We start from the raw sequence: 63,751 nt of genomic DNA, 5'->3' as shown, positions 1-63,751 counted from the left end.
AAGTTTGGCTGACCACTGAATAATGATACAGTTATGAGTTTCAGGAGGAAGAATGGTCACACTAAGACAAAACTATCACCCTGGTGTGCAAAAATGGATTAATCAGAGAAGCATCACATAGGAGACCTTGGCTGTATGTCTAGTTCTTCCACTGGATAGGATACCTAACAGACGTCCTGCCATATATCTTAGGATTGTTGTAGGGATTTGAATATTAACGGGTAAACACACTTTGATAATTTTTATGAATATGTCTGTTCAATTATTTGTAAAAGTGATGAAGGTGGCTTATTGAAATTGAGATACTCACTACAATCCTTACCTCCCCCCCCCCTCTTTTTTTCCTATTTGGACAGTGTAAAGAACATGACCTGGCCATGATTAACCAGTTGCTGGATGATCCGAAGCTGACAGCCAGAAAATACAGGGAGTGGAAGGTCATGAACACCATGCTGATTCAGGACATCTATCAGCAGCAGCAGGACCCTGCATCCGCATCAGCCCCTGCAGGCTCCCCCTAGGGAGTCCGGAAACCATCTTCCTCTGCCTCTGTTGAAAGTTCTGTTTGACAACAAGCCAGCATTCTCTGCCCTTCTCCCCCCAGGCAACTCTTCAAGATGTTGCAAGAGCTTACATTTTCCTTAAAAGGAAAACTGAGACCAGTTCCTCAAGTACCAGCTTCCAGTAGAGATGCAGTCTTGATGAGGGCCAGCACCAGGAGCAGCAGGACTCCTTCCAGGTGTGGCGTTCCCATGGAGACTGGAGGGATGGAGTCAAGTTGAACAGTCTTTGTGTTCCTGCTGGGAGCTCAGTTATGCCAGACTCTAGGTGGAATGTGAAAACTCTAGCTTCTGTTCCCTGCTCTCAAGAGAATTACAACAGTCTGTGGACGAAGGATCACCTTTTTACCATAGAAATATTCAGTTCTCCAATTCTACTGCGTTGGGCAGCTGAGTTCTCCAAATCATTTTGTTGGATGAAGGAATGTTTTCTATGGCAGCAACTGGAACAGGACAAATGTTTTTGTGGAACTGAAATCCCCTGCCCCTGGTCCAGAAAGGTGGTACCTTTTCCACAAGTGGAGAAACACTTCATAGCGAGTGGGGTGTGGGAGAACCCAAGAAGGAGGTGTGTTCTGTATTCCCCTCACTCAAAGGACAGCTTGATGGGTCATACTTCCCCAGCTGGGGGTGGGGTGGGATCTCATTATCTTTCCTTTCCACAGAACAGCTAACAATAATGTCTCCTTATACTTGGAGGCCTCTCCTCATTCCCAGCGTTTCTGAACCACTATAGGAGGCAGTAACAGGTCCCGCAAGGAATGTTTGCTGCAGTTGTCCTTGCGTGTGTGCCTGTGCGCAGTATAACTTTATGTCTAGGTTCCCCAGGATAAATATTGATGAGATCATTCTGTTATCTGAATTGTTTAAATACCTTTACTCCAAAAAAACAACAACAGCCAGCCAACAAAAACGACAAGAGAGTTAAAACATGATTGTTTTATTTTTGTATGTTGATGTCACATTGTGTCCTATGTGAATAGCCATCTATAATGTTTGTTATTTAAGTATATTTATAGAAGTTCAAATTACTAGTGTTTTAAAAGATGATATACTATTCTATGTTTTGCTCAGTATATATTCTCAAAGGATATACATTTTTGCTTGAGAAAAATAGAAATACTATTGATGATTGATTCATTGGAGTTATTACATATATAATGTATGAGGAATGCTCAGGAAATCTTGTGGGATCAATGAGGGGCATGCAATAATTATCTTTCATTTTCTGATTTATCTCTTTCTCTCTCCCACCCTCCCTCCCTCCCTCCCAGCCTCCCTTTCTCCCTGCAGAGGGCTTAAATTTCTGTTTTAAGTCACCCCCTTAACTGGAAATGGATTTTCATCTTACATTATCCCTTTGGATAAATAAACTTTAAATCTTATGCCATTTATGCCCTAAACCAAATGAAACACAACTAATGTAGTCTTTTGCCTAAAGACCTGTAGAAATTTAGGGGTCTGTTAAAGAGAACTAATTTCATTAGAGAAGCAATATGAAAGTCTTCCCTTACTAATCATCATGAATATTTTTCACCATAAAAGTAACCACAAACCACCAAAACCTCACTTTGGCCCTACCCTTAGCAAATGGTCATCATAACACAGTTTTCTGTATAGCATTTAACCATGGCTTGACATTCAAATGGAAATAACCCCTTAGTTTTATCTGCAAACTAAATGGAAATAGTTGCTGAATATTTTCCCAAGCTTTACTAAGAAGTCTTAATACTTTGCAAAAAAAAAAGAAAGAAAGAAAAGAAAAACAAAACAAAAAACCGCCAACCTAAGCATTAGGAAAGAAAAAAATCAAACTAGAGAAAACACACACACAAACCCAAAAGAGAAAGCAACCTGCAGTGTTAGAAGCTTGTGTGAGATAAGAAACCAGGGCAGTAAACTCTTCAAAGCTCCTACACCAAGTGGAACATGCTGGGTGAGGTCACAGGCCACACAGAAGAGGGCGCCTGGCCTGTGATGAGTTACTGTTGGCACAGAGAGAAGTAACCATTCATGTCCTCAGATTGGGATCTGAAGCTTCTGGTAGGAGAGGCCGATACTTTCATCTCTCCTCTGGAAATGATCATTTAGCAGTTATTAGCACATTGATTTTGTAGGACTCACAATGTCAGCCACCTGTAGAAGGAAGGAGACGTAATGGAGGAAATAATAATGGAGTGTGACATACTGTTTTCCTACCTTTGTTCTCTGGTTCCCAGCACCAACCTATACATTTCAAGAGTTGTTTTTTTGTTTGTTTTTTTTCCCCCTAAATTGAATTCTTCCAAAAGCTTTTGACTAGGGCTTGGGATATATTTCAGTGTTCTACTTTGGCTTTTCATGAATACACATTTAACTGACCTTTTAGTAGACTTTCCCTTAGAACCATCCAGAAGCAAAGTAGGTTCGTGAGATTACTTAATCAAGCCGTTCGGTTATGTTTCAAAGTCAAGTTAGTCTAGACATGCCTGCTTTGTTAGTTAGAACAGCCACTTTGCAGAATCTCCCCAGATGGGAGTTAAACTGAGCTGTACCATTTTGCATTCTGCTCTCCTAGACCAAGGGGAGACTGCCCTACCCACACCTATAGACACAGGGTCTGAGGGCAGTGGATTGACCCAGAACCATGGCTGTTCAGTAAGGAAGTAGAGAATCTCTAAGTGTCACCAGGTCCAAAACCTGTGGGCACCTGCTATTGATTAGGATCTGGATCAGACTCCTCCTTGGGGTTGCCGGGAGGACCACTTCTCACCACTGTTAGTCTGTAGACCCGAACTGGTGCCTGCTAGGATACCCTCACCTGCTCTATTGCAGCACTCGCTAAATCAGATGGCCCCATATGTGGGTTCCATCTTTTTTTGCTTTGAATAATTCTTGGTTCTGCTGCAATCCCAGCATAGTATCAAAGGCTTGGGAAGAATCATAAAGCACATTTTTGCAAAGACTCCAGGAAACCTAAGAAAGAACTTATGTTTGAAGTGAGATTTCAATGTGAACCAATGCCTTATAACCAATGTATGCAGCACTTTATAGTTTGCCCACAGTGTGTTTCAGGCTCCACCTCCCCCTCCCCAGTGGTCTTCATGGGATGATTGTGGTTTATTGCTACTCAGTCTGATGGAGCGAGGAAACACACTCTGAAAGGTGAGGTGCTGGGGAGGGCCCCACGTGGTATAGCCAGGACTTGCACTTGTTCCTCCCTCTCCCCTTTGCTCAGTTGCTGTTGCGTCCAAGTAGTTGGACTTGGAGTGCCCATGCCTGTGTGCCTAAACAGGCAGATGCTGTGGTGGCTTTTGCAAAGTCATCCATTTGAACCCCCCGGGGAATGGGGGAGGGAGCCTTCTTTTCCTTGAACACAGTCTCTTCCCACAGGTTACTGTCCCTCCCGCAGTGACCTGCTGACTGTGAATTGGGGTTTAACCTAAGAACTCTGGGCTTCTTTGCCTTCCTTCTGAGAAGTCTACTGCTTGTGAGGTGCTGTGAGACCTTTGGATGAAAGAGATACACTTCAAGAAATGGAGTGTATTGTTTTGTTTTCCTTTCAAAGAGTGTCAGGAGATGTCAGAGACCGAGCTTAGTGGCTTGGGGCCACTAGTCACGTAATTGTGAGGATAATTTCCCCAGAAAGCCTTTAAATCACAAACGAAATCAGAGATAAAACATAAAAAAACACTTTTAAGTCTTTTCAAGAGAGATGACATTGAAAGGTAATATTTTGATTACAGCCACACTGAAGACTTAGTGAGCAATTTAAGTACATGGGGTGCCTAACTGAAAGTTACTATTGATTGAAGAGCTGCCATGTCCAAACGAAGTTGTAGGGTGTGTTTCTTCTTCAGTCTAGTAGGAAACGGTATTTGATTGGGGTGTTCCCATGTATTGCCCTTCCAATGTTTTGTACACTTATCTCACAAGAGAAACCAAGTCCTAGAAATGTGAGCTGACTGCCCTGCCCGGGCTTGTGGAATATGGAGTTGAAAAGGAAAACCCTGAAACTGGACTGTAACAACCCATGTGAAATGGACTGGGGAGGGGACAGTTCTGGTTTCACACTATGACGCCAATCTCAGGGAACAGGATATTGAGCGGCTACACGTTTCTCTACATGCTGAGACAGGAAGCTATTTTCTTGCATCCTCTGCACATCTTTCTTTACTCTTCCCCATATTACCACAGGCCACAGAGAAAACATTAAAAAAAAAAGGATTTTTTGTTTAAAAAAATAGTTCTTGCATTTCCCTTGCTGTGAGGAGACTTAACTGCTCTGTATTGGTATTTCTTCGAGTCCAAAGGGGAAGCATGCCCCATGGAAACACAGCACCCCATAATAAAACCAAGATTATAAGTCACCGTGTATGCTAATGTCCTTGCATGAGGGGGATGTCACTTGTAGCACTGCATGGTCTTTGGGGGCAGATGTTAATGTGGAAATGACACCTTCAATTTCGTTGTGCTTTCATTCTCTGTCACCTACCTTCTTGGATTATTCTGAAAAGTGTCACGGCTCATTTCTCATTTCTCCTGCTTTATTTTTTTGAGGTTGACTTGTAAGATAAAAATGAAAACAAGGTGAAATATATATACATAGTAAAATTATATGGAAAAAAAATTAAAATATACTACTGGTGTTCATTTTCTGCCCGACAATGTTGCATTCTCAAAAAAAAAAAAAATTCTCCAGGAAGTGTTTGAGGGCTGGGTGTTTATCATCTGTAAAGGTTACAGCGCCCTCTAGTGCCAGCCACTAAAATAGATGACTGATATTTTTTATTTTTAAAGAAAAGATCTAATTCTGTTGGGAATTCTTTTTCAACAATAACTGATGTGGTCTCCTCCAATGGGCCTCAGCTTACAGGTTTGTTAGCACAGAGATATTTATATATTTCAAAATTATTGGTGTACAAACTTAGCCTTGCATATTATATATCCCTTATCATTACTCAGCACCCACCTCTTCCTTAGAGATTTAAACATTTATTCAGATTATAAAAAAGTTACAACTTGCGGCACATCAGTTACTTAAAATACATAAGCTATTTCCATGAAAAATAAACAAAACTAATACTGAAATAGCATAATAAATCGCCTTTATTTTGGATCCACTCATCAGAGGAAGTTAGCCTGCATTTGAACTGGATTCACAATTCCTTGATTGCTGTCTATACAACCCATTGTTTTATCTCTCTCTCCCAATTCTCACTTTACTTGTTGAGCTCTAGCCTTGCTTTTTTTCCAACTCACAACCACCAAGTACAATGTTTAGGTGCATATGGAAGCAGTAAAATTATTCTAGACCAGTGGTCGGCAAACTCATTAGTCAACAGAGCCCAATATCAACAGTCCAACGATTGAAATTTCTTTTGAGAGCCAAATTTTTTAAACTTAAACTATATAGGTAGGTACATTGTTATTAACTTCATCAGGGTACTCCTAAGCTGGCCTTTGCTAAAAACGTCCTCAATCTGATTGAGGTACGTTCGCTGAGGTCGACCCCTTCCAACTCTCCCATCCACACTCGTCTTGCATACTTGTTTCGTCTATCTCCTTTCATTCATCCTCTCTATATGTCCAAACCATCTCAACATACCTTTCTCAATCCTCGACACTACATCTTCTTTCACTCCACAACGTTCCCTAAAATTAACTTAATAAACTTTACTTAAAGTTTTAAGTCAACTTCACACTGTACGTGCGCGCCCGCACGTGGTATTTTGTGGGAGAGCCACACTCAAGGAGCCGAAGAGCCACATGTGGCTCAAGAGCCACGGTTTGCCAACCACTGTTCTAGACCAAAGGCAAGGGTATAGTCACTATACGATAGTGTGTTCCTGATTTCTAGAGCAATCCTGCACCAGTTTCCTATTGCTGCTGTACCAAATTACCACAAATTCAGCAGCTTAAAATGTGTTTTCTTATAGTTCTGGAGGCCAGAAGTCTGATGCGGCGGTCGGTCCCAGGATGGCGTTCCTCCAGGAGGCTCCAGGGAGAGCACATTTCCTTGCGTTCTCCAGCTCACCCCCATTCTTTGCTTCATCTTCAAAGTCAGCGATGTTGTGTCTCTGCATCTTTCTTCTTAGTCCTGCCCTCCTCAGCCTCTTAGAGACCCTTGTGGTTACATTGGGCCCACCTGGAAAATCCAGAAAAACACCTCTATTTTAAGGTTAGCTGACTAGCACCTGGATTCCGTTTCCAACCTTTTCAATCCCTCTTGCCCTTAATTCCCTTTGTAACATATACACAGGTTCCAGGGGGTGGGACATGTCCATGATTTTGCTCACCATACATTTCTACTTCAAATATTCTTCTTCATCCCCCTGCATCATCATCATGCCCCCTCCCCCCTGAAATTCCAAGATTGCCAAGGTTTAACTATAAGCATGAAAGTCCTTTTTGTCATACCATGTGATTTGAATTGGATTTTATTAAAATGTGGATCACCGTAGAAGAGGTAATTCTATCTTTATGAGTAGAAAAGCAAAAATATCCTAGCTTTTATTTATTTATTATGATTTTTTTGCTGTAAAAAGCTTTACTGTTTCACTTGGTCCAATGCATGGGAGCGGGCCCCAGGGTGGTTAAAAGAATGGCCAGTGGGTTCGGGGCAGAGGCTCAGGCAAAAGCCAGACCCCAGGGGAAGGCAGAGGGGCCCCTCAATGGCCTCTGGGCTCCACAGGCTCCTGGTCACGCTTGAGGGGGAGCCTTTAGAAGAGACACTGGCCCAGCCCAGCCTGGGGGCCGCAGCCTGCGGAGGTGAGTCAGGTGTCGCCCATCTCCTTGATGAGTTTCACCGCCTCACCCGGAAGTGGTTCTCCAGGAAGTCACAGGGATAAGGGCCTGCAGCTCCCGAAGGGCCAGGGTCAGGTCCCTCGCCAGACCTCTGGCGGCTTCCATGGCGCCCTGGGTTTTGCCCACTCTTCTTGGGGAGGCGTCAGCGTGTCCTGGAAGAGAGTGCGGCCACCGCGCTGGTTTCGCATCTTTAACAGACGCGGGGCGCCTTGTGCTGAAGTGGCCCCGCCCGGGAGAGCCACATCTTCCGGCGGAAATAGAAGCCCTGAGAGAGGTAGGTGTGGGCGGCCTGCAGGGGCAGGCTGGCCGGGCGGCTGACCAGGAATTGTGTGTAAGGCAGTGTGCTTTATATACAGGGTGAGGCAAAGGAGGTTTACAGTTGTGAGTCTGTGAAACAGCTTATTCTTGTATTAGAAACAGTTTATTCTTGTATTGTTATTTATTATTGTGTTGATTTCCAGGTGAACAACTGTAAACCTACTTTTGTCCCACTTTGTATATTATATTTTTTTTTTAAAAAAAAGTTTTATGTGAGGTAAGTTTTAGACTTTTGGTAAATGAGGAACTAAACTAAAGCTCTGTGTGGTAGATGCTGTGCCCCAAATTGTGCAACCAGTGAGGGCTGGAGGTGGAAAAGATTTGATTTCAGTTTGGTTTTGACTCCATTACTGAAACTCTGACCCAGCTGTAGGGCAAGTACTCAGAGCTGAGACCATACAAGGGCCCTCGGTTCATCCTTGCTTCTACAGTGTCTAGCATTGGCCTATAATTGGAATGTGGCAAATAATGATTGATTTGACCACATCAAAACAGCAGAAGAATGGTTAGGGCAGTGGTTCTCAACCTTCCTGATGCCGCGACCCTTTAATACAGTTCCTCATGTTGTGGGTGACAATTAATCACAAAAACAATATGTAATTATATATGTGTTTTCCGATGGTCTTAGGCGACCCCTGTGAAAGGGTCTTTCGGCCCCCAAAGGGGTCGCGACCCACAGGTTGAGAATCGCTGGGTTAGGGTGTGGCAAAAGGGCAACCCCCTGCAGGGAGTTTGCAGAAAGGGTGCCCTCTCCCAGAAGGCAGTCAATAGGGTGGTGATTGTAGAGGTGGCACCCCCTGTAGGTTGAGCTATTAAATCTAAGTTCAGTAGTTTCAGAGCTTTCTGGGGCTGCACCTGATCCTGGGGAGGATGGTGCTTCTTAAAAATAAATGGTTGAACTTTGTATTATTTTAAAGGTTGATGATGAAATAAATAATAGGTCTGGGAATAGTGTGAGCCTGAAAGTTGGAGTTCTTAAAATTTCACTTCCTCTGGGGAGGATAAAAAACTGTGGTTCTTTTGTTGTGATAATGATGGACTGTCAGCCTGCGTTCTGCTCCCTGAATAAATGCTGGTAATTGCTAATTGTTTTGAGAAGAATACTGACTCATAGCCTCACAGCGGCTTGCATATCAATGTGTCAGAAACCTCTGTGCTTTCTGCTGAGAGCCTGAAGGTGTAGCTGGGGTCTGCACTATTGCTTTTTCATCTTTCTGTGGGGCAGGTCGGTTCAAGTGCAACTTTTGCCAAGAGATATCATCCTCCGGACGCTTAAAATGTGGACAGTGGGACCATACTCTTTGTTTCCGGCCGTTTTGGTCTGCAGACCTTGTCTTTTGTTTCATATACAGTGGAGAAGGTGAAAAGTATTTGATTACCTTCCTACAAACGGGGTGTTAGTTAGGGGTTGGTATACTAGGAAATGGTTACCCACACTTGTGAGGATCCTTAAGTGTGTGGACTAAAAGGGGCCACATGCTAACCTGACTAGCTCAGGCAAAGCCTGCATGGTGGCCTTGCAAACTCAGAGACATAAAGTCACCACAGAGGATGGTCTGGAATTAAAACTTTTTAAATTAAAAAGCAGTCTGTGGTGGGTAGTCTTGTCCTAGGCCGGGATATTCCCTGACAAAGATCAACTTTGATCTTAACTGATTCTATTGTCTTGTTGCATCTACCATAATATACCTTTGAATGTCAGGGTAACTTGTAACTTCCCTTTTTCTGGAACCTTCAGGGCACAACCGTTGCACCAGGACGCCAGGGCTGAGACCACAGATTCCCTCATTGTTATTGTCATCTTGTTAATTGATTACTGTTAACTGTACCCACTTGTGTAAGAGAAGCATGTGTCTATCATTTTACTTATTATCCAATCCCAGAGGTCCTCCCCCCCACCTTTGCGTTCTCCTCCCTCGCTCATCTATCACCAATGGATTTCATGTAACCCACTTATACCTCCTCCTTTGATGGTAATTTATAAAAATAGGTAAAAAAACTTCCATTCTCCAGAGCATTATCTCAATACATTGAAATTCTGCTTCCAGGCAATTGTTGACAGTTTGCCTCAAATAAAGTCACAAAAATTCTTTACAGGTTTGAATGTTTCTGACACTAACAAGTGTCTTTCACTCCGCTTCTTTGAAAATATATTCGCCTACCACATATTTATGACTATGTTAGACCCAGATGCAGCCACTGTGACATCTTCCATTTTGTCAGGATGTCTGGGTAGCCCCTGCATTAAGGGCTCTTTCTGACTCACCAGTGACCAGGCCAGAGTAAGTCAACATGATCAGAGTGAATGTGGACATGGGCCCACTAACAGGGTCACTGCTATCAATTGCTGCCCTTTTCTATTGTAGTCATTCAACTCGGTGTAGTTTCTGGTTTGTAGTTTGCTCCAGGTGCAAAGAAACTTTAAAGGCAAGAAATTATAAGGGGAGAGCTCAAAGAGTTTGAGATGCAACCATAAAGGGGGACCTTTATAAGTCCCCAAAGGGAGAAATAGAACCCTGCTCCCGACCTCTCCAATGTCATTCAAGGCACACAGCTGATCCTCTTCTCATCTTTTATGTAGGATTCTGACATCTGCTGCACGAGTCAGAAACCATCCATTCCAGGACACTGACCCCTCCCTGCAAACACATAGGAGAGAGCTCCTGATCCCTTCCTGTGTTCAGCCAGGAAGGCACACATGTGAGGATCACCTGGGCATCGTTCAAAAGTCCCGATGACCAGGACCCACCTCCAGACACTGAACTTGTAAAATTCGTCGAAAGCAGGACTCAGACATTTTAAATTTTAAAACAATCAGATGATTTAAATGAATCAATGGAGTAAGAATCATTTCTAGACAAAGGCATTCTAAAATATTAACATTATGGAAAACCACATAACTGTCTTTTTTATTATTGAAAGCTTTGTGTAATTTGTTTAATGTAATATTCATGACAGCTATTAGTGATTTTTCTGAGGCTGAAACAGTCTCAGACAAGTTAATCTCTTTACTTAACCATAAAAATAAATAGAAAGTCTTGCATACGGCAGGCTACAGAAAATAAGCATATTTAGAGATAATAGGTATGCTTTTAAGAGTAAATATACTACTATCTTGTTCTTTCTTTTTACTAGTATATGTAGCCGTAATTTTTTTTTAACCATAAATTCAACTCTAGCTTTATTTTTCTAATTATGGGCTTTTATTTATATTTCCTTGCATGCCATCTAATGCTTTGGGAGTAGTTTGTGAAAGAAAGTGTAATGTAGAAGTTAAAGCATAGTTTTTAAATAACTTACTGTGAGAACCCTGATCAGAGTATGCCAGATATTCAAGCCAGTTTGCCATTCCCATGTGCAAAGGCAATGACACAGCAGTTTCACTGTACGCACTGCACAGGCGTACCTTTCTATAACCCAAATATTGATGCTACTATCTGGCAAGAAGCCTCTTTTGTGAGAACTGGTATAAAGATGTGTTACTGACCAGCCAGTGCATGGCTACTTTGAAGAACTCTTTTGTCTGATGGTTCCTTGTTAGCAATGGCTACTTGGTCTGCAATCAAGTCTCTCCTATATGCCTATGACTACTCATGTCTTCTTCCAATACCAGGCGTCCACGGAAGTCCGGCTCCTGGCAGGGGAAATGAGGCCCAACACTGAATATCTGGGTTACTTTGGAGACTGTAGTCTCTCAGTTTTGATTTCCTCATCTGCAAAGTCCAGCTCCATCCACATGACAGATGGGTCATGGAAAGCAGCTACCAGTTTTCACTGCACTTTCATGTATTTGAATTTAAAGGGCTGTGCATTTTCGTTGCACCTGCATTTCAGAATGTGGCTTGGCCGCTGCCTGTGGGGATGTTGGGCCAGCAGGAAAAGGGGGCTCAGGAAGGAGGCTGAGGGGCTGAACGTTTTGGTGCGAGAGGAGGTCCCTTAGCCGTTCTAGAGACGGAGTATAAGGTACTGAGAGGGTTAGATGAGCTCAGCCTGCAGAACCAGTTGGCTCTAGCTAACATCAGTTTCCACACAATTCAGCTGAAATTTGGCACCATTGTTTTACTATAGGAGTCAAGGACAGGTGAATATCAGCAATGGGAGGGGTGAGAGGGTGCTGACAACAGGCCAGGAAGAAGCACTAGCGACAGGTTGAACACAGGTAGGACTGTGCATGTATCCCTTTGATATGGCTTTCTACTCTTTTATGATATCCAGGACCCACAGATTCACCCAGCCATTTCCATATGACCCCCCAGGACTCTCTGGGGTACGATGTCTCAGGCTTTCTGAATGGGCAGAGCTGACTTATGTCTTTGTAGACCTCAGCACTCTAAAGATAATGGTTCGCCTACTCTGCATAGCAAATCAAAATAGTGAAAATAGTCAACACTAAAAAATTCCAGTGAGCATCTAAGTTTTTCTATTATGATTACATGGTGCTCTTTAGGGAATACTAATATCAAAATCCTTTCCATTTCTCTCTCTATCTTGGTGCTCTCAGTGTGCCTGCTTTGACTGTCCTCTAGGAAAGTGCGTGCCCGGTTTTGATGGGAAAGCTTGAGCACTGGGCTGAGCCAGGGGAATTTGGAATGAAGCCCACACGACTTCTTCATCTCCCTGAGCCTCCATGTGCCCCAGCCGAGGCTGAGAGGATGAGGCTTGGCGATGAGGCCCAGGTCCTCAGAGAGGTTGGGCTCCATGGCTGGCCCAAGCCTTTCATATGCTGTCCATGGAGCCCCTCACCAGGGAAAGGATAGACCTAAAGTTCCCCCTGGTCTGGGCAGAGATTAAGTCCATCAGTCTCCCCCACGAAGCGTACACAAACGTAATAAGGAACGACATCTCTTCTCATAGACTTCTAGTTATTCTGGTCTTTTTTGCTTTTTCACAAGACCCCTCTAATTAATTCCATGATACATACAGCAAACGGCGCTTCCTCAGGATGTGGAGGGTAGATTTGACCGACAGGAAAGGTCAAAGGCTCAGTTGGCCATCAGAGTGCCCCCTGGAAGCCCCAAGACCCCAAAGGAGATGGGAGGGAAATAAAACAGGGCTCCGAGATAACATCTCAATATGAAATCTACCTTAAACAGCAGTTCCCGTCACTTACCTTTGATAAGTGGGTTAACTGCTGTTCACATTTCTTCTTTCAAAGAGCGTTTCTTCTTGGACTCTTGTCCTAAAAATGCTTATGAATTTTTAACTAAGCGGCTCAGCCAGCTGGGCTCTGGGAGGGAACGGTCTGTGCCGATCGCTCCTGCTATCTGGGTCAGAAGTTGGAGGGAAGGCGTCTGAGTCATAGTTGAATATCTTTTAACAAGTTGCTGTCTGGTGTGCAGCTTAGTGTACATAGTGTGGCTTCTGAAGTATTATGCCTGCAGCACTTTCAGCACTTTCCGTGCGGAGGAATCCCCTGACTTAGGGGTTGGGAGAAGGGGGAGGGGTGATGTGGGGTATTGGGTGGGTACTTTGGGCACAACTCCAGTGCCATAGTCATTGTGTCTGCTCTCATCACCTCGACATCCCAGAGAACTCTGTCTTCCAGGCAGCCATAAACTGGTTCAGAGAGAGAAAGCACTTCTCTGCCCAAACCAAGTCTTGGACTGAATGTTGGTGCATCAGAAAGAAGTTAATATCCACAATAACATGTAGGGCTCCTGTGTTTACTCTGTCACATGAGGAGTCCTATCCCCCAGCAATCCCTGGCATAAAACAGACTCATCTCTGTTTTGGGGTTCCAGAAAGAATAACTCATTTCCCCACACCTGGCTATCAATACAACCCTACTTCTAAAGTGGGCATCTGGGGATTTAGGTGGATAGAGTTGGGCATGGATGCTGCTTCCTGCTGCTCTTTCAAAAATGCAGATCTAATCATCCGACTTCCGCTTGAAAATCTCTGGCGGCTCCCTACTCTCCTCGAAATAAAGCATACGTTCCTAAATAACGTTCAAAGTCCTTTAAAGTTTGGCTTCAGCCAAACTTGAAGCTTCTCCCATCGTTCAGCCCTCAAACCCTATACTGCCGTCATAGGCCATTTCCAGCAGGCAACACTTTATATTAACATCCATTTGGCCTTTTCTATAGAAATAAGTTGATTCTAAAATTTTATATGAAGCCCTAGCCGGTTTGGCTCAGTAGATGGAGCCTCGGCCTGCGGACTCAAGGGTCCCGGGTTCGGTTCCGTCCAAGGGCATGTACCTTGGTTGCGGGCACATACCCAGTAGGGAGTGTGCAGGAGGCAGCTGATCAATGTTTCTCTCTCATCGATGTTTCTAACTCTCTATCCCTCTCCCTTACTCTCTGTAAAAAAAAAAAATCAATAAAATATATTTTTAAAAAAATAAAATAAAATTTATATGAAAATGTAAAGGCCCAAGAACAACAAAGTCAATCATGAGGACAAAGAATAACGTAGGAAACCTTACACTATGAGGTGACCATGACTCATTGTAAAGTTATGGTATATAAAACTGTCTCAATAGACCAATGGAATAGTTCGAACCATACGTACAGGGTTGCCTGAATTATTGCATAGGTATAGTGTAATGCAGAGGAGAAAGAATCTTTTCAATAAATGGTACTGGGTCAATTGAATGTTCATATGGAAGCAATGAACATTATACCTACTTCATATCATACATATAAATAGTTTTCAGGTGGATTATAGGTTCTGAATGATAAAATCTTGAAGCAAATATAGAATATTTTCTTCAATTTGTAGTGGAAAAAGATGTCTTAAATAGGACATACAAGCCACTGTTATTGATAAATTTGACTATATTAAAATCTAGAACTTTCATTCATCTAATATGCCAGTTAGTAGAAAATTAAGACATACAGTGGGAATGACTTTCCATACATATATCCATAGAACACAAAGAGCTACAACTCAATAGAATGTGACATATTACCCAATAAAAAATAGGTAAAAGCTTATCTAGTCATTTTACAATAGAGAATTCCCAAATGCCAATAAGGTTATGAAATGCTTAGCATAGTTATATCAGATAATGCAAATTAACTTATAATAAGAGATCACTGTATACCAGTAAGATGGCTAAAATTGTTAAAAATGGAAAATATTAAAAGTTAGCAAGGATGCATAACACTGGAAATTGTCCACACACATGCTAGAGGAAGAGTAAACCTTAGAAGACCATTCAGTATTAATTATCAGATCATTCCACCCCCAGGCATGTACCCAAGATAAGTGTATATGTATGTGCACCAGAGATATGCACATACTAACATTGTTTTTGATAGCCTGAGACAGGAAACAACCCAACCGTCCATGAACAGCAGAATAAATGAATAAATTGTGATATATTCACACAATGTATGAAGGCCCTTATATGCCATGCAAAGTAACTGGACTTTAATTCTTAGCTAATGGAACCCCTTTCAGAGGTTTAGAGGAGAACAGAGCTATAAGGCAGGAAGTTGCATGTGGGTAGGCAGAGAAGGTATTTTCATGTATTGGGATTTGGATGTAGGTTTTTCTTTTCAGAGGGTTCATGTCTATAACTATTTTCAGTATGTAACTGGAGTTATCAATGTTATTTTGAAATAGCTGTTTTCTTACAATAAAGTGCTTTTATGTCAAGACTACTTCCACATTCAAAAAAATCATTCCTAACAATTTATACTATGCTCTAAATGTTGCCCTAGTGAACTTCCTGTTCTTTTTGTTTGTTTGAAAAGAATGTAATTTCATCAGATATCAAATTTATTTTTTAAGAGTAGATTAGAAGTGAATGTAGCTACCTGGCATGTTGTTCAGTGGTTGAGCCTCGACCTATGAACCAGGAGGTCATGGTTTCATTCCTGGTCAGGACATATGCCTGGGTTGTGGACTTGATCGCCAGTATGGGGCGTGCAGAAAGCAGCCAATCAATGATTCTCTCTCATCATTGATGTTTCTATCTTTCTCTCCCTTTCCCTTCCTCTCTGAAGGGAATCTATACTAATAAAAGGGTAATATGCTAATTAGACTGGAAGACCTTTTGGACGTCCTTTCAGACAAAGCCATGGTGGTGGGGCTGAGGCAGAGGCAGTTAGGGGCGATCAGGCCAGCAAGGGAATGCAGTTTGGGGTGAGCAGGCCAGCAGGCAGAGTGGTTAGAAGCAATCAGGCAGGCAGATAGGTGAGTGGTTAGGAGCCAGTGGTCCCGGATTGCGAGAGGAGTGCCTGACTAAACCGGCAGTTGGACATCCCCCAAGGGGTCCCAGATTGGTGAGGGTGCAGGCCAGGCTGAGGGACAACCCCTCCCCCCCGCATGAATTTCATGCACTGAGCCACTAGTAAAAATATATTAAAAAAATAAAATGAATGTAGCTACATATATTTGCAACTACAGATGTTACAGCAGAGGATTGATTTTTCAGTTTGTTCAGCAGTTCTAGCTGAAAGAGTCATGGTTTTCAAGTTTTAGGGACAAAAAATGGAAATAATTTACAAAGAGAAAAGCTTTCATTCATTTTGAAGAGCTAATCCAGAGCAAAGTCATCCGTTAACTCTGGTTTTTGTATGCCTGACCTACTTTGCATCACTTAACCTGGAGAATATACTTTTTAAACAGGTCAGCTATCTTGTATGAATGAGAAAGACAAGAGAAAAATCTAAATTTGTATCACGATCAGGTTTTCTTTATTAGATATATATGTGTGTGTCATCATACATTACATGCAAGAAAATTATAATACAGCCTAAAATGTTTATGTATACGGGCACAACAAGAGTAATACAATGCAAAATTTTATTTTACATATAATTACCTAAAACAATCAAGTAGGAACAGCGATATGCTCACTGATATACAAGTCACCATTTTGATCTGCTCATGAGACCACTGTGATTTGGTGGGTCATCCTTTTGAAAGCTACAGTGTATTTTTCTGCCCTACCTGGAAAGGTCCATGACCTGGGAAATGATAGCTTAGTCTTTACTGCAAGAGAAAATAATTTTCAACAGTGAAAAATAATTATGACGAGAATAGCACACTAATTAAACAACAACAACAAAAACCCCCAGACAAACAGAAAACTAAAGCAAAATTAGCAGGCCATCAAAATAAAGAATGTTGTATATCTTTAAACATTTCTTTTTGTGTGCTACCACAACCAACAATATATTCATTTGTCTCTATTTTTTTTTTGGCATGGGCACATAGGTGAAATACTGCACAGTTACCCAGGCCAATATATTTGACTTATTGTTGTGATAAAGGCAGATATGGGAGAAGATCTGAAAATGAACACAGGAAGCACGTTGTGCTCATTGTTAAATACAAATCTTAGATACAAAATCTGTAAAACATGAACTATTCTAGACGCAGTGTATGTTATGGTTGGGCATGCCTATATGCTCTTTAGATATTTGACTGCTGCAGAGAATCCATAGGCTGAGCAGCAGGTCTGTATCTTTCCTTTCACCCTCCAACACTTCTATGAAAAATGATGGATTATGCTCTTCTCACAGACCCTTGCATGGGAGCCACTAGATTCTAGAATGATCACATTGGTAGAGAGTTGATTGCTTCTGTTAGGTTTGTCTTCAAGTTCAGAAAGGAAAGTAGCAATTCTGCTGCCATTTCTATTGCTGGGAGAAAGGCAGTTTGTGGGCTAGAACCTGTTAAAAAAATATTTGAACTAACTCAACCACAAAGAGTCTTATTTAATGAAACATATTCTTTATAATATTTTTATTTTTCCCACGGAAAAATAAAACAAAGTGCTTTCAGTTACCTGAACTTCTAATGTAATTAAAAATGTACAGCACATCTCTTTTCTAATGGAAATTATCATTGGAAAGCACAAAGGTGTCATTAATGTTACCAAAATGTAATGACAAGTGACGGAGCACCGAATGGTTAGATTTATACTTTTAAAAACTTGCCTATTTTCTACATTTGTTAGGGCAGATTTTTCAATCTCTTTTTTTGTAAAACTCCAGTTGCAAAATTTCTGGTTTTTCATTTAACATAATGAAATGAAAATAATAAGATCACTTGTAATTTTAAGTTTTCAGAATAATTAAGTAGATTAAAAGGTCAGAAAATGCCTTGCCAAGGGGAAAGTGAATTAGTGGAAATTGGTAATTCCTCTTTAATTCCCCCCAAATTAGTGAAAATTTTTATACTGATATAAACATATAGTAAGTTTATATTGGTATATGTAGATATATGCTCCCTTTATATATATCCCATTTACATTGGTAATATAATGGGAATACATATACCAATATTTTAAATTTAATTCTCATTAAATTAATGGGGATTTATATTCTGATAGTCATAGAATAGAAATTTTTATGGTGGCACTATTACATTATAACTTGCAGCACTGAATTTTATGGACCCAGGATTTATGATAATTCAAACTTTTCAGTGAAACTGATGTGTTGAGTGGAGATAATAGCATAATTTGAAATTCAAATTAAGATTTAAATAGAGAAGGTACAGTTGACAGCATCTTCTAATTTTTATTTTAAGTTTATTTCCTAAGTATAAATGTAAATAACAAGTCTGCAAGGAATTTATTGACTGTGGACTTTCAAATAAGGAGCTAAGACCTTGATAAATTTAATTTTAATGATTGCTTTCTACTTGGATTACAATCCTATATAATAAAAGGCTAATATGCAAATTGTCCACTTGACCAGGAGTTCAACCAGGAGTTTGACCAGGGGGTGGGGCCAGCTGGCCAACAGCCTACAGCCCCTGCCCCCAGCTGGCCTGGCCCGCATTGGCCCCAATCAGGGCGGGCCAGCCAGACCCCACCTGTGCACAAATTCGTGCACCAGACCTCTAGTTACCATCTAATTTTTAAGGATCCATTTTGCTACTGTGTGTATGTGTGTGTTGGTGACATTTATTTTAAAACTAGAGGCCCGGTGCACAAAATTTTTGCACTCAGGGCAGGGAGGGGGAGGTGAATTCCCTCAGTCCGGCCTGCACCTTCTCGCAGTCTCGGAGCCCTCAGAGGATGTCCAACTGATGGCGTAGGCCTGCTCCCTGTGGGAAGTTGGACATCCTTAGTGCTGCCACAGAGGCAGGAGAGGCTGCTGCCACCGCCATTGCGCTTGCCAGTTGTGAGCCCAGTTTCTGGCTGAGCAGTGCTCCCCCTGTGGGAGCAGCCTGACCAAGGGGGCAGCCGCCATTGCGCTTGCCAGTTGTGAGCCCAGTTTCTGGCTGAGCAGTGCTCCCCCTGTGGGAGCAGACTGACCACCAGGGGGCAGCTCCTGTGCTGAGCATCTGCCCCCTGGTGGTCAATGTACATCAGAGCGACTGGTCGTTCTGCCATTCAGTTGATTTGCATATTAGCCTTTTATTATATAGGATAAACTACATAAAGCAAAACACCTGATTATGGATTTTCTCAAACAGTGGACACTCAAACACAAATTATATTTGTATGTGGGAGTCTCCAATATTATGTACTATTGCCAGGAGCTTCTTAGACTTAAAAACATTATAAAATTCAGATACAGATCAAAATTATTCTTTTTAGCATAATAGAGTCAAATTGACTTCTGTTTATAGATTCAACCTAATCTTAATTTCCCATTTTTACAAAGATATCTGTGTGCCATACAAAAACAGAGAGGAAACACTGTTAGTTTTTAAATTTATGTCGCAAACAGCATGGGTGTCACCAGGCAGTTAGCATTTACTGGATTTCTAACTCCTCTCCCACGGCGCCGCCTGAAACATAAGGTAGCCTTTTTCCTCAAAGTGTCTGTCTTTAATTGCTCAGTCTAAGTGAGAAACAAGCCAGTTAGTGGACAGCCAGCATGATCACTTCAATAGTCTTCAGGATCAATAAGAAACTAGCCAACTTGATTTTCCAAGTTTCTACTGGAAGCTTCAGCCTTGTTATAAGAAAATGATACTTTAAAAGAGATACTCATATTTTTTTATGTGCATATTAATATGTATAGGTCAAGTCAGGTACAAGTAACTTCAATGGACTTTCCCAATCCTTACTTTTCATGGGAATTTTATTGTTGTGAACATTGCTGAAAATGAATGGATCATCAACCAGTATTAAGAATTATATTATGCCATTTGGCTTATAAATTTGGTTTTGATAAGGTTTGGTTCATTCTTAAAGAAGGAAGGATTTCATAATAAAGGTGAAAAAGAAATCATATAATCAGATTATTTCCATCCCTATTCCCCCCATAAATGGATGGAATTTATTAAAACAAACAAAAATCATTGGGCATTTATTTGTTCATGTAAACAACAGTTTTTCTTATTGTTGTCATTTCCCTCCAATCCATGTAGAAATGATGTGATTGATTCACGGATAGCAAGGCCATCCTAACAACACTTGTCAGATTCTACTATTTACACTGTTGATTTTATAAATCCTGAAAATAACCTAATGTTATTTGAAACTCATTTATTTAGATGCAGTAACTTGCATGGAAAGTACCCAGCTGGGTAGGAGGCCTATTGGTTTTCTCCATTCCCTTGAGAAATAAGGGCCATGAGTTTCCATAAAGCAAGCAAATGAGTTTTGAGTTAATACAGCCGTGATCAGTAGCAGCTTCCCACTGAGTCAGAGCACTGGGAGAGCCTGGGGGCAGATGGGAACAAATTGTCTCACAACCAAAGAGAGTAACAGGAAGGCCTTGTTATTTTTCTGTTTTCTCAAAGGACCCCTGCAGAGGCAGGAGAGGGCACTAGGAATCGAGTTTACTACCTGCAGAGAGGCAGGAGAACAAGAATGGGCTGATGGGTTTCCTGTAGTAGTCAGGATATTGGAGGTTTAATTCTGACAGATTCTAAAGTCAAAATTATGCAGAGAAGGGGGCCATTGTTTGATGAAATGGTAATGTAGGCGGCCCACCATTGATACCATTGTAATCAGCTAGTTATTAATAACAGAATAGAAGCAAAAGGAAGACCAAACATAGGCATGTCATTTGGGAAGCTTCACCAGGAAGCTGCAATTTCACACTCCCCAGGGAACCACCAGCCATTCCCTACAGCTCACTGGAGGAAGGGGTCCAACAGAGGGGAGATGAATACATGCGCAGTAAAGTTGGGATGACATATGGATGATGCCTGTCAAGCCTGGGGAACCATGGATTGGCTAGAATAGGCAGGGCCATTGCAAGCCTGTGAAAGTTTGGGAATACATAATCCCCCTCCTCCCCTAAAAGAGCTCACTCGATTGGCTCTCTCTCTTGGCTCTCTGCTTTCTTTGGCTTTGCTCCTGCCTGGGCTTCCCTCAATGGCCATGTGGCCATGTAGATCTCACATGGCAGTGGACTGATGGAGTGCAGCAGAAAACACAACCTAAGCTGGCCTGATGCTGTATCAGACTATGCCTTAACAGGAAATGGAAATTCTGGACACTGGCTTTGATTTTAGTTCTTCTGGAAGCAAAACAGGACTTCTTTCTTGGTGGGACAAAAGGAAATGGGACCTTGGAAACTCAGGGGTTTATTTCCACAGAAATAAAGCTTTCTACATTATCTCATCTTCCGGTGTGAGTCTCAGGAAATTCCTTTTCTTGGGATATCGCCAGAGCCCACTCCCACTAGCAACTGGTGGAGAAGTGGAGACCTCCCCATTGATAACACCATAATGTTAAGCTGTGAGCAAAGATAGGTCTCAATTTTCCACTTTATTCAGGTGATGCTGACTCCCTGCTCTAGTCATTACACAGGGAGATTCATTCAGTACAGAAAATAGAGGAGCATGTATCTGTGATGACAAACATTCCAGAAGTAAAATATTTTGAGCAGCAACAACAAAAACAACCAACCAACTAACTAACCAACCAATAAACGAAAACACATCAAAGAGTCGGCAAATACCAAACAGGCATTCTGAAACTCCTGTTTTATCCAGTTCCCTTTACAAACAGAAACTCTTCTCTTTGGAAGTCTCAGGTAATCAGATTCCTTACTGACTAATATGCTCTGATTTCAAAGAAGGTCTTGCCCCTGGCAAGAGATGGGTCATATGTACCACTCTGCCAGGAAAAGTACAGAACTTAATATTACATCTCATTGCTATGCTGTATGATGGAAAATTCATGCAAATTGCCTTTTATTGTCTTGGGAGTATAAGAACTCTAGTATGTCACTCAAAAAAAAAAATCAGTGGGATTTTCTCAGTTTTAATTCTGATAGAAGGTCCTTTAAAGACTTCATGAAGACAACTATACGCCAATAGATGGGAATACCTCTGGAAGCCAAATCTACCCAGGCGCTTGAAGACTGGAAGAGGTACCTGCTGATCTCTTGGCCTGGTTGTTTGGGTGTCACAGCAGTTCGGGCAGTGACATTCCAGCCATATCCGGATATGGAATGTAAAAAATATCTCTGCAAACCAGAAGCCCACCTCTAGTTTCCAAAGGGAACCCAAGATGGGAGAGCCTGTGAGATACGTGAATTTTGAAAATATTGCATAGTGTGGAGGCACTTCTACTCTCCTCAAAATGGGGGAAAATCATTGCTGTTCTCAGAGATTCATCAACTTCTTCCTCCACTATGGATGGTGAAATCAGTCATCAGGTCACACAAGTGTAAACATCTCTCCCTTTCCTCCAAAATTTGTTAATTCAAACAGTTTTACTTAAATTATGAAGCACACTCACACTGCTCAGTGTGTGTGATCGTGTTTGATTTTTCCCAGACTCTTAGGAGGACAGTTTATTTCTTTGGATTTCAAAGAATATCTTTGTCTCCTTTCTTCCCTTTTTCTTCTTATAGTTCCCTTAGTTTGTATCACTTCTCTCATTTTCATTTGGTATTTTGTAATCTAGTGTTTCCATTGAAAATTTCTAATATTAATGGGTAATACTAATCCTACTTATGTATTTGAATCAAAACAATAGACATTTCTTTTAAGAGACTTGAAAGCAAGTATGATAGCCTGTTCTGAAGATTTATATTTTTTTAAAAAAATTCAAATTGCAAGGCAAGAAGAAAAAAGTTGTAGGCACTGTTTCAAGCCACCTTTTACTGGCAGATTTTTGTAGCTAAACATCATTATTACAGTTCATGTGATAATACTAAGACGCATTTTCTTCACTGCCTCCAAAATGACCTCTGTGGTCCTTCCCTGCACCCATAAAACACACACACACTTTTCTTTGTTAACGATGCACACATTGCTAAGAATGTGATACTATACATGGGATTTAAGCAATAACCCTCTTTCTCAATTGCACTGGTTCAGATGTCATGCCCATGATTGTGGGGTGAGAGACAAACTATATTTGATTTATATGATAGTCCTCACGACAACAAATCACTGAGATGTCCAAGCTTTGGGATGTGCGGACAGAGGCAAATTCAGTCACTGCAGAAATGGGGAGCCTCCCTCCTCATGAGATCCACTTAATATTACCCTCCTTTCAAAACCCAGACTGAAGACACCTGATCTGAAGAAAATAAACATATCTATGCTCCCAATGAAAAATGTGGCACTGTTGTGATTAATATCACACAATGTTTACACCAACATAGGTTTTATGTTGTTTTCACAACTACAGAGTTCTCCTAAAACAGAGCTGTAAGTCTATCCAGTGAAGCTGCTTGCACTCAAGCTTGGTTCTGGTGGTTCCTGTTTCTGATAGATTCTAAAGGACTTTTGCAAATTTGAATAGATTGATACCTGCCCTGCAAATCGTCTGGGTGCTTCTTAGAGAAAATCTCTTTGTATAAAGGGTAGTAATGCCAGCTACTTTCTCTAAGTAGTTGTGAAGTGTGCTGCCAAATAATTCGAATAGTGGAATGATAAAAATGAGTAAGCTCACCCCTTCCTTCCTTATCCAATATTGGTTCTACTTGAACCTTAACTCAATTTTTCTAAACAAATAAACAAATGTATTGTCTCAGAACACCTTAATCTAATGCCAGAGACTTTTATTTTTTTCTTCAAGCATATGAGGATCTCTTTTGGATATGAATGGATCAAAGACACCTAAGTTTCTGGAGGTTGGGAGTGAAGGAAGAGCTCACCTCTGGTACCACACAAGTTTATCAGGCTGTTCCTTTTAGGGCTGGGGTCAGGGGCATAGCCAAGCATTGGTTCCCAAGTGGGTTTGCTGTGAAATGCAAGCCTGCACCTCTCTCTCTCAAAGCCCAGAGGCATGGTAACTCTCCCAATGTCCTCTGTAATTTTGTAAAGCTTAAGTGCAATTTCAATGCAGAATTTAATGGAGTTACTTACTATCCCTTATAGGAAATGCAAATGAGTTGAAAAAATATATCATTAAATTTGTATTAAATGTGTGATGAGAAAACCCCCAGAAAATTGATATTTCTCTGAATATATGCCCAGGCTCTAGGATCATCTCTTCATATATTTGAGTCAAGAGATGCTTTAAGAGATAGATATATTCATTTAATGATTCTGAACTCTTAAAACTCCTTTAAAATGCGTATGCAGCCCAGCCAGCGTGGCTCAGTGGGTGAGTGTCGACCTATGAACCAGGAGGTCACGATTTGATTCCCTGTCAGAGCACATGCCCGGGTTGCAGTCTCGATCCCCAGTGTGGGGCACGCAGGAGGCAGCCGATCAATGATTCTCTCTCATCGTTGATGTTTCTATCTCTCTATCCCTGTTCCTTCTCCTCTTTCTAAAATCAATAAAAATATATTTTTAAAAATGCATATGAAGCTATTAAATGTTTATTTGAAAAGTCCCTTGTTAATAGGAAGCACTTTTTTAAAAAGATGCCACCATTTAATTCCTTCAAGACCTTTACTTTTAATCTACCCTTAATCCACTTTGAGTGTTCTTAAAATCTCAGTGTCAGTGGTCCTTATTGTAACCCAAGGGCCTAGGACACCATAATATTGTTGGAATTAAGTTGAATTTGACCCATTTGCTGCTCCCTTTAAGAAATGTTACAGAACTGCATGACACTAGTTTGAATATTTGCCATACACTGCAGCCCACTAGGTATTTGGTTTTGCTTAATTCTTAAACAGTCAGTAATGTACATAACTGGAAAACAATGACTGTGAGTTGAAATTATTTCTAATTAAATTCAACTGGCTCTTGGATGGATATCCCAAAGTTCAACTCTTTGACTCATCAGGTTAGGTCCTAAAGTCCTAATAACAATGGTCTTAAATATAATCTGGATGCCATATTCTGTGACTATGAATCCTAAAGTATCTTACACAGAGAAAAAACAATGGTAAGGGCAAGGTACCCAGGTAGGTCCACATTTCTTCCTACTTCTCCTAACCCAAGCAGTATGTCCTTCAGAAAAAAAAAATGATGTGGAGAATCTTTGTTAAGGATCTTGATGTGTCTACAATGGCAGTAAGAATTCCTTAGACACCCAAAACTATCGGCTGTTTCCCGGAAGGGGGCCGTGCTTTTGGCTGCATAGAAACAGGAGCCTGTGTGGCCAGTAGAGAAGCTGAGACTACCAAGGTCTATCCGCAGTTCGTTTGGAGAGAAGGCTGAAAAGCTTGGGAAACCCCAAGGGGTAAAAGCAGCTTCTGCAGTATTTACGGCGGAGGCCGGAAGAATTGCTCATGGGCCACCTCATCTTGGTGATTGCTGGCAGACTGGGAATGTCTGTACAAATTGTTCACCTTCGTTATAGGAGGAACAACACGTTTTGAATGAAACATTTAACCCAAGCATATGGGAAGGGTTTTGCTTTTGAACAAATAAACATACTTGACTTAAGGGCTTTAAATGCTTTGGGACTTTGGGACCAATGGGGTCAGAAAGGATCTTTTCTTTGTGTCTCAGTTACTTATCTTGACGAGCCTTTGTGCTGTGCTTCTAAATTTTAACTTTTCCCTGGATCCTGAGATGAAAAGGGCACACTGTGAGAACACTGAAAAGAGAATTCTGTTAGCATCTTTTTAGGTGATATTAAATGAACTAAGTGTGCCTTTTCAATGATGAAATTTGCAAGTGAATGGATGTCAGTTTTAGCAATACATGTCATATTATCTAAGGAAGTGAATACCGTGTTACCAACGCAAACCTAATTTTTGGAAGAGTTTATTTTAAAGCTGCCAACTGTCTATTTCAATGTTGAGAAGTGTTTCCAACGGCCAAATTAAGAGCCCGACTTCTTTTGATGGCACTGTCGGAAGGCCATTCTGTCACAGATGGAGTTTGTATTGGAGGCATTTCCTATCTTCTCCAGAGGCGGGTCACGCTCAGGTAATCGGAGTGGTGGTTCCCATGAGAATTCACCGAGTTTATCTCTATTTTTTGACATTGGTAGTTTTCATTTCTAATTTTCACTGTAAATACAGAGCATTTGCTAGATAGTAGGCCAAGCTTGTTATATTCATTATCTCACTTGGTCCTGACCACAGCCCAATAGTTTTGCTATTATTGGCCCTATTTTTAAGAGGATACTGGATCCAACAGAGCTTACATATGTTGCTCAAAGTCACAAAGCCAAAAAATGCCACAACGTGTGCTTGGACATGGATGCAGATGACTTTGAAGCTTAAACTTTTAGCTTCTTCACAAACTTTTATTTAACATCATCAAATTGTTAATATGGATCAAGACTGTCACAAATAAAGGTTTAAAACAAAATGAGAGTCCAGCCAGCATGGTTCAGTGGTTGAGCATTGATCTATAAGCCAGGAAATCATGGTTTGATTCCCAGTCAGGGCACATGCCAAGGTTGCGGGCTTGATCCCCAGTGTGGGACATGCAGGAGGTGGCCAATGGATGATTCTCTCTCATCATTGATGTTTCTCTCTCTCTTTCCTTCTCCTTTCCTCTCTGAAATCAATTAAAAAAAATATCCACAGCAAGTAAATAGATGAAGAAGCACAACTTCCACTTCACATCTACAATCTGCATTGCTGTGCCACCAAACTAGGAAGGAATCCCATCTAGAAGGACAAAGCAGAGCAATGCGTTTCCTTCGCTTTCACATTTCGTAAGAAACTTGAGCCCATCTGACTGAGTCAAGGCTGCTACTTCCCTGTTTGCCAGGGAATTGCAAGGTAGTTTTAGCAAATTTATGATAAAAGTGGTTTTGATTGAAACATACTTATTTGCTTTTAATTTGAGAGCTGGTCATTAGGCTGAGCTAGTGATCGTTGAGAAACAACCTTGTGAGCAGAAAGCAGTGCGATAGCATCCTTTGAGAGAGCTCGCGCTATTATAGGTCATTAAAAATGAATTTTCCTCCCCAGTGACTCATATACGAATATTACATTTCCCCTTATTGTGTTTCATTTGAATTATTCCTTTTACTCGTGGAAGCCCTAGTAGTACATATACATAAATATATACACACACATACATCTATTTAACATTCTAAATTATTTTAAGGCCCTAGTTTTACTTTGATCAGAAAATGTGAAAAATTAAAAAAAATAATGCATATATACATCCCGGGACATAATATTTGAGAAATGGAGGTTATTAGAGGCAAATATAAGACTTCATTAGAAGGAAACATTAAAACACTTATCTTGGCTTTTGTTTTTTCTTCGTCCAGTTGATACTTGGGTTGGGTCCACATAATTACAGCCTATCCGATCTGAGACAGTGAATACAGTTATTCTGATCCATGACAGCTGTCTTCCTGAGACACCCACTTTGGATGTCTGGTGCATATTTGTGCCTTGTGAGATTGAAGGCAGATGCAATTTTAAAGCTGGTGCTACTGGCAGCTTGTAGACTCAGGAATGCTCTTATCAGGGAAGTGGACACCTAGTTTTCAACTTGTGTCTTCATGGATAACTCCAATCTACTTGATTCCTTTAGTAAACGCAGACAAAGATTCATAGTGGAGAGCTTTCTGGCATGGGCCACCTGACTTGAAGGTCTATATAGATCAAACAAAATGAGTGATTGCCAAATCTCTGCGGTGTTTCATACCAGCCAAAGAGAGTTGTCTTAGAGAAACTACTCAGAAGACTGACATTTTACAAAGAAAATCGTGGCATTTAGCAAAGATCAGAAAGCCCAACATATCGGTGTAGACATTACATAAACACAACCTTCAGGAAAGTATTCTTGGGTCATTGTTAATATTTCATGTCCAAGTAACAATACAGGATTGAAAAATAGATGATCTATTTTTTCTCTATGGTCATATGAGTCTATCTGTTTTGAGATTAAGCTTATTGAATCCATATTTTTAGAAAATTTTAAGCTGTTCTGAAAGTCAACAAAAACATCTGTCAATTTATCACTCTGATTCAAAAAGCACAAGTATTCTGAGCAGCGTTAACAAAAGAAAATTATATGTAAAAGGAGCACGCTGTGTGGAGAAACTACTGAGAAATGAAGAGTACATGGTAATGCTTGACTTCCTGCATAATAAAATGATGAGTTTATTGACCCCTCTTCCCTTTTGAACGCTTAGGAAGCACTTGCAATGCACAAGAACCAACCTTTCTGCAGCTGACACATTCCTGGGTTTCAGATTGCCTTTCATGTTAATCTCTTCCCTGGCAATAATGGAGATGTTTTTCTTTAAAATATAGAACCAAGAAACAAAGGTAGAAATGAAGTCTTATCCAGAAGATACTTTTAAGGTTAACATTAAAGGTCAAAAACAAAGCAAAGTATTATCTTACAGAAGACCAGAAAGTCTTGGATGTCCACACAAGGTGCTTTGATCAGAGGTAGCATTTACGTCACGTGTTACTATGGTGAATTAAGCAATCTGTGGTTTTTCTTGGATGAGGCCATAAATATTTGCTTGAAAAAAATATTACCTACGGAAAGTTCATCTTCCATGACGACCTGAATTTACAGACGGTAGCCTGTTATGGTCCCATTGGGCATCTCCTTGTGATTATGTACACAGGCTGGACGCATTAGTCGTTCTTTCCTTCCCAGTGCTTGCCTTAGTTGGGATGTCTCTCTAATGATGCAGAGTGAAGTGACCAGAGAGGAGTAAGTTTTGATGACTCAGAGCAGACACATTCCTAGAACATGAAAGCTTCCCACACACTCGGGCAGTGACCTGCTTCCACATAAGATGGTGGCATTAAGCTCAGTGAGGGTCTCAATGACAGGAAGACCCAGTTAGGGCAATGGAGCAGTTTCTACTTCCAGATTTTCCAGCTAGAAGAAGAGAAAAGAAACAAAGACGGTGAGCATTTCAGATTGGGTTATGGCACACAGTTACTGGGCATCTTCTGTGTGTCGGAACTGTATTGGGAGTCTTTGTGTATACTTTCTCCTGCAACTCTCAGAGTTTCTCTTAAATGTCACAATATTATATAATCTCTTGGGTCATTATTCATAATCTCTTGGGTCATTATGAATATGCTATTGTATTTGTATACACTAATGAGTAAGAACTATATACTAATCATCAAAGATATATTTTTGATGGCTTCTCTTAAAATATATATTTTAATGCAAACTCTCCCCCCACCCCCGTCCTTGACCCTCTTTTTCTCTCCTTATCCTCACACTATTCATGATTTGATCAAAATTTCAAAAGAAAATTGCAGCATGTTTTGTTTTTATCTCTGGACAAAGGCATTTTTATTTTCTCCTCAATTCTCAAAATTAATGGATCTTTTTTCTGAAGAAATTGGTTTGAAGTTCTGGGATTTCCCCACCCCCACTACTCTTGTGAAGCTAGCCTCCCTGTCCTCTGACGGGGCACAGTTTCTGTAAATTGTCACATAAGTAATGAAGTAGGTCGAGGTGACCACAGCATTGACCCATGTGTGACTGCTGAGTCTCAGGGAGGTTTGTTTGCTGCTTGCTGCAGAAGAGCTGAGCTCTACACAACCCTCTGTGTCTGCAGCCACCATGAGGTTCCACTGCATCATCCTGTGGGAGTGTGGGCAGGGAAGGTACTACCATGAGAAACCTTCTGCTGGCCCAAGGGTGCAGAGAGAGGAGTGAGGGGCCCACCTCTGTCCTAGTTGCTGATAAACACAAATTGAGTTGATGGATAGAGGCTGAAGGATAAGCTCTAACCAGCTGCCCAAATGATGTCTGGTTGCTGCTTGCTCTCCCATGGACTAGGGGTCTAAGAGAGCACTCTGGGACTCACCAGCAAGGAAAGTACAGTTGCACCCTGTCTCAAGTCAAAACTGAGAACATCTAGAGGACAATATGCCCCTCCAGTGGGTAGAGAGGTGCAGCCCCACAGTGAGAGGGAAAGGAAGAAAGCCCAGGGTGTTTTGATCAATAGACTGAGGAACTGACAGACACAGTGCTGATAGAGGAGTGAGGAACGTTATGCTCTTAGGGGGTGAAGGAAGCACCTAGGTTGTTTGACATTAGCCCCCATGATTTAAGCCACTGTGCACAGTATTTAATTGGGACAGCATCATTCTTCACATGAGGTTTGCCACTGTATGACTCCATGATGGCTAAACTAAAGAGACTTTCTTGAGGATAGTAAAATCCCATGAAATTCCATGGAAGAAGCTGTTCAGAGTCTGAGGGCTGAAGTTGCTCTACACTGCATCGATCCTAGATGGAATGACAGCCTGATCATGATTCTTATCTAGAAAATGACTGATGATCTTTTTAAGACTGCCCCCTACCCCCCAGGGTGTCCCACTTCACTATCTTTCTCGCTGTGAGGCCCTGTGCTGGAAGCTGTGTTGGTTTAAGGCCATAGATGTCCAGGATAGTACTTCCTAAACCGGGACTCTGGAATCCAAGACAAAGCCCAGGACAGAAAAGCACAAGGCTTTGTGGATATGCCTAGTAAAACCAAGGTTCCCAAAGTAGAGACTGAGGCGATGAGCAGCAAAGACTTGCAGCTCAGATATGAGGCTCTGTTGGGCTCCAAGGAGGCAGTTAGTCGTTCAGGCAGATCAAGCTCTGCATGCTTCTGTAGATGCAGATGCCTCTGTGGAGTCACTCTCTCTCATGCAGGAACCAGAAAGCCAGGTGGCTGCCTTAGAACAAATGGCTCCCTCAGAACCTCAGTCCTGCATTGGGAAGCCTTTAAGGCAGGGGTCCTCAAACTTTTTAAACAGGGGGCCAGTTCACTGTCCCTCAGACAGTTGGAGGGCTGGACTATAGTTTTTTTTAAAAAAAAACTATGAACAAATTCCTATGCACACTGCACATATCTTATTTTGAAGTACAAAAAACAAAACAGGAACAAATACAATATTTGTATTTGCATGTGGCCCACGGGCCATAGTTTGAGGACCCCTGCTTTAAGGTGTCTTCATTCTCAAGAGATCTCAGAGGGTCTTACCCCTTAAGAAGGGCAAAATGGAGAAGGGGAGAAAGATAAGAGTGGGCAAGCATAAACTTCTTTGTCTTTTTGATATCTGTGCTCAGATGACGAATGTACCAGGCTCTCTTGAGGGTTGAGGACCACTCATTTACTAGCCATCTTTGAAACAGAGTCAATTAGGGAAGGCAGTGACTGTGACATTTGAGTGGGGCTGTTATGACCACTTCTGCTGCTCCCAAGGCCATGTAATTGGTATTGGTAATTTCCATGCTTGTTCTGTGAATGCTCATAATGTCCATCGGAGTCATGCCCAGTCTGGAAGAGCTACTTATAGAGAGGTGAGGGTGGGACACAGACACAACAGATGATAATTCAGCTTCAGGTTCCCTTCTGGTAGAATAGCCTTGTGTGGCCAATGAATAAAGCTCTCAGGGTCTGGCGACTGATGGAGGATCATTGCCAACAGAATTCAGTTTTTGCTTCTTCAGTTCTGGCTGTTCCAGACATTGTGACTGTAACTGACTCAGTTGCCCGCGATGGCACCTGGAATGCCATCTTGGACTTGGGTCATGTCTTTTTTCTCAATTCCTTTGGCACTTGAAAATCAAGATCCTTACCCTGACTCAGCTTCCTAAACATGCTTACTGTGCAGCCACAGCAATACTTAGTTTCTCCTGTGATTGGCCACCAATGAGTAGGTCAGAACCCAGAACTAGCCCCTCTCTTCTTGCAAGTGACTTGGTCCTACTACGATGATGATTTTATGTCAATAAGCCCCAATGAAATTAGCAGATGCTAACTCACGCGAAGGCCCATGATTGGTCATTAATTCTGATAAGATTCAGGGACTAACCACCCAACTCAAAATTTTGGGAGGAACGTGAGTAACCACTTAAAAGTGGATCCTAATGACCGTAAGGAAAATATTTCCTGTGCGATGGATCCCCACTACCAGAAAGGAAGCCTGGCACTTCATTGCGATATTCAGGCATTGAGGTAATATGTGCCTTATCTATGCATGCATTTTGTTGAGGCTGCAAATAAGCTAATTAGAAAATCTGCCAAATTTGGAAGGAGAACTATTGGTGCCTCCCTGGCACCAATAACCACTTTAGACCTTGGAGGTACTGGAGGGGGAAATGATGGACTCTTATCTTTTTCTCTAAACTCCAGTCCTGCAGCCTGGTAAAATAATGACATGCTCCACTGAGACGAGCAGCAGCTCTGACTGCCAACCTGACCTGCTTCAGGGCTTATCACTTCAGCCGATGTGCACAGGATCAGAAATTCCATGTGGGCTTGGCTGGCCCTGAGTTACTCTACGTGCCTGATATTATCAAAGGCGGCTCCTAAATGTGAAGTCCCTTGTACGTGGATAAGCACAGTCAGGCTCATACCGGTTCCTATGCTTTTCCTAACACCTGAGTGCCCTGGGGTTATACCATGGAGGCTTTCAAGGCAAAAGCTATTTGGTGGCAGTGCCCATGTGGAATACCCAAGTTAATGTAGTAGTCATCCAAATTAAACTTCTCCACAAATCCCAAATCGAACCTGTCCCCTTCAGTTACATGGTTTCACGTGGGGAAGAGTGGGCCACAGGTCATCTCTCTATCGCGCAAGGCTGAGCAGTTTGATGCATGATTGCCACCCTGCAATGATTGGCTGCAACACCACTCCTTGGGTCACGTTCCTTTTGCTAGGCCTCCAAGTAAAAGAGTGCTGTTCTACCTGAGGGATACACGGATTCTTGTCCCCATACGGCAGTGTGAGTGTTGTTCCCTGGCATCTGAGTCCACATTTGAGAGACAGGTCACGAACCTATCTTTTACTTGAGCTACCATAGCCAATGAGACAGAACAAGCCATAGGAGATCCATCGCTCAGGCTGAACTCCCTGCTCATACGTGGATCCATCGATTGGCCTTGGACTACTTTCTGGTTGGTGTGGTTGCCAACCACTCCTGTTGGGTTCTAATTAATACCAACGGTATGGTGGCACAGTCCATGCATACCATAAAAGAGGAAGCTCAATGGCTATCTGAGCTTAGACCGACTGGTCCTCTCTGGGACTAACTCATTTGAGTCTAGGATCCTGAAGTGCATGGCTGAGGTCAACACTGCCGATCTGATCTGATCCTGCGGATGGGGATTCTGTGAATAATAACCCTAATCAAGTATTGTTTGAAATAAATGGAACGGATTTGGTCCTAGCCCTTGTCAGTGTGTTTAACCCAAATTGCTAATGGGATGATATAAATATATGAAAATTGAATTCAGCCAAGAATATGTCCAGCCGACAGGTGAATTATTGGGAGAGGCAGTCCACCACGCATCCCTGCACATGCTTGCCTACTGAGCTGAAATGCAAGGCGTAAATATCTTTTGACTCTGAGTCATTTCTATAGTCACACAGTCAATTAAGAACCTTTTCTGCCAGACCACATGAGGACCACAGCATGACCACTTTGTGATTGGCTGCCCCTGCTCTCAGGGGAGAAGGATAGGTTTGTCTACTGATTGCTGCAAAGGTACTGAGCCCTTGGCTCCGGGCTCTTCAGCTTTAGTGCGAGCCACTGTGTGCACAGCAGCCACCTGAGCCCATTGTGTCGCACCACGGGGCATGTGGGCCAGGGAGCCAGCGCCCTGTGCTGAAGTGTCTGCTGTTTTGCTGAGCTGTTGGTAATAAACTGCTTCCTCTGGCCCATTGGGTCACATTGTTTACTGTCATCCATACTGTTGTGGCCAGCTGACCTGCCGCTTGCTGGGATCTCGTCTTTGGAAGCTTGTAACTCCCCACTGTTTTCTAAGACTGGGCTTCTTTCCTGACAGTGACCACAGCAATGTTACGCATTTCAGTAAACTTGACATTTGACATCGATACAGTATTTTAATCTACCATCCGTTTTCCAGTTTTGCCAACAGGTTTTTAAGCTTTTATTCACTTATTTATTTATTTTCAGGAAGTCAATGAGCAAATCCTTTTGGGCTATTTTTTTTTTAGACTATTTTGAAAAATAAAGTTTTGGAGAAACTTTTAGATTCAAACTGAAGCTTATTGAAAGCACTTCTCATTTCTATCCATACAGTGATTGGAGGTGTTCCCTACCCCTGGAGGGAATGGAAGCGATCGCCTTTTCCCACTTTGTTAATCTATGGGAGGAAGCAGAGGTCTTTAGAGGGAAGTGACATGTCCAAGTACATCGGTCAGGGAAAGCTGGCTTAATATTTTTATTTTTGCTTTTTTTTTTTTTTTTGCAGCTACTCTCTTCCACTTCCATTGTCTCTTTCCTATTTGTGATGCCACACAAAGTTGCAATTGAAACTAATAACAGCCTTGGGTACTGTTGAAGCGGATCAATGTTTCAGTCAATAACACGCTTCAAAATTGCATTCATTACAGAACCATCGAAGCAGAGCCACACGGAATACTTTTAGAGTTGATGACTCAGTGGCAAAGTTCTCCATTTAACTACATCATAGAGAAATCGTCTCTTCCTCCAAGCTCCATTGCAGTTAAAAAACAAAATGCAAATATATAGATATATGCAGTGTATACACACACACACACACACACACACACACACACTAGGGCTTTTCAAAGCCTTAAAATGTTAATATATAGTATAAGTTCTTGAGACCAAAAATAAGAGAGGTAACATTTTCTAGCATTTGCCTAAAGAGCTATTTTTTCATGGATCACATATTAACATTTCGCTCAGTGATGTTCTGTAGGACCCTGGTAGAATTTGTAAAACTAATCGGAGCGCTATCCCCTATGATTCTTTAAGTATCAAATCTTAACACCGGAGTTCCTGTAACATCCCAGTCATGTACACAAAATGCTGATGCTAAATGTCCGAGACTTCCAGTAACAAGGAAATCCTTATATCTCAAAGCTTAGAAGAATCTTTCTTTGGTCGTATTGAAATCCCTTTCCCTGTAGCTTCCACCCTTTAGCTTTCATTAGTAGGGTTGTATTGGATAAGCCCAATTCCTTATTGCATCCCTTTAAGTCTATGAAGATTACTGTTTTGTCCAGAGTTTTCTGTTTCCCAGGCTAATCACGCGCACTTATTTCAACCATAGCGAGGAATTCTAACTCCCTTCACCTTCTTGGTTGCTCATCTCTGAACACAAGCTAGTTTATTAATTTCATTCCTGATAGTGAAGCTAACATTTCTTTGGCTCTAGACACTAGACATTTGTTGATGCAATCAAGCTGTAATTGCAACAGTTGAGATGGACTGTATCATATTGTTATTCCATGAAAGAACACCTCGCCTGGCTGGCAGGCTCAGTAGTTGAGTGTTGACCTATGAACCAATGTCGGGTTCAATTCCCAGTCAGGGCACATGCCCTGTTGCCCAGGTTTCATCAGGATCCCCAGTAGGGGGTGTGCAGGAGGCAGCGGATCAATGATTCTCTCTCACCATTGATGTTTCTGTCTCTCTCCCTCTCCTTTCCGCTCTGAAAATAATAAAAAATAATATATATATATATTTTTTTAAAAATCTCTAGGGTTTTTTTGTCCATATCTGCAGTCATTCATATTTTATGTTTCTCCTAGAGGCCCGGTGCACGACATTCGTGCACTGGGAGGGTCGGGGAAGTGGGTCCCTCAGTCCGACCTGTGTCTTTTAGCAGTCCAGGATAGCCTTAGCGCTGCCACAGAGGCGGGAGAGGCTCCCGCCACCACTGCTGCACTCATCAGCCGTCAGCCCAACTTGTGGCTAAGTAATGCTCCCCCTGTGGGAGTGCACTGACCACCAGGGGGCATCTCTGCTTTGAGCATCTGCCCCCTGGTGGTCAGTGCACATCATAGCGATCGGCTGCTCCACCATTCGGTCAATTTGCATATTAACCTTTTATTATATAGGAGAGTTAGATTTTTGGATTGAATTTTTTCTCTCGTAACTTTTATAACTTAAGTTTGGTTCATTATCCTATTATATTCAGCATTCCTCCATTGATTGGATGGTTAAGACGGCAATCAAAGTTTATAAATCTATGTCACTGTACCATATAACCAGATCATAATACAACATAGCATAGAATTACAGAAATTAACAAGAGCTTGCCAAGTCTCTTGGGTTTACTTGATTTCCCTGTCCTGCGATCCTCTAAGAAGATAAAATTAGTTTTGTCATAACTAATTCTTAGAAAGCTTAGTTGCTTTCTAGACATTACTGGTTCCTTTCTAAGTGCTCTCAAAATATATTTTAATAATGTGATCTAGGCTCTAAAAACAATGAACGCAAAGTGGTTTTCAGTTGCCACAAAGTCCCCATTAAAATTAGGACTCTCTTTCCTCTAGATTTTTAGGCTCCTCCCATTTTTTGCTTCTGAGGTTATCATTTGTGTTTCATTAATTATGTATCATTTAAGAGTTCTCTTACTGTCTTAAGATCACCAGGAGATTTGAGCTCATTCAGAGCCTCCTAGTTCTCTAACAATTATCTTCACCTTTATTAGCCTTCTTTCTTAATAATATTTTAGGATAGAGATAATTTGCTCTGAAAGAGAAACTTGAAATAAAATGACTTGAAGAAGTATGCACAGAGAAATCAAATTGCATGAAGAGCATGGAAAATGAATGCCTAAGTGTGAGTCTACTTAACAAAAACCTAGTAGCTATGAAGATGATAAGTTGAACAGGTGTGGAATGCTACAGCTGGAGCTGTGACTGAGCCTTGAAATACACAAAATAACATGAGACCATTTTTTTTTTAATGTTTAGCCAAGGCAAGATCTCTTTGGGCACTGAGTCCGGTTCTTGGCCTCCTCATCAACAGCACTTGTTAAAAAATAAAATTGGCCCAGCACAAGTGTAAACACGCATGTGTTTGAACAGTATAACCTCTGATCAGAGGATCAGCTAAGAGAAAATGAAGGCCCCTCCTGTGAGTACTTTTTAGGTTCTGAAGGATGAGCCTGAGATAATATCAGTGTGTTACATAGTCATTTAGGTTGTCAATCAGTTGAACATGAAAGAGGCCATTCCCACCGCCCTCTGAATATCATGAGCCCTCTGATTATTCATTCAGTCCACAGATATTTTTGGCCGAAATTGTAATGTGCCAGACAGTGTGCTTGGTAAATACTGGAGGCACAAGAAGGCAGATGTGGTTCATGCCCTCGAGAAGTGATGGCGTGTCCCATGCAACATGTGCCTCCTGTAGATGGTTAGCAATAGTGACCACAGTTACTTCTCTCCCTATATCCACACCCCTTTGCAATGTGACAGCGGCCTCTACCATCCATAGGCAGAGTCTGTTTGCCACCCCTTGAATCTCAAACCTGTGCCCACCGTGCGAACAAGCCTGGGCTAGCTGCTGGAAGAGGAAGGTCTGCGTGGAGCTCACCATTCTTCCTGTGGGCATCCTCGATCCGCTAGTTGACAACTGATCTAGAAGAACTGTCCAGACCACTGCGGCCAAATTACTGCTCTATAGACTCTCAAACTAAAAAAAAATGGTCCCTTTAAGCTACCGAATTTTTAAAAAGACTTGTTATGCAGCCAAAGCCGACTGACAGCTCTTCACCATGTAAGTATGATTCAGAGTTTATTTTGGGTCCAGAATTTTCTCATATGGCTTATCCAATTACCTTGATAACTGCCAACTCTCCACTTCACTTTGCGCTGTATGGGCATGGTCTCAGGGTACAGTTGTCAGAATACAGACACCCTGGGAAGGTTTGATATTGGCTCTCTGATCTGCAGGATATGAAGTTGGCTAATGTGCTTGAGATGTGACATATACCGTATATTTCTTGGAGAAAACACAAGTACACAAGCAGACACAAACATCTACAACAATACAAACTTCAAACAAGCAGTTAAAAAGTTAATGCAAATCCAGTTAGCTTTGTTTCCTAGCATAATGGCTCAGGATGTTTAAAAACACACACACAAAACCCCCACACACAACAACCTGTTTGTCACATTCTGAATTTGAACAACAAATCCACTATGTCCTACAGACACTGCCATAAAGTCTCTGATTTCTCCTTCAAATAATTTTATTATTTTGATGTATTATTGAAACTCTCACCAAAGGCTGATGTATCCTTCCAGATGTCTGTGTAACTGCCTTGATTCTAATGATCACATTAGTGGCGATTAGTAAAAGGATCTTTGATTTATCTTAATTTTCGAATATGTCAGAGTGTCTTTTCCTCTTTTCCTGGCAGCCGCTCACGCTTTGTCCGGCTCTCCCAGCTGGGCATTTTGGGAAAGCAGCCAATTCCAGGGCTAATGTGTTTCTGCAGTGATCTGACACTGATGCTGTTTCATGGGGGCAGCAATGGAGATAAGCGCTAATTGGATGCATTTTTAAAGCAAACCTTTTAGTTACTTAGAACAGAGCTTCCCCAATTAGCTTCCTCTCTCCTCTCTCTGGCTATGCAAGAACCACAGTGATGTGAAAACACTGGGTTTGGAAGGCAGTCAAGGGCACTGCCCAGGGCCACTGAAGGACAGTCATGCTGAAGTCAGGGGAAACGCTCCAGCAGGCAGCTGGGGGCTGAAGTGCTGGGAGAGCAGGGTGAGTGGAGGACACTGGGAGGATCAGATGTGACAAGAGTCCCAGGCAGGGGGACAGTGGCCCAGGGTACACTACTGACAGCCACACCCTAAAGTGCCAGAAAGCAGAGGAAAGGTGTGGGCGGGCACTCAAGGAGAGAGAACCAGTGTTTTATAATGGCCGTCTTGGTCTCCAATGGAAGTATTTTGCTTCAATGGAACATATTTCAACTTTAGAACTGAGGCTTTTAAATTGCATTCTTTAATATGTTATCCCCAGGTTGAAGAAAATCTATTTAAATCCCTGCCCTCTTTAAGTTACTTGCAAGCTTTTGATAGCTGCCCAGAAGGAGAGCTGCTTAGGAAAGGAGGCAGGTTTGAAGGTCTTGATGTGGAAAAGAAATCAGAGAAAAGATGCAGGGTAGGAAACCATTTCTTTCTGGCTTTTATTTCTGAGATGGATTCAGAAGTGAGACATAATAAGTTAATTTCGCTTTGGTTGGAAGTGAGTCTGCCATCATTATCTCATCCTCTCTGGGGGTTCCAGTTCCTGTGTTCCTTTCAGCATTATTTAATAGCAGGGGCATGAGGATTAATGACCCCTCTGGGCCACAGGATTGCATCAGTCCCGTGGTCAATTAGGAAGGGTGAGTCTGGGTTTGGCTGGGTGGCCGCAGTGGGGATAGTGAGGTGGGCGTGGTGGGGAGACAGCGGAGAGGAGGCAGCTAACTCTCCCTTCCTCTCCTGCTATTCTCTTTCTAGTCCTTGTTATGGAACCATCTGTCCCCATAGGCCCACCCCTGGCCCTAAGAACTTTATCGGAGCTTCTGACTCAAGAATGTACTCTACAGGAAGTTTGAATTTGAGTTCTGGGTTATAAAATTACACAAGCTGTAAATTTTGGATGCTGGCACCATTATATGAAAATTTATTTAATTAACCGCAATAATGACTTGATATGCTTGATTTACTTTAAAGGCCAGACTCTAAACCAGTGGCTTCCTAAGCTAATATTTAACTTAGAGATGGATTTTTCTCTTTCCTCCTTTTTGATTCCTTATTTAATTGTAAGATTGTGCATAAATGTTGAATCTTTCACGCAGACCATCATCTATACTCTTCTGCACCTAGGAATACATCTTCCAGCACACCATCCTTCCTCATTTTGTTCTTTCTTTCCTCCTTTGCGGTGACACTGATTTGCTGGGAACATCTTGTACCTGTCACCAGAGTCAGCGAAGTGCTGACCTTTCTATTTCACCACAGAACCAGAGCAGGCCTGGCTTTTGAGAAGTGACAGGGATATTGGAGCGATATGCATAAAATACATGACATTGCTGGGGGAAAATGAGGAGAATTCTAGATCAGGGTCACTTCCACAATCTGCTAAGAGTCGTTCATTTTGAAAAGAAGACAAGGCTGTGGAGATAATGATTTTTAGAGGCTTTACAGGTTTCTAGTTGTCAGGTCTCTACTATAAAGGAAAAATGCAAATATACAGAGTTCGGCTGATAAATGAAGCGCCCCTCCAATACAGTGGGCAAAGTTTGCTCCCCTCCTCCCTCTATGTTCATGCTGAACCCCAATCTCCTTGTTACTGGTCTCTTTCTAATGGGTTGAATCTTGGATTGGTACAAAGCTCTATCATTTCATATCATCCCCAGTAAGTGTACCCAATTCTAGAAGCTGCGTACCTGATGGTTAGTCCTATCCACTGTGTTGGCCGTGGAGGGGTGGTCTCTAGTGTTCTGACGAATTCGAGTGGAGTTCTGCTGCTCAATGGTGGAGGAAGTTGGGATACAGAACTCTCTGAAGCATCGCTTGAAGTTTTCATCCAGAAATGCGTAAAGGACTGGGTTCAGACAGCTGTTTGTGTAACCTAGAGCAATGCAGAAGTGCCAGGAAACAGTCTGAAAAGTAGTTTCTGGGATTGTGATCAAGGCTTTAATGATGACGTAAATGTGAATGGGGGTCCAGCAGACGATGAACACAGCTACGACCACCAGCACCATCCTGGTGATTCTCCGAAGGTTCCTGTCCTTCTCTTTGGAGCCAGAGAGCATACGGACACTCTTGAGGCGTAAGATCATTAGTCCGTAGCACACCGTAATGATGAGGACGGGCATGATGAAGGCGAAGATGAAAACACAGATTTTCAGCAGGTTTTCCCAGTACCAGGCTGGGTGAGAGAATGTTAGTGTGCAATCTACGGAACCTAGATGAAAAAAAAAATTACAAGGAAGAATTAGAAGCACCATTTAATTATGACATTAGGTATTAACATTGCCATCTTGCTTACTAATTTTTAAGCTTGACCTTAGCTAACGTAAGTCTATTAGTATACATGCTAGTAAAGAAGTATGTAAAGAAATGGTGGGAGAAACTCAGCTCTCTGTTGATTTTTAGAAATAGTTTTATTTATGTATTTAATTATTTATTTATTTCTAAAGACCTCATTTTGCTGTCCACTTTGGTCACATTAATTTTCATTCAGTCAACAATTATGGACTTCCAACCATGAGCTATGTCCTCTACAGGATCTATGTTGATATACAAAATATAACCACTGCCCAAAGTCTATCGGGCATTCCAGCTAATGGATGCTTTCACTCCACTTTTTGATGGGTGGTTGATCATTCTGACATGAGGTCTAGAAAGATACATTTTTCTTTATGGAGCAGCCACTTGAAATTATAAAACAAGCCCCCGCTTGCTTTGGGTTTCAGTTCTAATTACTCTTGGAAGAACTGTATTTTTATTTTCTCATCATTTTGATGAAATGCAGAGGCATCCAGAACCAATAGATTATATTCTCTTTGAAATGTTTAGCGGCCTTAAAATCACAGGGAAAATTCCCATTTCCAAAATTATTCAAAGGCATTTTTCTAGAAAACAATTTTATTAAAATCACAGTTTGACTAAGACATTGGAACACTCCGAAAAATTCTAGTTGGCTTATGACTTCACCAGCATTTGGTTCAATAAGCTCTCCATCCCTCGGGCCTGCAGCATCACTCACCATGCCTGTACTTTGTTGTCGCCATGAACATCACAGGCAGGCCGATGGCTGAGGAGAGGATCCAGTTGCAGACATTGATGATTTTGGCGTTGCGGGGAGTGCGGAAATCCAGGGCCTTGACAGGATGGCAGACGGCGATGTAGCGATCCACGCTCATGGTGCAGAGCGTGAATATGCTGGTGAACATGTTGTAGTAGTCTATGGAGATGACGATCTTGCAGAGGACGGTTCCAAACGGCCATGTTCCCATGAGGTAATTGACACTCTGGAATGGCAGGGTACTGGTCGCCAAGGCATCGGCCAGAGCAAGGTTAAAGATATAGATGTTGGTGGCTGTCTTCATTTTGGTGTATCTAGAAAACGAAGGAAGAGCAGAGGCTGAGTCAGAAACAGGCAGCAATGTGAAATACTGGTACACTTCCAAGAATTAAAAAAAAAACAAACCTGCAAGGATTAGCGGAAAGCATTTGAGATTCATTATGGAAGAACTGTTTTCTTAGAGAGGGAGAGAGATAGGAACATCAATGATGAAGGAGAATCAACCTGGGCATGTGCCATGATCAGGAATTGAACCATGACCTCTTGGTTCGTAGATTGATGCTCAACCACGGAGCAAAACAGCATGGCTGATAGTAGATTGGCTATTTATAGCCATGTGCCTATAGGCTAAATATATAATTTCTCTACCTATCAGTTTTCTTACCTATAAAATGGTTGTGATAATAGGTATCATACTGATTTATTTATAATGGGCCAGGCACAGGTAGCTCTCAGTCATGTATCCAGACACTGGATAATAATTCATTTTAATTCTAAATATATATAAAATTCAGATTTTTATAGTTAAAATTGTGGAGCATGGTGTGAGAACATGTCCTTATGTCCATCCATGTGCCACTTCTCTGGAAATGAAAGGAGAGATGCTTCCATTATGGCTAAGAGACTTTGCTTAATCATCTTTAACTTAGACTTTTAGGAAGTACTTATTTCCTGCTTTATTTGATTTCTGCTCATTCTACTTTAGGACATGAATAGCATTTCTTTGATCAGAAGTTTATATCAAAATCATGTTTTGCTTTCTTGATTCCTGTATTCTGATATAACTAATATTTATGTCACATAGACATATATTACTAGGCTAAATCCTTTGATGTATATAAACCATTATAGTAGGCTGGAATAGTCTTATTCGTGACTTTAGATCTTTGTTTGCAGATATGTAGATTATTCATCCCTTTAGACCAAATGACTTCAAAAACAGCATCAGAACATCTGTCTCAGGAGATAGTACATTTGGGTTCATAGATAAAGATGTTCTGTATTTCTTATAAATACTTAGTTTCCAGAGCTTGGAAATTATTTGCTTTCAAATTTGAGAGTTCTAAAAGAAAATGAAATTTCTTCTATTTTAAAATCTAGTAATGTGTATGTAAAAAAAATCATGTGTACATAACGTCGAATAATGTTATATCCCTAGGTATTTCTTACATATTGAAAGAACAATGAAAATGACTTCAAAATAGGATAAAATAATTTTATACATATTAATATTAGAAAATTGTTTTTTGAAGAAACCTGAGTGTATGTTGTAGATTACAAATATTTTAGAGGGCATAGTCAGTAAAATTATTATCTATTGTACTTAGTACAATAAATAAAAAGCTTTATCTATATTTTTGGTGAGGATATTGTACATATAATCACTCAATATAAGTAAAATATAAAAGACAGCACGAACATAAAAGTTAAATGAAATAAAGATAGAATTGGATTATCCATTTGGCACAGAGCCCAGCGCAAGATGAATACAGTAAATGCTTGTTGAGTAGAATTAAATGTAGGAGGAAGGGTTTGGGTGACTTTACTTTTTTTGTGGTGTAATGAAACAAACTTTAACAAAGGAAATCTTAAGCTTCTGAAGTAAAAGTGAACAGGGAATATTCCTTTTGGCCTTGTCAACTTGTTGTTAAATTAAAAAAGAACTTTGGTCATAGAAGGTCACGGATGATGAGAAGTAGGAGCATGAAGAGCTTCGAAGACCACATTGCGTGACTACCTTGCATCATGGCTGGAGATCCCGAGGGACAGAAAGCTGTGCAAACATTTGAGATTTTCTCCCATTTTTCTAGATTCTATGTAAAACTAAAAATGTGCCTCTATGCTGTATGCTGGGCCATGTGTCATTTTGGGAATGCATTTCTGAAAATGTTGTAGTTTGTCCCAGAAATACTCAGCACGCTGTTAGCTAAAACATGGTAAGCATGCAAAGCTTTTTCATATTCTTTTCAAAGATGCCGATGCCGGGGCCATTGGAAATCCTGAGACTTAAAAAATAAAAATCCAATGTGGTAGCAGAATTATATTTTTTAGAGGAGTGTTGAGTTTGTTCCATTTTTTTTTTACTCTCTAATAATCCATAGTTTAATACTATCAACTCTAGGACTCACAGTCCATCTCTTCAGTTTTTTGACTGCCTTTCCAACTTTCTTTTGAACATCTGTGCCTGCTATTGGCTTCCTAAATGCAGTACTTCCCAAAGTGTGTTTTTCCTTTCTCATACATATCACCACGATCAGTGACAGCAAAATAATCAGTAACAGTTGTTGGAGCCAGGATTCAAGCCCAGGTTATTTGTGGGTCATTAGCTACAATGCTTTGCTAGTTACTAACCATCTCTTATTATGTTTTATTTGCGTCTCGTTTCACGAAATAATTTCTTTCATCCCCTGAAGATGTTAAATAGGTTATTTTCAAGTCCTTGTATGATTGCTATTTAACTCTGTTTCTTTAAGTGTAAATCCTTTTGTTTGTTGTGTCCTCCCCCAATGTCTTTCATGGTATAGTCATTCATTCACAATCCGATTATATTGATTTTGAGTTGATCCCTGAAGTGAAGATGTCTTGGTAGATTGCTCGCTGTTTCTGCTGTGTGGGTTGACCGAGACGGGAGCTGCAATTAGACTGCACCATACAGTTTCCAGTAAGAGCAGAGGACGGCATGGGCTTGAGGGAGACACCGTGCCCTGGTGGCTGCCTTTTAATCCTCCAGAGCATTGCTGGTCTCCTAGGTACAGCCAGTATCTCTGCCCCAAGCACTGCACTGCACCAGTTTTCAAATGGACATTGTGTCGCCTTTCTGTGTCACCTGTAGACTGGAAAACACACCAGCAGCAACTGACAAGGCTGCCACTACTGTGGAAATCCACTCCATTGTGGAAAACCCTCCTTATGAACTCATATTTCATGAATGAAGTCATCAATGACCCTAACACTCTTGACCTGCCTCTGTTGCATCATTCACTTCTTTCAAAAGGAGAAGGAATGGCTTTTATGTATATACGTTAAGGTTGAAGAATAGGATATACACCGTTCTGTCCCTTCCACGGTCTCTTCCTAAGGTTCAGCTGCCCAAAGGAAACACATATGGTAGCCAACTATTCCAGGTAGTAAGTTTTAAAGGGATTGGTCCCCATATTAGGAGGTTAGTTGTGGTCCAGGTCTGTGACTAGATGTGTTTGTGTATTCATTCTGGGATTAGAATTAGGAAGCTATTATAACTGCACAGCTAAGTCACAGCCACCAGCAAAGTATTTGCCAACAATAAAGATGATGTATTTTTTTTCTATCTGCTGATTCATTTCATCTTCTCAATTTGTCCGAGCATCAGCAGGGGAAGAAGGAGTGACATTTCATAGGATCCTTTAAACATTCAGGCTGCCTACCAAGAATTTCCCCATCATTTTCATAAATTTGTGTCTGGCTTTTCATTGATCTATTGCTTTAATTTGTTTTCTTTAAAAAATAATTTCTAAAAGTTGTTCTAGAGTTTGTTCTCAATCAGCCATCCTGAAAATGATACATTGCATAGGAATACCTTTAAACAAGGTTTTAATCTGAGTATTGTATAAAAGCATACCTGGTGCTCTTAATGAACTTGAGAATAACTTTCAACCTTTAGCATGCTTGCACATGAAATCTTAGTCTTGTGTAATAAATGTGACAATTATATGGAAATCATGTTTTGTCGTTTAGTCTGTAAGCTTCTGGAGTATAGAGACCATGATCAGTCTGTACTCTTCAGCCTGCTTGGCTGAGTGACGTGATGAGTCCTCCTGATCCTAGGCCTACAACTAGATGTCTCTTTAAATAAGACAGTCCTGCTCACCTCACAGAAATGCTTTCTGCTTTCCTGTCTCATGTCACCTTACTCTTCCCCACATTGATTCCCATTATTGTCTCCCTCCATTGGCAGAGGAGAAGAGAGGATGGCATGTACTGTAATAGTAGTGAGGTTGCGTAATGGTGAGAAAGAAAAATGCTCCTGAGAGGTTTTGGGGAGCCAGTTTAGTTGCCAACAGCCAGGCTGTGGTATTCATTTATGGAACATAATTCTTTAGAATATCAACTTCAGATGAGGACTTTCCATGACTGTGATGCAACAAGCCAAAAGACGTCTCTATAACCAGACCTGACAGAGGTAAAACCAAATCATCAGAACCTCAAAAATGCCCAGCCTCTCCCTCTCCTGGTTAACATGAGGTGTCCACTGCATCTTATTCAATGATTTAGAAGCCTGGTGAATGAAATTCATGCCTCGGGGGGTGGGAGGGAGGCCCCTCAGCCCGGATTGTGAAAGGGCATAGGACAGGCCGAGGGACGCCATGGGTGAACGATCGGGGCCAGGGAGGGACATGGGAGGTTGGCCAGCTGGAGAGAGACTGCGGGAGGGCTCCAGGACATGTCTGGCCCATCTCGCTCAGTCCCAATCAGCCTGACCCCAGCAGCAAGCTAACCTTCCAGTCAGAGCATCTGCCCCCTGGTGGTCAGTGCACATCATAGCAAACAGTTGAGCAACCTTAGCATTTCATTAGCATATTACACTTTGATTGGTTGAATGGCCGACCAGATGATTGGACACTTAGCATATTAGACTTTTGTTATATAGGATGACTCTAGCCTTACTCTGCTAATTCAGCCTCTAGATAAGAAATTATTGGTGCCCATGTGTCAAATGACTCTTGGTTTGAGTAATACCCTATCCAGACAAATCTCTGCTTCCTTGAATTTCTCCTTAATCACCAAACATAAACTAAAATCCCAGTGGTGTCCCCTCTCCCCTCCTGAAGCAAGCTTAATAAGCCTAGTAGTTTGAGCTCCAAGTCTATTCTTAGTGGATTTTGGCTGGTGAGCATGGGTAGCAGAGTGTCCTTGGATCCTGAGATTGTCCCAGCAGCAGCAGGCCAGCAGCAATTAGCAATTGGAAGGAAGCAGTGGGAATTTTCCGGTGATGTCCACAGATGGGTACAAGCCACTTGGAGAGCACAGTAGCTACAACAGCTGCCTGTACCACAGGAGTCTTGGCAAACATACTCACCCATTGTCTAGCAGATAGAACCCATTCCAGATGAAAGCTCGGATTGGATATCATCTTACTTTGTAGGGGGCTGCTCTTCTTTTTCAGAGCTCATGACCATGCGCTGCAGCTGCAGTTGGATCCTCACCATGCCCTAGCCCAGTGGTCGGCACACTCATTAGTCAACGGAGCCAAATATCAACAGTACAACGATTGAAATTTCTTTTGAGAGCCAAATTTTTTAAACTTAAACTATATAGGTAGGTACATTGTTATTAACTTCATTAGGGTACTCCTAAGGCTTAGGAAGAGCCACACTCAAGGGGCCAAAGAGCTGCATGTGGCTCACAAGCCGCAGTTTGCCGAACACGGCCCTAGGTTAACTCTCTTCCTATTCTGCATTCTATTCCTTCAATTAGTTATTGATTGTGGTCTTTAGATCTAGCAGTCATTAAAGCAGAAACCTACTTGCTAATTGTAATCAAGTGGTTTCTATTTACAGTGCTTATTTTCTGTATCTTCTATAAAATGTTTGCATTTAAACATTTCAGTGTTAAGAGATTAAGAAATAAAAATTCCATCTTTTAAGGTAGAAACATTCCTGGTGATTCTTGAGTCATACCAACTGTTTACTTGATCTTAAGAGCAGGACCAATCCCATCAAAGTGCTATGAACCTACAGATCAGTGAATAACTAAGCTACCTTGCTTTTGTTAATTTCCACCTGATTTGGGTTCTTAATCAAGTTAGGAGTAAAATACTCTTGCATGGGCAAGTAGGAAACACATTGGGCTTGGAATGAAAACACATAGGTCTAAGCAAGGTTTTGTGACCACGACCAAGTGGCTGAACTTTAATTTCCACAATTGTAAAGAGGTGATTATATTACCCCTAAAAATTACCATTAGAACAAATTAAATGATGATGGTGATAGATGCTATTTTTGGAGTGTGATAACCCTAGCCAACCTCTACTGAATCTTGACTTTCCTCCAAGCATTACTGTAAACACTTCACTTGGGTTTTATGACTTAATCTTTACAGATTTATGAATTGCATATTATTACTTCTTTTGTACGTGAATAAACTGAGGTTATGGGGGTTAAATAACTTGCTCAAAATAACAGTGGCAGAGGCATAATTTAAATCCATATCTGTTTGTTACAGTATATGTTCTCCACTATTACATTGCACTGTAATAACATGTATCATATAATCTATATGATAAATTATATTTATGTATATAAAAGACCAATATGCAGAGTGTCCCCTCGGGAGTTCAACCAGAAGACCGGGAGTTTGATCGCTCACTATGATGTGCGCTGACCACCAGGGGGTTGCGCAGAACGAAGGGAGGCCCCGGCCAGCAGCCAGAAGGCCCTGATCGGCCCTGATCACCGGCCAGGCCTAGGGACCCTACCCATACATGAATTTCGTGTATTGGGGCTCTAGTAACTTTATAAAGTACAGTAAGCATTTCTACATATATTTTTGTAAATTGATGCTTGCAAAAATCCTATTAGTAGCTTCAACAATTGTGGTTATGTTTTAATATTAAAGAGAACTGAGGGTTAGGACAATTGTCAGGGACAAAAATGTTTAACATCGCCAAAACCGGTTTGGCTCAGTGGATAGGGCGTCGCCCTGCGGACTGAAAGGTCCCAGGTTCGATTCCGGTCAAGGGCATGTACCTGGGTTGCGGGCACATCCCTGGTGGGGGATGTGCAGGAGGCGGCTGATCAATGTTTCTCTCCCATCGATGTTTCTGACTCTCTCTCTCCCTTCCTCTCTGTAAAAAATCAATAAAATATATTTTAAAAAAATGTTTAACATCGTAAATTTAAATATCTGAATGTTTGTTATTATGCAAGTAAAATACCTAGATAATTTAAATTTGGGGGGGGTAGTTTTGTGTGTAAGTGTGTGTGTGTGTGTGTGTGTGTGTGTGTCTTGTAGATATAACCATTAGCAATGCTTAATAACAGCACAGCATATTGGAGAGAATTATATATCAGGATACTGTGTAAGAAGCTGAAATAAAAATGTTATCATTGCTTTTTTAAAAGAATATATTTTTATTTATTTCAGAGGGGAAGCGAGAGGGAGAGATAGAAACATCAATGATGAGAGAGAATCATTGGTTGGCTGCCTCCTGCACACCCCCTGCTTGGAATTGAGACTGCAACCCAGGCATGTGCCCTTGACTAGAATTAAACCTGGGACCCTTTAGTCTGCAGGACAACGCTCTATCCACTGAGCCAAACTGGCTAGGGCTAGCATTGCTTTTAAATTTTGCAACAGAGGTTTTTAATTAACATCCATGAAGACTTAATTTCAAAGTTCATTTGTCAAAACTGTGGCTGAGCTATCCCTGTTCATTCCTTTTCATGTGTGATAGCACATTCTGATACCTACTAGTAAATACCGGGTGTCCCCAAAATGTATTCACACGTTAATAGCTGATAGCTCAATTTTGAGAATAAAATGCATTTTAATAAACACTGCCTTTATAATTATTGAAAATATGTGTATACATTTGGGGGGGGATACCCTATATTTTGGTATTCAATGAATTCCTGCAAAAATAGCTGCTCCAAAACTTTGGGACCAATTGAAGGAAAATAAAAGTGACGCAGTTAGCTTCTATAGATCTTGGCTTATATAAAATTGTACATTATGGTGACTGTTTTCCATCTGAGGAGTAGACAAATCTTTATCATGTAACTGCCATGCTGAACAGGGATTTTCCTAGGAAACAGAAAGTAGTTTCTTGAGGTTTTTTCCTAAGTAATTTTAGGCAGGGAGATTTTTGGAAGGCATTTTTCTTCCCCTGTGGAGAATTCAATAGCATTTGTTAGAAGAAAATATGATTCATGAATACAGAGGTAATGTGGCAAAGCAAATAAGTCCCATTAGTTTTAAAAATCTAAAATTTCAGTCTCATGGTCCAATAAGGGTTATTAAATCAATTAGAATTATTCTCCAATTTGGACCAAATTCATTTGGCACTAACAACATTTTTAGTTGTAAATTAATGTCTATAACTATATTTTTAATAGGAAAACTCCAAAAATGACCTTGATTTATATTTTTATAAAAAAGCCTCTAATACAATATTTTATTGCCTTTCAGAATCATCTATTACTTTTGAAACTTTCTCCGTTTTAATTTTCATATTATTGTGTGTTTTGATTAGATCATTGCAGATTCATTTTTAAAAACCTGAAGAATATAAAAAGTAAAGTACACATCACCATAGCCTTCACATGTAGAAGCAAACTAATAAAATTTTATATTGAATACTCTAATTTCATGGTCAAAGTTATACATTTCACAGTTCTCTTAGCTAAAGGTAAAATTTATATTGGACTTTATTTATGAAATAAAACATCTACAGCTTTATAGACATGTTCTTAATTTTCATAGAATATATTTTATTCTTATAATACTTTTTTCAGTATAAAACCCTCTGAGGGTCAATATTGAGTCAAACATACATTTATGTCACATCTTTTTTAATTTTAATTTTTGCCAAGTACCATGCTAGGCAACCATTCTTAACTGAGTTATGTCCCCCCTGCCTTGGGAGGACCGAAGGTCTGGTGAGAGAACATAACCAACTGTTTCAAAACAGAATGTTAGATATGATGGCAAGGTAGGAGTCATTTGGCAATGATGAAAGGAACATTTAACCTGCATTTAGGTGTCAGGAAAGTTGTGATTATTACAGTTTTGTGTCATCAAATGGAGAGTGCCCGTGAAAATATTGAATTTACTTCTTGGGGTCATATGGCTGGTCCATGCTGCTGAAGCTTTTAAATCTGATGATGGCAGGAAGGCCTTAGAAGAGGGCTGACCCCCAAATAAGCTTACCTATTATCTATGTTCCAGATAGACTCATTGTTTCTCTAATGAGTCTATCATGTGTATGTTTTTCAGAGACAAATATAAACCTCTATTACGTACATTTTCACTGGCAAAGTTTACTATTCATTTTACTGATAATAATTATCACATTTTATTACCTGTTTATTTTTTTGTTTTGTGAAATAGGACTTCTTTTTCCTGACCTAAGCCTTGTATTTTTCTGTTGAATGGTTGGACTATAGTAGAGGCCAACAAAGCTCCTTTAGTCACCCAGTATGACTTCCTGTGTGTACATCACTACGATGATTTTACTTGATCAATTACCCCCACCAAAATATTTTAAAATATATTTTTATTGATTTCAGAGAGAAAGAGAGAGGGACAGAAAGACACATTAATGATGAGAGTGAATCATTGACTGGCTGCCTCCTGCACACCCCCTACTGGGGACTGAGCCCACAACCCAGGCATGTGCTCTGACTGGGAATCAAACCTGTGACCCTCTGGTTCATAGGTCGACACCCAGCCAGCCAGGCCCCACCAAATCAAATATTTTGATTTGTTAAGTTCCACACCTTCATCTAATTTATCTAGAGGGTTGACCAATCTATTATGTTTCTAATAGATTGAACTTCCCAAACTGTGTGAACAAAATGTCACAGCTATACCAAAGCATAGTTTCTATTTTTTTATAGTAGAGTTAGAGTAAGTTTTTTGACAGAGTAGAGGTCATATATATTTTATGTAAAATATGGCATAGCACTAGCCGGTTTGGCTCAGTGGATAATGTCAGCCTGCAGACGAAGGGTCCAGGGTTTGGTTCTGGTCAAGGGCAAGTACCTCGGTTGCAGGCTCCTCTCCAGCCTGGGCCCTGGTCCAGGCTCATGCAGGAGGCAACCAATCAATGTGTTTCTTTCACAAGGATATTTCTCTCTGTCTTTCCACTCTCTCTAAAAATCAATGGAAAAATATTCTCGGGTGAGGATTTAAAAAATATAAATGTTTTAAAAGGCAATTAAAGCAAGGGCACATAGAAGAGCATGTTCATTTGTATTTGAGTTTCTAAATTGGTGAGAAAATAATTATAGTCTGCGTGGAAATTGTCATTTGTGTTTAATTGTACTTTTTATTTCTTAATTACATTTGACATTCAATATTGTTTTCTATTAGTTTCAGGTATACAGCATAATGGTTAGACCTTTACATAATTTACAAAGTCATTCCCTGATAAGTCTAGAACCCACCTGACATCATACATAAGTTATTACAATATTCCCTATCATGTACTTTACATCGCACGATTATTTTGTAACTACCAATCTGTACTTCCTAAACCCTTCATTTTTTTCACTGAGCCCCTCAATCCCTCCCATTTGGCAACCATTTGTTTTCTGTGTCTATAAGTCTGTGATTTTTTTAAATTTAGTTCGTTTATATGTATTTGTGGCGTTGGCTCATGCACTAGTGTCTTGTGGAAATGGGACATACTTATTTATAGGCAGGAAACTTTGTTCAGAGTGGTAGTCCTTTTTTAAAAGATGGCATGAATTTCTCCACTGATACTTATGTTTTAAATTCCACACAAAGGACAGTGATTTTAAAGAACAGAAGTGTCAGGTCTCACATCTAGCGTGAGCCGTCTGCGGCCTGTCTTCCGGGACAGGGTCTTCAGAAGTAGGCTGGCCATCCTTCCCGTCGGTGACAGAGGAAGACATGCCCAGAGCAATGAGTCTTGAGATGTTTTCCCCTCTGAATCCCATTCATTTAGTACTCTACCATTTCACTCTACCATAGACTTACAACTTGTAAAATGTTTACAATATCTACTTTGAGAAATACTTATAAATTACAGTCAACAAAATTCTTTTTCATTTTTGTGTGAAAACTAACCATGACCCTCTCCTCACTTTTCCTCTAGCTTGTCTATGAGACTAACACCTTTAGATAAATCTGTAAAATTGGATGGAGACAAATCTGAAGTTATCCCATTGTTGGGCTTGGTGATAGAGGAAGATGAATTACAGTAATTGTAATAAACCTTGGGGGTGATGTTTGTCTAATACCGTGGTTAAAGAACCAGGTTAGCTATTATGGCTCAGTCTTTGGCATTTATCAGCTGGTGAAGTTGTTTAATTTTCTTCCCCACGGGACTGTACTTTTGGAGAGAGGGAGGACTGTACCTATTTTGCTCACTAGTGTATCTGGAGCTTCTAGGAAAGTGCTTTGTGTACAGTTAGTGTTCAACAAACACAACAAATAAATAAATGAGCCTGTCTATACTCAAAAACATGAAAAATCAGATTACTCAATGTAATGAAAATTAAATTTGTATAAAACTTAAAGGCATTATCTTTATTCTTGCATATACATATTTTGTTTATTTTACAAGTAAGTAAAAGTAAGCTTCCTTTTGTCATCAGGAAGACCATCTGAAGGGTCTCAAATAATGTCTGCTTTTAAGGGCCTCTTATTTTAGTGGCCTGGGATCACCAACATCACCAGAAACATGCTCACATTTAAATTTATTCAGCCCATGTGGTTTCCTTTTCGGAGGCGAGGGGGGCTGAGTAAGTATGAAATTATAGTGTTGGCAGTAATTTCCCTTGTTCTCTTGGCAGGCACAGTCAGGTTCTGATGTTCAGGTTATACTGCCGGCAGCACTTTTCAATTAACATTTAATACTCCCCCACAAAAATGCTTACCCTTTCACTGGCACTGAACCCCACCTTCAGTGAAAAAAAATGCTCGGAAGCAAAACAGGCCTCTATTGATCACCTTCTTCTGCACAGTTTCTACATTTGGGGTCCTCTCAATTCTCAGCAGCTCTGCAAGCCTCAGGGGTGTGATTTTCTACCTTGCAGTCGTAGAGTTTACTACTGGGGTTTAGGATGTTGACAAACACTGCCTGGGAAGTCCTGGGAAAATCCATAATGAAAGTGTGAGGCAGAGACAGGCACCCAGACTCACAGTATCATCATTAATTCTACCTCTACCTTTTGAACCGGTTTTATTATGATTGGCATTACCGTGATAACAGAACTCAGGACTAGGCACAGGGGTGGTATTGTATTAAAATATATATATATTTTTAATTTCAGAGAGGAAGGGAGAGGGAGAGAGAGAGATAGAAACATCAATGATGAGAGAGAAGCATTGATTGGCTGCCTCCTGCACGCCCCACCCTGGACATGTGCCCTGACCAGGAATCGAACTGTAACCTCGTGGTTCATAGGGCCCCGCTCAACCACTGAGCAATGCCGATTGGGCAGGGATGGTATTTTAAATGCCTAAATTTTCAAAGTTAGCATTCAGAGAACATCATCATTGTAAGTTATTTCTTCTAATTCAAATAAAGGACTCTGCTCGGTAAAAAGGAGTTTCATCACATGCAGTCATTATTTAGACAGATTCTGTTCTAGAGTTTTGACTATAACACCAATTTAAATGTGAAACATTTAAGTAACAAAAATAGCTATTTTTCTCCAAAAAGTAATTAGGTTGTCTATTTTCTTCACTGAATTCATTGGACAGCATAAAAAGAGCTTATTAACAGGGGGTCAAGCAAGTTGTAAGTATCTGTCCTTAGAATGCTTTCACGTCATCATGGCTGCCAGGAAGATGACTGTGGCAGAATCCAGTGCATTGGGAAGGAGTGGACTGGAATGGAGAAGGACAACAGTGACACCATTCAAAGCCTTGCTTTGCTTCTGCAAAACTGTCACTCAAAAGGATAAACTATATTTCAAGATATTAGAACAGATAATATAGCTGATGTATGAGAAGGCCAGCGCAGTAGGTGAATGATGAGATTCAGGTGACTGTTGGTGCGAGCCCAGTGAGAAGGCAGGTAAAGTCTCAATGGGAGAGAAGCACTTTAAAAATCTCCTTACTTTGGTGGAGCACTTTCAGAGTTTTCTGCACACTTCTATGTATCTTATCTAAGTGGGACCTGAATTCCATGAGATTAAATATGATCTTTATTCTTTCAGTGCAAGTGAAAGATTTAGGGAGGTTATGTGACAACGATAATGAGAAAGGGGCAGAGATTCAAACTTGAGTCTTATTTCAGGTTTCGCACTCTGTTCACTGTCTTGTGCCTACTATGCAGAGTCCATTGGCGAGATTTAGGAAAAACTTAAAACATCTTGAGCTTGAGCTTTCTTGAGAGATGATTTATTTACAACTTATTCAATAAATTGCTTCCTGGAGTTCAGAGGAGTAAACATATGGACAGAACTCTTAAACCTCCTCGCCAAACGGGTCTCATTTTTCTTATTCACAAAACGGAAAGTTTGTCTAGATCTGTGCTTCTCAATATTAGCTTTGCATTGAAACCACTTTGGGAGATTTTAAACCTCCCTAAGTCCAGGGGCTACCTCCAGAGATTCTGATTCCATTAGCCTTGGGCAGAGGTGGGTTTACATTAAACAAACAAACAAACAAAAACAAAAGAAAACACTTTCCAGGTGATTCTAAGATGCAGCCAAGACGGAGAGTCACTGAGATGGAAGATGTGGGAGGCCTTCTTCCACGTGTCAGTGTGTTGCCAGGATTTATGCAATGCTCTGATGACCCACGAATTCTTCAGAAAGAAACTCACATTTTATTACTCATTTTCTCCTGTATTGGTTCCTGGCTAGAATTTAGATCTAGTTCTCACTGAAGAGATTGTGGAAACTGGAGCATTCTTCACCTGGACTATATGTCATCCAGTTAAAACTCTCTAAGGGATGTAGTAGTGTGAGAAGCGGCAGGCAGCCGCTCCTGCTAGTCCCGCCCTGCTGCGCCTGCCTGCCACCTTTGTGCTTGGTGGCGCTGCTGGGGAGGCGGGAGAGGCTCGCACTGCCACAGCTGTGCTTGCCAGCCATGAGCCCCGCATCTGGTGCCCGAAGGTCAGCTGAGAGGAGCTCCCACTGTGGGAGTGCACTAACCACCAGGGGGCAGCTCCCGCATTGAGCATCTGCCCCCTGGTGGTCAGTGCACGTCATAGCGACTGATCGACTGGTTGTTTGGTCATTTGGTTGTTCGGTCGCTAAGGCTTTTATGTATATAGATACTTATTGAATTTTAAATAATAGCAGGAAGTGAACATTTTATCTCAATACTTTAAAAGATGCAGCATTATACTCATCTTTTAAAATTTTATTAAATTTATTGGCATGACACTGGTTAATAGATTACATAGGTTTCTTGTGTGTAATTCTAAAATACATTATCTTTATATTGCATTGTGTGCTTACCACACACAGTGTAATCTCCCTCCATCACCGTATGATTGGCCCCCTTTCCCTCATCTTTTTAAAGGGACAATAATATTGCTGAACTGATCATTTTATAGATAAAACTCCACAGCCTGGAAACAGTACAGTTACAAGTCTCAGCTAAACAGACGTACTTTCTTCAATGCTCGGTTACTTTCCTCATCACTTCATTGGTCACTGAACTATCTTTTTTCTGTTTCACAGTCATCTTCTCAGAGGGTTGCCTGACCTTGGATTAAACACTTGAGTTGCCACAGGTTGGTGTTGGGGGTGACCTTTTAGTGGAACTTTCAGTACAGAGAAGTAAAGCAGAATATCATGTTCCCAGTAAGGTAAAATGTCACCATCCTTTTCCAAGTCACTAAGAGGTCAGAGGTAATGCCTTCCAAGCAGACTCACCTAACCAGGGCCCTCTTAAACTCTGGAATAAGATCAATTTGCTTCTTTCACAGACACTTGCTTCTCTAGTGGCTGTTTCTTTATTGAAAAGCATAGACTAGAGGGGAGAAAAATGATGAGAGAAAGTACCAAGAGATGCAATAAAAGGGAATAAAATATAATGTTTCAGATGGCAGGGTTTCTAGGTGCTTTGGTAATTTCTCTTCATCCTTTATTCTCCAGGATTCCAGAGATAAATATAGGGAAATTTATTATTTCCACATTATTCCTACTAACTAAACCTACTTTGTCATTCTTAAGTTGAATTAAGCAAAATCATGATTTGCCACTCTAATAAAAAGAAATTATACCGGTTAGAGACATTCAGTGGTATTGAACTAATAAATAATCTGTCCTTGGAAAAATCATTTATATTTTCTGTGCCTCAGCTTACTCACCTAGCACTGATAATCTCTAGAGTCCCTGTTAAGTCCTACAAGCTTATGATTCCATGGATTTTCTAAGGAAAAGGAGAAACATATTTTCCCTTCAGCAGGCAGGCCTTTATGATTTGTATTATCATAACTGCAAAGTGAGATGCAGTGTTTATCTTTGATATAAGTCTTTGTATTGGATTACATAAGTGAGTTTTTATAAAATAAATGTTTATAAAAACAAATTCTTTTAAAAAAGCGAATGTTTACAAAAATAAATTCTTCCATTGATTGTCTCCCTGCATTACCTTCCGTTGTTAGCTTTCTTCTCAATAGATGGTGCTGTTTTCTCAGAGACGCTACTTACTCCTCATCAAAAGATCAGGGAAATTAGTATCACTCTTTAATAATCATTAATTAAAGAAACCAGCCCTCTAAGTAGAAAGACTCGATTACAAGCAGCATGCAGTACCTAGATAACGAAAGCATAATGGGGAAAATAAGCTGGTAAGTGATAAAGGAGGCCTGCTGAAACCTGCAATATTTGCTGAGTAGATGGAGCAAATATTGTAGCCAAACATGAAAATTCCATGTTCATTACATACATACAACACATAGGACCCCGAGTAGGAAGAAAATCTTAAATCAAGAACCATTTTAAAGTGTAAAAACAGTGATCTGCTTTAACAAAAGTGAATCTGTAGCATTCCGTATTAACATGCATGATTTGAACACATGCATCAACACTAATACAATCGACCTCGATCTCAGTGAATCTTGAGAGCTGGCACACTCTGTGCCAACTCAGCCGGGAGCACCTGGGAAACAGAAAATGGACCTCAAACTCTTTCGAAAAAATATCCCTGGATAAAACCACTTTTCATCTCTGAAGAGAAAACCATTACAACATCCTATGTAATCGCATCTCATCCAGATTCACGCTGCTTTTGGTCACTTCTAACTGGCTGCCCTTTGGAAGCCCTGAAACAGACGTATCCTGCACTTTTCCTGAACCCAGTTCAGCTCTGACTGAATCAGCCCCCAGCAGATCCGCAGCTGCTGATCGAAACCTGGCAACACAACTGTCCTATTTGTTACAACAAAGCAACACTGTGGAGAGACACAGGGAAACTCACTCTATGAGTGTGGCTGCAGGTAGAAGGAGTGGGGTAAGGGCTGCTATGAGGAGGGAGGCAGGGTGGGGACATGGTGCAGCTGGCTCTACAGAAGCCAGCATGAGCAGGGAAGTTGCCAAGGTTCATCTCTGGAAAGGACTGAGTAGGGCACCTGGCCCCCCAATTAGAGGAAATAAACTAGAATTCTTCCTCCATTACTCACAAATTACTGTTTCCAGAGCTTCTGCCTGAAGAAACTGTGGGAGTGTGCCCAAGAGCCCTCTTGGCTCAGATTAAGGGTGCTCCAAGCTATTTATTTTTTATTTTTTTGGCTAGAGCTTCATAGCTTTTACCAAAGCAACTTCTCTGTTTCTGAAATTTTGGATGTTTCTTTATCAGTGGGGGCGAGGGGGGGGGAATAGAAAAGTAGGCTTTTGCACTCAAACAACCACCCAACTGTTGCCCCCCATTCTCCCCTGTTTACCCCCCTTTTCTCATCTTCCCACCAAACACTCCACCTTGGGTCTCAGGTGTCCCTTTGTGCCCCCCTTAGCAGCTAAAAGCTCCGTTCGGAGCTCGGACGCCTTTCTTACCTGACAATCACATACATGACCAGGAAGTTTCCGAAGAGACCCACCACGCACACGATGGAGTAGAGGGCCATGATGGTGACGGCCGTGATCGTGGAAGGGCTGCTGGTCGGAGGGCACAGGCTGTCGCTCCCGCTCAGCGCCGTGCGGTTCGGACCGCACGGGTCGGACAGGTTGCCATCCATGTGGGAGAAGTTGACCCAGGACCCCGGGTTCGGTGCCGCTGGGGCGCAACTTGCAGAGTGCGCGAAGGGGTCAGAGCAGTTGCCGGGGCTCCTGGGGACGGCGCCGCTGTCCATGGTGCTGACCGCCGGCTGGGACCACGTTGGGAGGTTCACCGCGAGCGCAGGCACTTTTCAGGAGCCGCGCGCGCCTTAGCAGCTTCCTCCAGCCGCTGCCAGCTCCGGCGATTCCTGACGGAGCCCAGCCCTGGCGAATCCAGGCAGGAGCATCAGGCAGAAGGGGAGAACTGAGCCTCTGGCGTTCTCCTCTGCTGGCAGCCCTCTCCCACCTCATGAGCACGGGCGCTAGTCCCCAGCCCCACACCGCTGGAGGGAGGGGGAGGGAGGGCAGTGCGGGATCCAGAGGCTGGAGGAGAAAGAGGGGAGAGAAGGGGTGGATTTTGCGCACAAGCGATCCAAGGAGTTGTTCTCTCCACTCGGCACTCTGTGCAACACCTCTTAGGAGGGGCAGGACAGAGAAGGGAGTTGGAAGGAAGGCGTGGAGAGTGAGGCGTGGAGACAGAGAGTTTCTGACGGCGGAAAAGCACAAGAAAGGGGGCTGACATCACTCTATTTTCCCAGCACCGGTTGGTTTCTCTGTAGACATTGGTCTCAGACAACTGGAGCAGCCCTTAACTCCCCAGCCGCTTCCATCCCTACTGCCTATCGCAATCATTCCGGTGCAGGGGACACAAATCCCTCTTCTCTAGTCTTCCTTCCTGCACATGCACGAACTGGTAACTGCGCTTTTCACATCACCAAATGGGAATTTCAACCCTGCAAACCTGCCTGAAGCCAGAGTGCTTCTTCCTCCGAAAAAGAAATGAGAAACATGTAATAAACTTCTGTGAAGGAAACCCATTACGTTTCCTCCTTGGTGCCTAGGTTTCTCCTAGAGTAGAAGCTCTAGTTGCATCTGATTTATGTTGGGTGGGGAAGAGGCACCAGGGCTGGTTCCAGAAATCAGGGGGGTGGTTGTGGCATCCAGGAAAGTCAACCAAAAATAATGCTTACCCTCTGAGGCTTAAATCTCACGCTCCATCTGGAATTATCCACTTTACCTCCAGACCGTCTGTAGGGCCACGTGCTTCTCAGGAGAACCGTGTCAAAAACCACACGGCATTTGAGTTCACTCGGCCTGTTTTCTTGTGTGGAGATCCCAGGAGGAACCTCATAGATATCTTAACTGGAGTGGCCCACGCTTGGTCGAGGAATACTGGTACACTTTAACATGTGATACCTCATTTCCAAGTCCATAAACACTTCTATCTTGGAAATAGATTTGTAAATCAATCAGGGGTAAGGTGGCTGTTTTTATTTTTTGTGAAGTTCAAACTAATTCTGAGCTTATTCTCGATTTTGCACATGTGTATATTTGTGTGTGTATATATATCGGAACAAGAAGTATTGGCACTAACTGCTACAGATCACTCCCGATTGGTTGTAGAATGTCACACTCTTAGGAAGCAGAGTGGGTGCGTTAGGAAGCTTGGAAGGAACGTTTAATTCTAATATCACTTTTATCATTCTCTTGAAAACAGATAACCCATAGGTAAACTCTGCTTATCATAGGGTATTTTACCAATGTGCAGTATTTTTTTATCCTTTTATATTAAAGGGAATGCCTTCAGCAACAAAAGTCTACAGAGAGCTCCTAGAAACTAGTAAAATACCTGGCCACATTTTGCTCTAGGAACTAATATAGTTCACTCGCATTGAGCTGAAATCTGTCTGCCATTGTTCAGTCTTTTGAGGACACACAGAACCAGACTAAGCTACATCATGTGAACAACAAACGGGTACAACATAAATAGCCCTGGCCTTGGAGTTAAATCATTGGTGAATAATCTAAGATGTGCTACTTTTTAGCTATTTGAGTTTGCGTGTGTTTATTTACCTCACTGGGGGACAGTTTTTTTTATCAGTAAAAAAAGAAATTGATAACTCATATATCTGTTAGCAGGATTAACTGATATACACATTGGAATAGTAGCTGTTTAATAAATGATAACTGTTATTATTATTACATTTTATGTATCTGAAAATAATAAAATGGTTTCTTCCACAAGTTAAACATTAGCTTCCTTAGGCTATTTCTTTTTAAAAAATATATATTTTATTGATTTTCTACAGAGAGGAAGGGAGAGAGCTAGAGAGCCAGAAACATCGATGAAAGAGAAACATTGATCAGCTGCCTCCTGCACATCCCCCACTGGGGATGCGCCCGTAACCCAGGCACATGCACTTGACCGAAATCGAACTTGGGACCTTTCAGTACACAGGCCAATGCTCTATCCACTGAGCCAAACTGGTTTCGGCTTAGGCTATTTCTTATACACTGTAGTTTTGGGTTCTTTCAATAGCTTTGCCTCTTTTCTATTCACATGGCTTTTCTATCTGCTCCTACAGTACAGCTCCAGAGCTAAGAACAGTGCCCTAAGTTAGGCCTGAGGAATAAAAACTGAGCAAGATTATAAACTTCCTCTTTCTAACAATACAGTTATTGGAAGGTCCCACTTCCCCTCCCCCCTTTTAAAGCCACATTGCTCTCTTGACTCTCCTTAGAGTGAGTATTGGCAAAATTCCCTAAACATGATCTGGCTCAGTTTGACAATTACTTATTAAAGATGTGCTCTGGACAAGGTGTTGAAGTTTGAAATGATAGATTCAATTGTTTTTGAACACAGTTGCTTGCTTTTTATACTGATGAGTCATGTTTTTCCTCTCCTATACATTTATGGTTGTTTTGAGTTTGGGTGTGTTTATTTGCCTCACTGGGTGTTGTCTCAGTACAACAGTAGAGGGTCTTTTATTTTAAAAGTATATCTTGTTAGATGCAGTTCACGGTTCAAATCTAGCGAGATCTTTTGGAATGGTGATTGTCATCTTTTCTGTGCATGCTTCCTACTTTATATGTTTTATTTACCTCCCCTGCTTTATATACTCGAGAAATAGGTTCCTGAGGGTAGGCCTGTTCACTACTTAAAGCACAGTGGACTCCCTCTTATGTATGTAATTACATATCTAATATTTTAATTTAATTAACACATAATTAGCATATATTAAAATGAGCGCTATCGACTGAATGTTTGTATCCCCCCCCCAAATATATAAGTTGAAATTCTAACTTCCAATGTGATGGCATTAGGAGAACCCCCCCCCCCCCCAATTAGGGGGTCTTTGGGAGGTAATTAGGTCATGAAGGTAGAGATTTCATGAATGGAACTGTTTTCCTTAGAAAAGAAACTCCAGAAAACTCTCCAGCTCTCTTTCCACTGAGGGTTAATGCTAAGAGAGCAGTCTACAACCCAGAAGAGAGTCCATACCAGAATCAGATGGTGCTAGCAGACATCTAGTCTCCAGACTTTGAGATATAACTTTCTGTGGCTTTTAAGCTACTCAGTTTATGACATTTTGTTATAGAAGCCTGGACTGACTAAGATAATAACATCATCTAAAATAACCTGGGTGATTTAAAAAACAAAACACTTTTAGGAATACTTTAATAACATTTTAAAAAACCAGTATATTCCATTAATCAGCCAGAACTTAAATGTTCCCACGGATAGACTGGCCGTGTGGCTTTTCCTCTAGAATTAGTCAAAGAGCAGCCAATTACCATTGCCCTTTACTGGAAACATTATTTTTCATTCTATTTTATAACAAAAACTATTGTATGGATTAGGCATTTGAACTTTGTGCTTCAACTATATATTTTAACTGAAATGTGATGATTTCTTTTTCTATTACCCTTTCTTGAGTTTTATTAAGGATAACTATTTCTCAATTTTCAATGCAGGATTTTCTGGAATCCTTGCAAGTATTCGCTTAAATTGCACTAACATCTATATCTCAGTAACTCACATCTATTCAATGTACAATTTGGGAAAATACAGAACAAATTTAATTTCTCTTTCAAATATCTTAAGATAGCCTTGAGAAACCCAGGGAAGAGCTGTTATAGAAATAGCCAATTAATATCACTTAATATATACTATAAAAGATCTCAAATTGTAGCTTCTATTACATCTTAATTGCCCTATCGGGTGTTTTCCCTTTTCTCCATATTTGCACATTTCCTACCAGAGTGATCTCAAGTCTGCTGTGAAATCTCGGGGCTCTTGTGAAAGGAGGTGAACTGTGCATACATGAGTCAATTTACTACAAGCCTAGTTATTTTATGTAAAATAGATTCTTGCTGTATAATGTTTAATTTCCTTTATATGTTATCTAACAGAAATACATGCCTTTTTTGATAATTCTTGCTTAGCCTAGATTTTCTATTTGAAAAGCAAAACAAAATATCTGTCAGTCAAAATTTAACATTGATATCAAACCCATATCATACATTTTTCCCCCATAAAATATTTGCTTCAAAACAGTGCAGTTAGTTATAACTAGCATGGAGCAAGGCAACTGCTAGAAGTTATTGCTCTTTCTTAAATTTCAAAACATATTGGCTTTAGTTATTCATGTAATTGCCATCATCTCACACTCATTTTGACAGCTTACTTTTTAAAAAAAAATCCTCACCCAAGGAGTGAGGATATTTTTCCCCCATTGATTTTTTGAGAGAGCGGAAGGGAGAAGTGAGGGGTAGAAAGAAAAACATTGATGTGAAACAGGCACATCGATTGGTTGCCTCCCACATGTACCCCCACTGAGGATGGGAATCGAACCTGAAACCCAGGTATGTGCCCTTGACTGGGAATCAAACCCACGACCCTCCCGGTGTGCAGACCAATGCTCTAACCACAGAGAAACAGCTTACTATTTTTTTTATTTGTTTGTTTATTTATTTATTTTGAGACTGGCTCTTAATGGACCACATAATTAACAGCTATTAATGTGGAATATAGCCAATGACTGTATCTATTTATTTAAAAGTTACCAAAAATTTTTTTTTGAAAAGAAAACATTGTTATAAAGTAGTCTACACATGGTTAGAAAGGAAAACTAAAGCAATTATAAAAGTTATTGTGGTCAGAGTATGTTTTACTTTTTCTTGTATCCATATAATTGAGACCTGTTACTTAAATTCAAATTGCTTGGCCTTAAGTTGTCTGTGTGTATGACCATGCATAAATGAATGCACACACACATGCACACACTTAAGCATACATCCATCAAGTAGTTTATATTCATATTGAAAAACCACACTTTTGTGAAATCATCTATTG

General features: G+C 41.0%; 2 protein-coding genes across 2 annotated transcripts in view; one reads left to right on the top strand and one right to left on the bottom strand.

Annotated features, from left to right (window-relative positions):
* The window catches only part of IPCEF1 (interaction protein for cytohesin exchange factors 1), a 128,022-nt gene extending 125,686 nt beyond the window's left edge, over window positions 1–2,336 (top strand). Inside the window, exon 11 of the mRNA XM_015560017.1 lies at window positions 357–2,336. Coding sequence (XP_015415503.1) covers window positions 357–521 — 165 coding nt within the window. The 3' untranslated portion in view covers window positions 522–2,336. The remainder of the gene's footprint in view (window positions 1–356) is intronic.
* Window positions 2,337–27,806: 25,470 nt separating this feature from the next.
* On the bottom strand, window positions 27,807–59,031 carry OPRM1 (opioid receptor, mu 1). The gene is made up of 4 exons (XM_006757677.2): window positions 58,354–59,031; window positions 41,354–41,706; window positions 40,029–40,549; window positions 27,807–28,715 (listed from the first exon to the last, which is right to left on the bottom strand). The coding sequence occupies exons 1-4, from the start codon at window positions 58,647–58,649 to the stop codon at window positions 28,677–28,679; spliced, it is 1,209 nt and encodes a 402-aa protein (XP_006757740.1). The 5' UTR covers window positions 58,650–59,031; the 3' UTR covers window positions 27,807–28,676.
* Between the last annotated feature and the right edge of the window lie 4,720 nt (window positions 59,032–63,751).

The sequence above is a fragment of the Myotis davidii genome, unplaced genomic scaffold (assembly GCF_000327345.1).
Source record: "Myotis davidii unplaced genomic scaffold, ASM32734v1 scaffold1494, whole genome shotgun sequence".
NCBI lineage: Eukaryota > Metazoa > Chordata > Mammalia > Chiroptera > Vespertilionidae > Myotis > Myotis davidii.
Note: the sequence above shows the minus strand (reverse complement) of the source record. Positions and strands in the feature narration are given on the sequence as shown.

Bases quoted from the DNA above. Each gene is read 5' to 3' on its own strand.
- OPRM1 (XM_006757677.2), bottom strand. From the start codon at position 58,649: ATGGACAGCGGCGCCGTCCCCAGGAGCCCCGGCAACTGCTCTGACCCC. The intron at 41,707-58,353 runs GTAAGAAAGGCG...TTCGTTTTCTAG, and splicing joins GTCATGTATGTGATTGTCAG to ATACACCAAAATGAAGACAG. The intron at 28,716-40,028 runs GTACGCAGCTTC...CTCTTCTTCTAG, and splicing joins TGGATAGGACTAACCATCAG to CTGGAAAATCTGGAAGTAGA.